The 71766-nt window shown below is 43.6% G+C and overlaps 2 long non-coding RNA genes and 4 other non-coding genes across 6 annotated transcripts; 3 read left to right on the top strand and 3 right to left on the bottom strand.

Moving 5' to 3' along the window:
• The first annotated feature begins 1338 nt into the window (after nucleotides 1-1338).
• TRNAC-GCA lies at nucleotides 1339-1410 on the top strand. Its single transcript has one exon. It is a non-coding gene; the product is annotated as a tRNA-Cys (tRNA).
• Nucleotides 1411-4071: 2661 nt separating this feature from the next.
• LOC117072847 lies at nucleotides 4072-23636 on the top strand. The gene is made up of 2 exons (XR_004432973.1): nucleotides 4072-5033; nucleotides 21803-23636. It is a non-coding gene; the product is annotated as an uncharacterized LOC117072847 (long non-coding RNA).
• TRNAC-GCA lies at nucleotides 16770-16841 on the bottom strand. Its single transcript has one exon. It is a non-coding gene; the product is annotated as a tRNA-Cys (tRNA).
• On the bottom strand, nucleotides 23100-23171 carry TRNAC-GCA. Its single transcript has one exon. It is a non-coding gene; the product is annotated as a tRNA-Cys (tRNA).
• A 29091-nt stretch (nucleotides 23637-52727) lies between the features above and the next one.
• LOC117072845 lies at nucleotides 52728-58184 on the top strand. The gene is made up of 2 exons (XR_004432971.1): nucleotides 52728-53867; nucleotides 55953-58184. It is a non-coding gene; the product is annotated as an uncharacterized LOC117072845 (long non-coding RNA).
• A 549-nt stretch (nucleotides 58185-58733) lies between these two features.
• TRNAC-GCA lies at nucleotides 58734-58805 on the bottom strand. The gene has a single exon. It is a non-coding gene; the product is annotated as a tRNA-Cys (tRNA).
• Between the last annotated feature and the right edge of the window lie 12961 nt (nucleotides 58806-71766).

The following is a 71766-nucleotide window of genomic DNA, read 5'->3' on the forward strand; positions in this document are numbered from 1 at the left end:
TGGACTGGGTCCCCTCTGCTAAGGTGTCTCCCTTTTAAAGGCAAGGACTAATAAGTGAGGAGAGGGACGAAGAGAAGACAGTTGAAAAAATGTAGGACAAGGCCCAAAGTAACCCCACTGTGCAGAGGGTGAAAGTGAAGTGGAGAGAGTATGGGAAGTAGGTTAGAGAAGATAAAACTGAAGTAGGAGAGAAGGAGAGAGGAAGCTTCCAGCTGTAAACAGCAATTCTCCAAATTGTTGCCCCACACAGAGACTGAGGAGGAGGCTGCAGGATTCTAGGCAGGAAAGATTTCTAGAACTCCTCTGATAGGTCCATGGGGAAGGACAGGGTAAGTTCAAAGCCAGATAGAGGTCTGTCTGGATGAAGTCAGTTGCCAGTGGTTCACTGAAAATGATGAGAAATTACAGTGTATATTAGATCCTTGGGCCTGGGAACATAGGTGAAACAGTGTCAGTCAGGAAGGTCTAAACAGATAAGAGGGCACATTTTGGGGGCAGAGCATCTGGCTGCATGTCAAGTAGTCCCTGGTTCAAGACGGTGACACTTGTTGCCCCTTCCTTTCACTGTGCCCACATGTTTTCAATCACTCCGTCCCGTGTCATGTACCAGTGACCCCAGATTTCTCAGATTCTCCACTTCAGCACTTTTCCATGGATTGGATCCTGTCTTCTGGTTACTAACTTTTATCTGACACATCGTGGGATTCAGCGAATGGAGGATAAGAGGAAAGAAGAGGAAAGGAAAAGGCAGTTCAACTCCTACCTCAGAGTGTTGAGTGCAAAGAGGCCCTTTATCATGAACGTGGATTCTAGTCATGACTTGGTCATTAATCAGGTGTGTTTTGTTTGGGCATGATTTTAAATACTGTCATTTTTCTAGATCTGTACCATGTAGGGGAGCACATTAAACCAGTAGCTCCAAACCATGAGTCAGAATGCTGCAGGGAGTTGGTTAGAAGCACACATTGTCCCTAGGTCCTTTCCCAGAGAGTCTGGCTTAGGAGTCCTCAAGTGAAGCTCAAGAACGTTGGCTTTTACCCAGCTCTGCCCAGCCCAGCCTCACCTTTAAAGGGTCTGTTGAGCAACCAGTTCTTTGAGTCCTGCCCTTCTCGGCAAGTTTGAAGGATGTCCTGGCTGCAAAACCTCAGTGATTTTAATGTCCCTGCCTTCAGTCAGACACTGGAGGAGGAAGGAAGCTGGTTGTTAAGTAGAGCTGGCAAGCAGGTGTGGAGTAGGAAGGGGGTGTATCGTGACAAAGGAAGTACACATCTCATGATGGTGGCAGTCAGGGTGTGGCCATACAGGTTTATAGTTCTTACTGGAGACAGGCAATTAACTGGGGGTATAGCTCAGGGGTAGAGCATTTGACTGCAGATCAAGAGGTCCCTGGTTCAAATCCAGGTGCCCCCTCCCTACTTTCTTATGGGGTGATCAGACCCAGCACCAGGTCGTGGGGTCGGCAAAGTCCGGCAGAGTCAAAGGAATGAGAAAAAGACAGTTGGAGAGAGAAAGTGGGACTCTGGGGGCCATCGCTAGTGTGGAGGCTGGGAAAGCCCAGAACTCTGGGAGCCCATGCTATTTATTGGTGCTCAAACAAACAGGTGGTGAGGATGTGGGGGTGGAAAGGAAACAGTGTATCAAGTGAAGAGAAACAGGATAATGGAGTGCTAGAAGCAAGGAGCCAGCAAGTCTAGCCAGACATGCAAGCCCTGCCTCAGCTTCTCTCCTAACACTCGGCTTTTCTCCCAATATCTTTTCACTTGCTGATCACAATAGGATGTTCTACTCTTAGCTTTTCTTCAGCACATGGATTCATTCTGCAAAGGAGGAGAGATAGGAAGCAGGTCAGGTCTTCACTAGAAAGCCTCCCCTGACCCTAGAAGCTCTAGAGAAACCCAATTTCTTGAAGGCTAAATCAGTGCCAGGTCTGGCGAGAACTCTTTTTTTTTTTGCACATCCCAAGCCTCTTCATTTGGGGAATTCACAATTGTGTAAGTCTTGGTGGAAGACAGGATCCTGTCTCTGGTTAAGGAAAAAACAAGGTCAGATAATGTCCTCTCCCTGACTGTTGGTTTTGTAAATGAGGGTTCCTCAGAGAAAACAGAACCAATAGGGGCTGTGTGTGTGTGTGTGTGTGTGTGTGTGTCAGAGATTTTAAGGAATTGGATCATGCCATTGTGGGGGCTGGCAAGTGTCGTGTCTCCAGGGCATGGCAGCAATCTGGAGAAACAGGGAAGAGTTGAGGTTGCAGCTCCAGCCTGAAGACAGCGTGGAGGCAAAATTCCTTCCTAAGGGGACAGCAGACCTTTCCTCATAAGGTTTTCATCTGATCGGATGAGGCCCACCCACATTTTGGAGGGTAATCTGCTTTACTCGAAGTCTGTAGATCGAATGTTAATCACATCTAAAGCATACTTCCACAGCAGCATCCAGATTGCTATGGACAAACATCTGGCCACCACGGCCTAGCCAAGTTGACACATTCAAGGAAAAAAAAAATGTTTTTTTGAGACAGGCAGGGTCTCCCTCTGTCACCCAAGCTAGAGTGCAGTGATCTCCACTCACTGCAGTCTCCATCTCCTGGGTTCACAGCCTCCCAAGTAGTTGGGGCCACACGTGTGCACTACCACGCCCAGCTAATTTTTGTGTTTTTTGTAGAGATGGAGTTTCACCATGTTGTCCAGGCTGGTCTCAGACTTCTGAGCTCAAGTGATCCACATGCCTGAGCCTACCAAACTGCTGGAATTACAGGCATGAGCCACTGTTCCCTGCTGACACATAAACCTAACCAGCACACTTGGGAATGGCTTCAGTTTGGCCAACTATATTCCCCTAAACAAGACTATGAATGTTGAATAAATCCTACATAGAGGCAGGGTGAATTTGGAATTCATTGTGGAGATGGCAGAGCTCTGGCAATGGCAGTAGGGCCAGAGGCTGCAGCCAGTGTCTGTTGTGGTGGCAGTGACGGCTTCCAGGCCAGGGTGGGCTGAGGTCCTGCCTGGTTTGTTTCTGTTTGTTTGTTTTGAGACAGAGTCTCTGTCTCTTGCCCAGGATGCAGTACAGTGGCACGACCTTGGCTCACTGCAACCTCCGCTTCTGGGGTTCAAGTGATGCTTGTGTCTCAGCCTCCCAAGTAGTTGGGACTACAGACACCCACCACCACACCCAGCTAAGTTTTGTATTTTTAGTAGAGACGGGGTTATGCCATCTTGGCCAGGCTGCTCTCAAACACCTGACCTCGTGATCCACCCTCATCAGCCCCTCAAAGTACTGGGATTACAGGCGTGAGCCACTGTGCCCAGCCGGTCCTGCGTGTTTGATAAGCCTGGCTCTGCAGGCTTCTCTGAGGTACATGAGCTTCTTGCCATCCTGTGAGCGATTGCCCCCTGTGTCTACAGTAACCTTAGATGACGTCTTTAATTAAAGTACCCTTACCGGTACTAGGGATGTGTAACAAGTGATTACAGAAACGTGAAGGGAATGTGGATTGGGAATCTGGCACCATTAAACTTGAAGGTAATGACAATCTAAGTAGTTTGGGGGGATAGAAATCCAGAAGCTCACGTCAGACTGTAGAAAAGTTGAGTAACTTTTGCCTGCAGTTCCATCAGGACCCATTTGTAGTTCCCAGATTATAAATGGCCTCTGTGCAGGATGGCTGGTCCTACCAGTTTAAAGAAAGCAAATAGCTCACGTGTTACCCTATATGATCTGTCCTACGTGGGTGAAACTCAGGTCTTAGGCCGGGCACGGTGGCTCAAGCCTATAATCCCAGCACTTTGGGAGGCCGAGACGGGCAAATCACGAGGTCAGGAGATCGAGACCATCCTGGCTAACACGGTGAAACCCCGTCTCTACTAAAAAATACAAAAAACTAGCCGGGTGAGGTGGTGGGCGCCTATAGTCCCAGCTACTCGGGAGGCTGAGGCAGGAGAATGGCGTAAACCCGGGAGGCGGAGCTTGCAGTGAGCTGAGATCCGGCCACTGCACTCCAGCCTGGGCGACAGAGCGAGACTCCGTCTCAAAAAAAAAAAAAAAAAAAAAAAGAAACTCAGGTCTTTTCTGACTGTATAACAAAACTCTCTGATCTCCTGCCACCAAATAACTGAACTAGCTGAAAATGAGAGCCAGGGCTGATCCCCGTGGCTTGCCAAACTTTGATGTCCATGGAATCTGCAGCTTCCCCCAGTCTCCCAGCTGAACATAGGTCAGCGATTAAGAGGGTGGAACTTCAGGAATTCTAAGATGGATTTATGGGAGCATTTGGAAAACTTGATTTATCCCAAATCACCAACTCTACCTAATCTCCAAGCCTGCCCCTTCTTCCTGCCTGAAAGCCGACCAGCCCAGACGGAAGGATTTTCACTGCAAGAGATTGGTTTCCCCACTGCCCATTGTCCCTTGACCTACAGTGAGAGTAAGGTCTTAGTTGAGCCTGGGCACCAGTTGCTGGGAGGTGAAGACTCGGATACCAAAATCATTTCCAACTGGTTAATGTATGTCAGCAAAACTTCAAGACCGTGGGTGGATACAGATTACTGGAGTATTTCATAAAGTAGAAAGACTAATTTTAAATGAGTCTGAATTTTTTATTAAGCATATACCCAATTAAAATTCTATTTAAGATACCATAGCTGGAGCAGATGGGATAAAACTGTTTGCTCCGTGGGTGGACCTAAGCCTGGATTCACAGGAAGCCAATTCTAAATGCATTTGAGATACTAGGGATTTCTTGCTATAATGCAGGAAGAATCCATAGGCTTCAGGTGGTAGGTAAGTTAGAGGGGATTTATCACATACAACTTACCCTGGCTTAGAAAATACGTAGATGTGTGGAGCTTCTACATTCGTAAAAAGAATTCTGGTAGCTGTTCTCTGTGGACAGAGATGCTGGTGGGAGGGATGATAGCGGAAAGGGAGCCCCTGATTTCAGTGGGGCTAGGAGGATCCTGGGGTGTCAGAGTCCAAGCAGTGTGATACTTTAGCCCGAAGTGAAGTTTGGGTGTTATTCTCTGGTCTGTGCCATACAGGTCTTGGCTGTGACTCATCAGTGGTGAGGATTTTAGGCCTGAGAATGGGGAGCCCATCGTGGTCCCCTGGACGTGTAGATAGATCTGAGCTACCACCATAGCCGGCACAATGGAGGTTCCTTACCTCTGACCCATTCCCCAGGTCTGAATCTGCTCAAAGAACCTGCCTCCCTTGATGGGGAAGCCAAGCTTGAGAAAAGGACTCTGCCAAAATACCCAGTCATGGACAGTGAATCCTTCCGCCCGATTTCCCATATTAGGCCTTTCAGTCATTTGCCTGGAAACTACATGGGGAAGTGGGAAATATCCACCTAATTTTGGATTATTGGTGGCTCTGCTGCATCTGTGAAGCTTCTGGAGATCCAGTAATTTGGGTAACATCAGAACATCCCAGAAAAGACCACATCCTGCATCTTGCTTTATTTAGCTACCACCATCAGAGGTGGCTCGAGAGACCACAGTTACTACCTGTGGTGTGCTGCTCCCATGCAAAAGACTACAGACTGCAAGGTTTTCATCACATAATAATGAGATGAGCCTTAGAGGACAGACCAAAAGTTTCCAAACAGTTTACCCTTTACCTATTCTTATTTTTATTTACTGATTTTGGAATCTGACTCCAGCTTCCTTTCCCTTGCTGGAGCCCATGATCTGTATGTGTCTGCATGGAGGAGAGAGAAGAGGCTGATGGGATCAGGTCAGTCCTCTGGGAAGTCCCAGCTGACTTCCTCCATCATCTCGCTCCCTGCCCGTAGTCTCACAGAGCCTCCCAGAATCCTGCTTTTCCTCAATCCATGGTCTGGGTAGGCCAGGGTGTGAGTCTGCAGCAGCCCCAGATGGGAAATCCCGAACCTGAGGACACAGAGCTAAAGTCCAGGGTGCGGCACTCTAAGCTCAAAAATCTAAGCCCATTAGATTTCTCATGCCCATTGAAGGCGGGCATGAGACTGTGGCTGGTTCATGTACTCCCGTGCCACAGTGGAAGCTGGGTTCTGTGGAGAATACAGCAGGACTTAGGGACATGGCCAGCTTTCTCTTGGGGATCACATGGATGTGCCTGGGGAGATTCTGGAGAACTCTGCAAAAGTGCTGGAGTGGTACCCAGAGGGCTGGAGGAGGCAGGGGTCTGTGCCTTACAAACTGTAAAGTCTGTAAAATCATTTGAGGACTGTTGAGTCTGCACTTCAGAGATGCTATGGGTCAGGGATTAGATAGGCTGTGTCATTTTTCCCCCAAGTGGGTGGATTGGGTGGGGCTTATGACCCAGGATCAACTTTGGTGATTAAAAGCAAAACAGGGTAGGGGGCACCTGGATTTGAACCAGGAACCTCTTGATCTGTAGTCAGATGCTCTGCCCCGGAACCATACCTCCAGTCACAGGAGGGTAGTGTAATTAACACCATTTTCATGTGTTGACACACCAAGAGCAAGGCCAAGCTCTGCCAGTTTGGATGTCCAGGCCAGTTCTGTTTCTTTGAACTCCGGCGCCCTCCTGTCACTAATACTTGTTTCTCCATCATCACTTCTGTGTGCACCTGGCTGAGGACACCCTGGTGTCCTCATTGACCTTTATAAATGGAGAGACCCTTCAAGTCATCCAGAGAATTCTCTTAGTAGCAATTGTTGAGCATCATGTGAGGTGTGCTAGGCTGGGGACAGAACTGTAACTAGGTGACACCACCTTTCCCTGCCCTGAAAGGAGACCCAGTGGTTGTGTCTGGAGACTTGTATTTGACATAGAATACTGTTCGTGTTAATTTGTTAAGTGAAAAGCAAATTAAAAAAAAAGAAAAAAAAGATACTCAAACAATAAGTCTTTTAAAAATGTGGCACATATCCACCATGGAATACTATGCAGCCATAATAAAGAATGATATCATGTCCTTTGGAGCAACATGGATGGAGCTGCAGGGCATTATCCTTTGCAAACTAACACAAGAACAGAAAACCAAATACTGCATGTTCTCACAAGTGGAAGCTAAATGATGAGAACACATGGACACAGAAGGGGACACTACACACTTGCACTTACTTGAGGGTGAAAGGAGAAAAGATCAGAAAAAATACATATGCATAGTACATGGCTGACGAAATCATCTGTACATCAAACCTCCGTGACATGAGTTTACCTATGCGACAAACCTTCACATGTACCCCTGAACCTAAAATAAAGTTAGGAAAAAAAAAATGTCTACAGTGTACCATTTGTAGGAATTTATCCTTCAAAAATATTCCTATAATTGCATGAAGACACATATATGTGGAGATTCGTGGACAGCGGTTTTTAAATTCCTCACAGCAAACACTGGAGACCATCTAAATATCCATTGGCAGGGAACTGGATAAAACCAGGCTTTGTCTTCTGCCCTGGAGGGGATGAGGAGAAGGTGGAGATGCAGAGAAGCAGAGGATGCTGAGGGGACTCTATACCTTGGTCTTCTGAGTCAGGTAGAAAACAAGTCATCCAAAGAGAATCGAGGAGGTAAGGTGGGAATCATTACTTGGGAAGAAGGGCAAAGTGTGAACCAGGCATGGTGGGAAATGGAGAAGAGGTGAATTAGAAAGGAATGGAATCATTACTCATTAGGAGAGAGGCACTGGTTGAGGTCAGACTGGCATAGATTTGCAGTGGGACCATTTGTCTGGCTGTACAATTTACTCCAGCAAAGACTGGCTCCCCCAGAGCAAAGATGGGAAAGGCCAATGGCGAGTGTGTCCGCGGAAGCAGAAGGGCTCATGAGGGAGGTAGACAGACCACAGGCCAAGCCCTCAGAGGAGCCGGAATCATGACTGAGAGGCCAAACATGGGGTTCATAATAGGCAGGCAGATAGCTGAACCCCAAGGTGTCTCTGGGGTCATGGGAACAGAGAGAGGTAGACAAGATTAAGGTCAAAATGAGGATAATGAACCATTTTCTGTAACAGTAAGGACAAGTAAACATCAGAAGAGGTGTCATTGAAGGAGTTTTCTGATTCTAAGATCCCGAAAGAGAATAAGTGATGATCAAGTTTGGCTATGAATGCTGAACAACCAAAATAACAAAGGATTAAAGCAAAATGGAAAGAAGCAACCAAACCAGAAGCTTAAAAGCTACCACGTAAAAGTCCACAGCTAGGTGGTCCGGGCATGACTTTTCATAGGGTCAAGAATCCGAGTTCTCCTTTCTGACTGACTGTCTGGCTTGGCTTTCATCCCAGCATGCCATCAGCCATATTAGCATCTCATCGACCTCCCAGGCAGCAGGAGATGGAAAAGACAAGTCTTTGCTGTAGGGACACCCATCACTTTCACCTGCATCTCATTGACCAGCCTTATGCCTGTGGCCTTACAGCTCCAAGAGGGTCTGGGAAATGCAGATTTCCTTCTGGGAAGCCATGTGCCCAGCTGATAACCAAGAAGCAGAGTAGAAGATACTACTGGAAAATGCTGAATCTATGCCTCACCACACCCGTTGAGAGCAGCAGTGAGTGGAGTTTGTGTACGTTCGTAGAGGCAGTAGGATGGAAATCTCGGGAGGCCTTAGCATTGGAAGCACATTGCCATAGTGTTTGACATTCCTGAGGACAGAAGGAGAGGCAGGTGAGGAAAATAAGATTATTAGCCTGGTTCTAAAAAGATCTCGTTTGTGGAGTCCCGTATATCAGAGAAGACATGAATGGTGAGAGGAGAGAGTGGTGGAAGGAGATAGCTTTGAGAGAGGAGAAGCAGGGAGAGATGGTGGAGGAGCTGGGGTTTGGGGGGCAATGTGGAGAATGAGACTGAGAAGGTGACCCCACCCTGTCCATTCCAGAGGTTGAAGGGGAGGGATGGCTTCAGGGGAAAGCTGGCCTTCAGGTGTACAAGGATGGATAAAAAGGCAGACTTGCAGAGAAAGGCTAAGGAGGAAGGAGACTGTTTACAGAGTAACTGGAGGGCTGGCGGGCTTGGGTGGAGGGGCTGAAACAGTAGTGGGGATACAGGAAGGAGACTATCCCGAGAGACCATTTACACTAACAGAAGGCATTGGACGGCAGGGACGCGAAAGGGGCAAGTACCCAAGTTCTAGGCCAAAGCTCTAAGTGTTTGTAAAACTGGAACAGCAAAAGCTGCTTCTTAAAATCCTTAAGATTTTGTGGGTATCTAGTGGGCATATATATTTACGGGGTGTATGAACTGTTGTGAAACAGACATGCAATGTGAAATAAGCTCACCATGGGGAATGGGGTATCCATCCCCTCTAGCATTTATCCTCTGAGTTACCAATGCCACTTTTTAGGGGGGCGGAAAAAAGTACTAAATAAAAAGTTCACATATCTTGTTAACAAAAGGAATCTACTTTAATGAATAGGAAATTATGAAGCGCATCATTGAAAATAAAAGAAGCTCTGTTTTTCAGGCCACTACATCTTACATTAATAAGGAGAGTCACAGGATACAGAATATTTTCAACTCAGGGGAGTACAGCAAAGCACCATTTGCTAAATGATCAAATTAGAGCCTCAAGTGACACTACACTTGGCCAGGCTCTCTCTTCAGTGCCTGCTTCTCTGTTGTGTTTTCCAGCCATTCAGTGTAAAGATAGTAAGACTTTCTTGCTTTCAGATAGTTTTATTACAGGAACATTTTTTTAATCTATCTAAAATATAAACTACTGTTGTGTACAGAAATCTGAAGAATTATTAAATGTATTTTAGGTACTTTTTGAAAAGGTTCATAAAACATGATTAGTATAAGGAATACTAAAAATCATGAATTGGTGCTTCTGAATTCTATGCTGTATAGCTGAACCTGCATGAATGTTGAGATTTGTGTCAAAAAAGCTGTTTGTTGTCTAAAGCATAGGATGCCATGACATCCTCTAGTTTTTGAGATGGTTGATATAATTCAGTGATCCCTTCTGCAGAAGTTTGCTTTTAAAGCTTAACTATGACAAAAATTGCCTCTGATAGTTGGAACATCTGAACACAATATAGCACTTTCCTTATACTTCAACATGTTGACATTTAATCCTCTGCAAACCGTCTTGGCCTTCTAAGGGTTTACTCATTGAGTGACAGATCTTGGTGGTTTGTTTTGTAAATAGAAGACCAATACCACCCCATCCCAGGCAGAATGACTGGATCCAGAAGGGGTAAAATTAAGACAACTAGGAAATGCTGAAAGAGCCTTTGTTCCTGAGAGATGCTGTTCTGGTCCAGTTTTAAGTGCTGTCCACATAAGTGTGACATGAAAATCAATCTTGGGTCCCCCAAATCACCCAGCTAAAGGGAAAAGTCCAGCTGGGAACTGCTTAGGGTCAACCTGCCTCCCATTTTACTCAAAGTCACCCCTCTGCTTATGAGATAAATCTGTATCAGATTGCCTGTTTTAGAGAGGCTCATCAGAAATGCAAAAGAATGCAACCGTTTGTCTCTTCTCTACCTATGACCTGGGAGCCCCCTCCCAGCTTCCAGTTGTCCCACCTGCGCCTGGCATTGTCCCACCTTTCCGTACAGAACGAGTGTACATCTTACACATATTGATTGATAGCTCATGTGTCCCTAAAATGTATAAAACCAAGCTGTGCCCCAACCACCTTGGGCACAGGTTGTCAGGACTCGCCTGAGGCGGTGTCACAGACGTGCACCCGCAGCCTTGGAAAAATTAACTGATTAACTAATCCTAATTAACTGAGACCCTTCTCTAGATATTTGGGGTTCACCTAAGGATGAATAAGAAGAGGCAGAGTGGGAACAATGCAGTCTTGGGCTAAGGAGACTTCTTGGAAGCTCTGCTAAAGTGGGGTCTTGCCCTTCGCTACAGTCTAGAGCCCCCTGAGAAGCTTTCACCATGTCTGGGCCCCACTCTAGATGTTCTGATTTAATTGGTCTGGGGTGGGGCACGGGAAATGGCACTTTTACGGACTCTTCAAGTGATTCTAGTTTATACCTGGGGTAAGAACCACCACATTCTAGCCTCACCATTTGCTGGTTTCAGGAAAAAAAGAAAGAAAGAAAGAAAGAAAGAAATGTTTATTCTAGTGTCTAATAAGGAAGAAGTTAAAATGTGGGCACCTATGTAAAAATGTCAAAATTAAAAATGCGGAGGGGGTGTCTGGAATCGAACTGACGGCCTCTTGGTCTGCAGTCCAATGCTCTAACCCTGAGCTACACCCCCTCCTGCTGTTGTGGGGGTCAGTTAATGTCTTTGACTTGTGCAGTCACACCCAGATGACCAGTTACCTATGCGTTGCTACTTCATAATGGAAGCTCCTAGGAGCTGTCAGGCCTACCTCAGTGAAAGCTCATTGACCTTGTGCATAACAAGAGGCAGTTCCCCCTCCTCAAATACCCCCGTGCCTGTGTCTTCCCTGCCTTGGGTCCTTGGTTGCGGGCAGTACCCTGGAAAAGCACTGCCAGTGGCTGCTAGAATGCCCTTGAGAGTCAACCTCCATTACCTCTTATGGTGGGCACGTACAAGAGAAACTCTGTGTGACAGAGGTGTCTGTTCTAACACACTTAGTGACAGAGTTGGGCCTGGCTCTCCTGGTCCAGTGTTCCAACACAACTACAATCTAGGACAGAAGGTGATTCTTCCAACTTTCACTTCTTCAATTAATTTAATGGCGAATGATAGAGAAGGAGCGACTCCAAGAAATAGTGAGAAGTCGGTAGCAGAGTAGATTTCAGAATCCCCAAAAGCGTTAAGAGGGCCAACATTAACACAGTTTCAAGGACTAAAATATGTTGCTAGAGAACAACCCCACTTGACTCATTTTTGTCTTTAAGTGACAGGGTATTTTCCTGTCGTCCAGGCTGGAGTGCGGTGAAGCAATTATAGCTCACTTCAGCCTCCCAAGTAGGTGGGACCACAGGTGTGTACCATCATACCCCGCTAATATTTTTTATTTTTTTGTGGAGGTGAAGTCTCACTCTTTTGCCCAGGCTGGTCTTAAACTCCTGGCCTCAAGCGATCCTCCTGCCTTGGCCTCTCAAAGTGCTGGGATGAGAGACATGAGCCAGTGTGTCCAGCCTCCCACGTGACCTTTCTGATGGCAGGCAGAGCCCTGTCCCTTCTAGAAGGAACACTTGGAGTAATACTTGGGTTAGCTCCTTTTCACCTCCTCAGCTGTGCTAAGGCCCTGCTAAGGCTCTTGTCACAGGAGCTGGTAAACTGTCTCTTCAAACTGCCTTTCTTTCCTACTGGAATTTTCTCCTTTACCCACAGGCCTTTGCCTTGTAGTCCTGGGCACCTTCTCAGAAGGCAGCCAGCAGCCAGCCACTCCTCTCCGCTCCTGGCCCAACAACCTCAGGAAACACTGACTTCCGCAGTGATTTCTATGATAATGTTAAAATCCTCTGGCTTTCCCTTTTCTGCAGTAGGGTGGACTGCCAAGGAAGATGAGGAGGATTGATGAGCCTGCAAGAGCACAGCATTCCCCACTGGCAGGGCCTGGGCAGCAGCCTGGTGGGCGAATCACCTGAGGTTGGGAGTTTGAGACCAGCCTGACCAACATGGAGAAACCCCATCTCTACTAAAAATGCAAAATTAGCCGGGCGTGGTGACTCTTGCCTGTGATCCCAGCTACTCGGGAGGCTGAGGCAGGAGAATTGCTTGAACCTGCGAGGCGGATGTTGCGGTGAGCCAAGATCATGCCATTGCACTCCAGCCTGGGCAACAAGAACAAAGTCCAGAAAGTCGCAGGAGACCCTGGATATCGCTGGATGCTGGAGGCCCAGATGTCAGTAGTACAATGATGAATGGGCATTTCCAGGAGGAAGTCTTATGCCCCACCCGTGATGAGGAATCAGGAAGGAGACAGCCTTGCACAAAGGCAGATACAAGAAGGGCTAAGCAATGGCCGGGCGCGGTGGTTCACACCTGTAATCCCAGCACTTTGGGTGGCTGAGGTGGGCGGATCACCAGGTCAGGAGTTGGAGACCAGCCTGGCCAATGTGGTGAAGCCCCATCTCTACTAAAAATACAAAAATTCGCTGGGCGTGGTGGCGGGCACCTGTAATCTCAGCTACTCAGGAGGCTGAGGCAGGAGAATCTCTTGAAACGGGAAGGCGGAGGTTGCAGTGAGTTCAGATCGCACTGCTGCACTCCAGCCTGGGCGACAGATAAATTCTGTCTCAAAAAAAAAAAAGTGTATATTTCATGGATTGTTGTGTAGATTGAATGAGCTAAGCTGGGTAAAGCACATAAAACAGTACTGGCACGTAGTAAATTCTGTATACCGTTTTGCTGAACAGATAAAAAGCTCAGAGGGAAATCAGGTAACATTCATGAGAGCCAATAAACAAGAGAATAAAAACCCACATGGCAGGAGAAGGTATCTATTGCACATAACTGATGAAGGGTTTATTCCCAAAATACATAAAGCATTGCACAAGACAGTTAAAAAATAGATAAGTTATCTTAATGAAGATAAAAAAGGAAGAAGAGACTTGAGCAGTCACTTCACAGAAGAGGACATCCAAGTGACCAATAAGCCTATGAAAAGATGCTCAAACCTCATGAGTCTAGAAAGGTGCAAATTAGGCTGGGCGTGGTGGCTCACGCCTGTAATCCCAGCACTTTGGAAGGCCGAGGAGGCTGGATCACCTGAGGTCGGGAGTTCAAGACCAGCCTGACCAACATGGAGAAACCCTCTCTACTAAAAATACAAAATTAGCTAGGCTTGGTGGCACATGCCTGTAATCCCAGCCACTCAGGAGGCTGAGGTAGGAGCATTGTTTGAACCCAAGAAGCGGAGGTTGTGGTGAGCCGAGATTGCGCCACTGCACTCCAGCCTGGGCAACAAGAGCAAAACTCCATCTCAAAACAAAAAGGAAAGAAAGGTGCGAGTTAAACCACAGTGAACTATCGCTGGAATTGGTGCTAGGATGGTTTAAATGAAAGAGACTGATGTTACTCAGTGATGATATGTGGAGCCATAGTAACTCTCATCCCCTGCTAGTGGTGATAGTGTCATTTGCTCTATCCACTTTAGAAAACCGTCTGACCTTATTGGCTAAAGCCAAAAATAGAAACACCCACTTCCTCGACAATTGTATTCCTAGATACAGAGATTAAAGAGTGTCTATGTACGTGCAAGATTCTTGTTCATAGCAACATTCCTTTCAATCTTCTATATCTTGATTTAGGAGGTGGGTACATTTGTGTGTATGTGTACAGATTAATTGAGCTGTACGTTAAAGATTTCTGTACCTTATGTAAGTTATATTTCAGGTTAAAGTAAATAAAAAGGAAGATGTTGATACTTTTTTTCATTTCTGGAGTGTCTTAGTTGATTCATTTAAAAAACATATTTGGTGATTTTTTTAGAGTCTTTTGCTCCTCAATTCAGTTTCCATTTCCCTTTTATTTAAGAACATTTTTGTCTTTCAGTTTTCAATTCAAAGCTTTCATCACCCCACCATTTAATAATATTTCTTTTTATATGTTAGGTAGGCAGCTAGTAGCATATTAAGGAGGTAGAATATTTGTCCTCGCTTGCCAAGAATTTTTTTAAAATCATGAAGGTATGTTGGATTTGATTGGATGTTTTTCTTCATCTACTTGAATGACGTGATTTTTCTCCTTTAATCTGTTGTCTTAGTTTAGATTTCTTAGAAAGAGACTCTGAAACTAAAATGTAAGAACAAGTAGTTAATTTGGAAGATAAGTTCAGGAAACACCAGTGGGGAGTGGGAAGTCAGACAGAGAAAGCAAAGAAACCAGTAAAAGGTGGTGTCAATCTAAATAACAGGCAGAGAGAAGCTCTCTGAAAAGCAATGTAACTTATTTAGGGAATGAGCATTGGCAATGGGAATACAGATGTCATAGTAAACTATGTTTGAGGAAGTTGTAGTAAGAGAAAGGTTTTTTTTGTTTGTTTGTTGTTTTTGCGTCGGGGACGGAGTTTTGCTCTCGTTGTCCTGGCTGGAGTGCAATGGCGAGATCTTGGCTTACTGCAACCTCCGCCTCCTGGGTTCAAGCGATTCTCCTGCCTCAAGAAGCAAGGTAAAAGACACTGGTGGAAAACGCTGACTCTGCCTCACCACACTCCTTGAGAGCCACAGTGAGTGGAGTTTGTGAACATTTGTAGAGGCAGCAGGATGGAAATCTCGGGAGGCCTTAGCATTGGAAGCACATTGCCATGGTGTCTGACATTCCTGAGGACAGAAGGAGAGGGAGGTGAGGAAAATAGGATTATTAGCCTGGTTCTGAAAGTGTCCACTGTTTGTGGAGTCCCGTATATCAGAGAAGACATGAATGGTGAGAGGAGAGAGTGGTGAAAGGAGATGGCTTTGAGAGAGCAGAAGAATGGAGGGATGGTGGAGGAGGAGTTGGGGTTTGGAGGCAATGTGGAGAATGAGGCTGAGAAGGTGACCCCATCCTCTGTGTGGCCCATGCCAATCTAAGATGTATGTGGATAAAGTTAGCTACCAAAATTGAACATAAAGAAAAGAATGGAGAACCTGGATCTGAATCAGGGACCCCTTGCTCTACAGTCAAAAGCCGTAGCCCTGAGCTATGCCCCCATGGCACACTGAGGTTAACTAGTTAATATATTTATCAGTATGGGAGCACTCAGCTTTGTGAAATTAAATGATGGCTTCCCTCCAGGACTGACTTTCTGGAAGCTGCCAGATCTGATTCACAGCTGGACACCTTCCCTCAGCTCTGCCGCTCACCAGGCCTGTCCCTGGGTGGAGCCATGAACAGGAGAAAAGGATGGAAGCTGCCTGCAGAACCCCCAGTCATTTCCCATTGTTTTTTGGGGTTAACCCAAGAGCTGGCGACTGGTCTCCAAAACACTCCACAGACTCTGACCCAAGCTCCCAGCCTAGCTCCCTTTTTCCGGCAGTGAAGACAGAGTGGACAAATATAACTGATGATAAACTGCCTAGCATGATATTAGCACATAGTAGTGCATAGTAAGCGTTCAAAAAGTAACACCAGTTCCTGTCCTTGTCTTTTGGCAAACCCCCAAACCAGTATCTGTTATGTCTCCTAAATGACCTCCTTAGACAAAGGACTTGACCTGGTTCTTCATTGCAGCACACAGGACTCCCTGTGGCCCACAGAACAAAGTTGGAATTCCAAATCATCTCATACGAACAGACTCTTGAGTCTAATCCCCTACCTCCAAGCCTTGGGCCACAGTCACAGAGTGGGCTGAAATTCAACTGCAGCCGCAGAGCTACAGGAGTTGGGTCTGCAGGGGCAGCACTGCAGAACCTCTATCTCCCTTGTTAGAGTCGCTGAGCCAGGCTTTTGGCCTACAAGGTTGAAGCAAGGGTGTGAGTGAGCTCTGGCGTGGGAGAAACCAATTCTCCAGGGGAAAATATCTGCCCTATATGGGAACGCTGCGTGCTGTGATGTGTCTCCCCAGGTCTGGCCACCACTCCAGTGCACAAACTGTTGCTGTGGGAAGGAGCCAGGAGGGTGATAACTTGGGATACCATTCCCTGTCTGTTTCTGGGAAACCTGCTGTAGTACTACTCTCTGGTCTGCCCTGGAAAAACCCAGAGGCATTCTGCATGACAGCTGGAGAAATTACATGTATAGGGGGAGCAGGGAGCTGGATACCAAGAATATGAGGGGTACCCATGGAACTGGTGCTGGAAGAGATGAGAAGTTATCCAGCTAGGTGCAGCTGGGTAGGCCTGATCTATAGCTTCCCGTTCCAGGGAAAATCATAGGTGGAATGGATGAAAAGAAACTGGAATATGACCAACAGCTTCTGTGAAGAACATAACAGCTTGTATGAATAGAAAAAGTGCAGTAGGGGGCACCCAGATTTGAACTGGGGACCTCTTGATCTGCAGTCAAATGCTCTACCCCTGAGCTATACCCCCTACTTGTCATGAGTGTTTAATAAGCACCTTTCATGTTGGTAATCACACCCAGCAGTCCTACAGCACATTGAAAGTTCCTGCTTGCTTTTAGAGAGTAAGACCAGCAACAGATTTTACCACAAACTCACCCTAGAAAACTCCATCCCCGATTCCCAAACCCTAGCCCCTGCTCACATACCTGCACATCTCCCCGCTTTCCCTCAGTCTGTGGTGACGGGAGCAGCTGGGAGGAGTGTTCCCGTTTACTGCTGGAACAGCCTTTAGGTCTGCATGTCTGATTTCTTCTTGTTTACAAAATAGCTGTTTGGAGACGCAAATTGAGACACATGCAATACTGACACATAAAGATATCTCTTAGTCTGGGATCATTGCATTAAATCCAGTTCATGAAACAGCTGGGGAAGTTCCCTGGCCCTGACATGGATTGGAGAGTAGTCCTGGGAAGCATCATGGAGACAGCATAGCATGAGGACCACACAGCTCCTCCAGGTTTTGGCCAGAAAACTCCTCTGCTAGTGTGGAAAGCTCTACCCTGAACCTCCATTCCCGGTGCATGACTGTTTTTAATGTTACATATATTTTTATAACTTATGGGAAGTTTTGACTGGTTGGAGCCCACCACAGTGCCACAAAGCCTCCGCAGCCAGACTGCCTTTCTAGATTCCTCCTCTGGGCAGTGTATCTCTGTAAGAAAGGCAGTAGCCTCATTCAGGGCCTTGTAGGTAAAACTCCCATCTCCCTTGGACAGAGTACCTGGGGAAAGGGGTGGCTGTGGGTACAGCTTCAGCAGACTTAAACTTTTTTGCCTGCCGGCTCTGAAGAGAGCAGTGGATCTCCCAGCACAGTGCTCGAGCTCTGCTAAGGGACAGACTGCCTCCTCAAGTGGGTCCCTGACCCCCGTGCCTCCTGATGGGGAGACACCTCATACAGGAGAGCTCCGGCTGGCATCTGGCATGTGCTCCTCTGGGATGAAGATTCCAGAGGAAGGAGCAGTTAGCAGTCTTTGCTGTTCTGCAGCCTCTGCTGGTGATATCCAGGAAAACAGCGTCTGGAGTGGACCACCAGCAAACTCTTAGCAGACCTGCTGAAGAGGGGCCTGTTAGAAGGAAAACTAACAAACAGAAAGCAATACCATCAACATAAACAAAAAGGACGACCACGCAAAAACCCCATCCGAAGGTCACCAACATCAAAGACCAAAGGCATTTCTCTATTGCTCTGTCTTTCCTTTCCTTCACTGTCTCCCTCCTTCCCTTCTTCCTTCTCTTCTCCTTTTTTTTTCTTCTTTTGAGACAAGGTGTTGCTCTGTCATGCAGGCTGAAGTGCAGTGGCATGATCATAGCTCACTACAGTCTCAAGCCATCCCACCTTAGCCTGCTCTCTAGCTGGGACTCCAGGTACATACCATCACACCTAGGCTCATGACATTTCACAGGACATATGCGCAGAAAATGGTGGCATTAGCATGATTTGAGGGTGAGGTTTTTGGGCCTCTGATGTCAAAAGGCCACCTCAGGCACTTGCACAGACCCAGCTGAAGAGTCAGTTGTCTCAACCAGTTTTAGCTGGACAGGAGCTGGCCCAAGTGCCTGAAAAACAACTGAAGTGACCATCACCATGTGACCTATGAACATTATCTATACAGCCTCCTGTGAAAGTTAAGTTTCTGCATTCAGCATTGAGGCTTTCGGGTACAGTGGCCTTCAGCTTCATGGAAAAAGGAAAATAATAACAAGAAGCAAGCAACAAAAAGCAAGCAGGGCAGGTGGGTCTGATCAAATCAATCCCCCCGTTTCAAAGCAGGCAGGAAACAACCTGCCTTGGGGGTTCGGGGGTTACAAGGCACAAGTGAACCACTTGGAAGTGGCCCTGGAGCTTCCCTTATTTTTGCATCTGTGACCTTCACCATGAGACTTTGCAGATCTTCCCACTAGAGGCGGAACCTGCTTCCCTGCTCTTGAGTTAGGGCTGACTTGCTTTGATGAATGAGACGTTAGCACATGTGATGCAAACAGAGGCTTGAAAGCTGCTTGCATAGTTGGGCCTCCCCCTTTGCATTTCTGCTGTCACAAGAAGAATGTCCCCTTGCTAGCTGCTACTCCTCCAGCTGGGATTGTAGAAGGAACACACATGGGCAGACTTGAGCCCAGCTCAGACAGAAACCAAGCACAGATGGAGCCACAGCTTGAAGCAGACACCAGGTCAAGCCCAGCCTACATCAGCTGATTGGCATCCATGCTACTGACCTATGAGCACGAGAGTACATGCTTATGGTTTCATACGGCCGAATTCTGGGATGATTTGTTGTGACACATTGTTATGGAAATACCTGACTAATACAGCCTTGATTCTTACCCCTGCCTCTCCCCCAACCCCCATCCCCTATGCCCATCAGGTACTGAGTGAGGGAATGGGAGGAGACAGTTGAAGGAGTTCAGGTTGTGGCTTCAGGGTAGAAAAGTACCATTAGACCAGTGAAGGGTCTCTGGGAAATGGAGAGGTGAACTCATGACCAGAAGAGCAGTCTCTAGTCAGTTGTGGTAGAGTTGCCAATTTCCATAAGCTGGCTGGGAATGAATACAATTTACAGTGCACCATAGCATCCTTGGGTGTGGCGACACAGGTGACATATGTAAGGAGGAGTATCTACCAAGCAGGGGAGTTTAGTTCAGGGGTAGAGCATTTGACTGCATATCATAGAGGTCCCTGGTTCAAATCCAGGTGCCCTCTCCCTGTTTTCTTTTCAGTCACTGAACATGATAGGATGTTCTATTCCTAGCCTTTCTTCAACACATGGATTCATTCTGAAAAGCAGGAGAGAGAGGGGGCAGGTCAGGTCTTCACTAGAAAGCCTCCCCTGACACCGGAAGCTCTAGGGAAACCCAATTTCTTGATGGCTAAGTCATTGTCCACAGGTCTGAGGAGAACTCTTTTTTTCTTACACATCTCAACCCTCTTCATTTGAGGAATTCACAATTGTGTAAGTCTTGGTGGAAGACAGGATTCTGTCTCTGGTTAAGGGAAGTACGAGGTCAAATATGTCCTCTCCCTGAATGTTGGTGTGTGAATCAGGGTTCCTCAGAGAAAACAGAACCAATAGGGGCTTGTGTGTGTGTGTGCACATAGATTTTAAGAAACTGGATCATGCCATTGTGGGGGCTGGCAAGTGTCATGTCTTCAGGGCATGGCAGCAATCTGGAGAAACAGGGAAGAGTTGAGGTTGCAGCTCCAGCCTGAAGACAGCATGGAGACAAAATTCCTTTCTTGGGGGACAGCAGACCTTTCCTCATTAGGTTTTCATCTGATTGGATGAGGCTCACCCACATTTTGGAGGGTAATCTGCTTTACTCAAAGTCTGTAGATTGAATGTTAATCATATCTAAAAAATACTTTTACAGCAACATCCAGATTGGTATGGACAAATATCAGGCCACCATGGCCTAGCCAAGTTGACACATTTAAAGAAGAAAATTTGTTGAGGCAGACAGAGCCTCCCTCTACCACCCAAGCTGGAGTGCAATGGCACTATCTCCACTCACCACAGCCTTCGTCTACTGGGCTCAAGAGATCCTCCCACCACAACCTCCGGAGTAGCTGGGACAGGTGTGCACCACCACGCCCAGCTAATTTTTGTATTTTTTGTAGAGATGGGATTTCTGCCATGTTGCCCAGGCTGGTCTCAAACTTCTGGGCTTCAGCGATCTGCATGCCTCAGCCTACCAAACTGCTGGAATTACAGGCATGAGCCACTGTGCCCTGCTGACACATAAAATTAACCAGCACAATTGGGAATGGCTTCAGTTTGGCCAATTATATTTCCCTAAACAAGACCATGAATGTAGATTAAATCCTACATAGAGGCAGGGTGAATTTGGAATTCATTCTGGAGATGGCAGAGCTCTGGTAATGGCAGTGGGGCCAGAGGCTGCAGCCAGTGTCTGTTGTGGTAGCAGTGGCGGCTCCCTAGCCAGGGTGGGCTGAGGTCCTGCCTATTTGATGAGCCTGGCTCTGCAGGCTTCTCTGAAGTGCATGAACTCCTCGTCATCCTGTCAGCAATTGCCCTCTGTGTCTCCACTCACCTTATATGACATCTTCTTTAGAAATCATAGTGCCCTTGCTGGTACCAGGGATGTATAATAAATGATTACAGAAACATGAAGGGAATGTGGATTGGGAATCTGGCCTCATTAAACTTGAAGGTAATGAAAATCTATGCAGTTTGAGGGAATAGAAATCCAGAAGCCCATATCAGTCTGTAGAAAAGTTGAGTAAGTTTTGCCTGCAGTCCCATCAGGACCAATTTGTAGTTCCCAGATTATAAGTGACCTCTGGGCAGGATGACTGGTCCTACCAGTTTAAACAAAGCAAATAGCTCATGTGTCACCCTGTATGATCCATTCCACGTGGACTGAAGCTCCGCCTCCCAGGTTCCCACCATTCTTCTGCCTCAGCCTCCTGAGTAGCTGGGACTACATGCACCCGCCACCACGCTCAGCTAATTTTTTGTATTTTTAGTAGAGACGGAGTTTCACCACATTAGCTGGGATAGTCTCGATCTTCTGACCTCGTGATCTGCCCGCCTCGGCCTCCCAAAGTGCTGGGATTACAGGCGTGCGCCACTGCGCCCGGCCACAGGAGGCCAATTGTAAATGCATTTGAGATACTAGGAATTTCTTGCTATAATGTAGAAAGAATCCATAGGCTTCAGGGGGTAGGTAAGCTGGAGTGGATTTATCATACATGACTTGCCCTGGCTTGAAAAATACATAGGTGTGTGGAGCATCTACATTCGTAAAAAGAATTATGGTAGCTGTTGTCTGTAGACAGAAATGCTGGTGGGAGGGATGATAGCGGAAGGGGAGCCCCTGATTTCAGTGGGGCTAGGAGGATCCTGGGGTATCAGAGGCCAAGCACTGTGATACTTTACCGCAAAATGTTATTCCATGGTCTGTGCCACACAGGTCTTGGCTGTGACTCATCAGTGGTGAGGATTTTAGGCCTGAGAATGGGGAGCCATCGTGGTCCCCTGGATGTGTAGGTCTGAGCTACCACCATAACTGGCACAATGGAGGTTCCTGGCCTCTGACCCATTCCCCCAGTCTGAATCTGCTCAAAGAACCTGCCTCCCCTGATGACAAGAAAGCCAAGCTTGAGAAAAGAACTCTACCACAATACCCAGTCATGGACTGTGAATCTTCCTGCCAGATTTCCCCTAATAGGCCCTTCAGCCATTTGCCTGGAAACTGCATTAAGGAGTGGGAAATATCCACATAATTTTGGGACTATTGGTGGCTCTGCTGCATCTGTGAAGCTCCTGGAGGTTTGGTATTTTTGGGAACATTTAGAATATTCCAGAAAGGACCACATCCTGCATCTTGCTTTGTTCAGCTACCACCACCATCACAGGGGGCTTGAGAGACCACAGTTACTACCCATGGTGTGCTCCTCTCACCCAAAAGACTACAAACTGCAAGGTTTTCATCACATAATAATGAGATGAGCCTTAGAGGACAGACCAAAAGTTTCCAATCAGGGTACCATTTACCTATTCTTATTTTTATTTACTGATTTTGGAATCTGACTCCAGCCTACTTTTCCTTGCTGGAGCCCATGATCTGTATCTGTCTGCATGGAGGAGAGAGAAGAGGCTGATGGGATCAGGTCAGTCCTCTGGGAAGTCCCAGCTGACTTCCTCCATCATCTCGCTCCCTGCCCGTAGTCTCACAGAGCCTCCCAGAATCCTGCTCTCCCCCAGTCCTTGGTCTGGGTAGGCCAGGGTGTGAGTCTGCAGCAGCCCCAGATGGGAAATCCAGAACCTGAGGGCACAGAGCCAAAGTTCAGGGTGCAGCACTCTAAGCTCAAAAATCTAAGCTCATTAGATTTCTCATGCCCATTGGAGGTAGGCATGAGACTGTGGCTGGTTCAGGTATTCCTGTGCCACAGTGGAAGCTGGGTGCTGTGGAGAATACAGCAGGACTTAGAGACATGGCCCAGCCCTCTCTTGCGGATCACATAGATGTGCCTGGGGAGATTCTGGAGAACTCTGCAAAAGTGCTGGAGTGGTACCCAGCGGGCTGCAGGAGACAGGTGTGCCCTACAAACTTTAAAGCCCATAAAATCACCTGAGGGTTATTGAGTCTGCACTTCAGAGATGCTGTGGGTCAGAGATTAGATAGGCTGTGTCATTTTTTGCCCAGGGTGGGTTGGGAGGAGCTTATGACCTAGGACCCACTTTGGTGATTAAAAGTAGACCGGTGTAGGGGGCACCTGGATTTGAACCAGGGACCTCTTGATCTGCAGTCAAATGCTCTACCACTGAGCTATACCCCCTGGCCATAGGCAGATAGTGTAATTAACACCCTTTTGATAGTGTAATTAACACCCTTTTGATGTGTCAGCACAGTAAGAGCAAGACCCAGCACTGCTGGATTGGATGTTTAAGCGGTTCTGTTTCTCTGAATTCTGGGCTCACTCCTGTCACTGATACTTCTTTCTCCATCACTTCTGTGTGTACCTGGCTAAGAACACCCTGGTGGCCTTGTTGACCTTTGTAAATGGAGAGACGCTTCAAGTCATCCAGATAATTCTCTTAGACAGTAACAATTGTTGAGCATCATGTGAGGTGTGCTAGGCTGGGGACAGAACTGTAACTAGGTGACACCACCCTCCCTGGCACTGAAAGGAGACCAGAGTCTGTGTCTGGAGACTTGTGTTTGACATAGACTACTGTTCATGATAATTTGTCAAGTAAAAAGGAAATTGCTTTTGTAAAAAAAAAAATAAAAAAAAAAAAAATAATACTTAGTTTTTAAAAAATGTGGCACATATTCATGGAATACTATGTAGCCATAAAAAAGAATGAGATCATTTCCTTTGGAGCAACATGGATGGACCTGCAGGGAGTTAGCCTTAGCAACTAACACAAGAACAGAAAATCAAATAATGCATGTTCTCACAAGTGGGAAATAAATGATGACAACACACGGACGCAGAGGGGAACACCACACACTGGCACCTACTTGAGGGTGGATGGTGGAAGGAGAGAAGATTGGAAAATAATACATATGCATAATACGTGGCTAATGAAATAATCTGTACATCAAACCTCCGTGACATGAGTTTACCTATGCGACAAACCTTCACATGTACCCTGAACCTAAAAAAAAAAAAGAAAGAAAGAAAAGATGATTCTCTACAGAGTATCACTTGCAGGAATTTATCCTTCGAAAATATTCCTATAATTGCATATTATAGGAATAGATACTTCAGACACATGTATATGGAGATTCACGATAGTGGTTTTTTAATTCCTCACAGCAAACACTGGAGACCATCTAAATATCCATTGGCAGGGAATTGGTTAAAACCAGGCTTTGTCTCCTACCCTGGAGGGGATGAGGAGAAGGTGAAGATGCACAGAAGCAGAGGATGCTGAGGGGACTCTATACCTCGGTCTTCTCAGGTAGAAAACAGGACATCCAAAGAGAATCAAGGAGGTAGGCTGGGAATCATTACTTGGGAAGAAGGGCAAAGTGTGAACCAGGCATGGTGGGAAATGGAGAAGAGGTGAATTAGAAAGGAGTAGAATTATTGCTCATTAGCAGAGAGGCACAGTAAGGAGAAAAGGTAAACATCAGAAGAGGTGTCATTAAAGGACTTTTCTGATTCTAAGATCTTGAAAGAGAATAGTTTGAGTGATCACATTTGGCTATGAATACTGAATGATTAAAGTAAAACCAGAAGCATCAAACAAACCAGAAGCTTCCTTATCTGCCACTTAAAAGTCCACAGCTAGGTGGTCCAGGCATGGCTTTCCATAGGGTCAAGAACCCGAGTTTTTTCTAGCTGTCTGGCTGGCTTGGCTTTCATCCCAGCATGCCGTCACTCACATCAGCATCTCATTGACCTCCCAGGCACTAGGAAGATGGAAAAGACAAGTCTTTCACTTTCACCTGCATCTCATCAACCAGCCTTGTGCCTGTGGCCTCACAGCTCCAAGAGGGTCTGGGAAATGCAGTTTTCCTTCCAGGAAGCTGTGTGCTCAGCTGATAAATAAGAAGCAGGGTAGAAGACACTGGCGGAAAATGTTGAATCTCTGTCTCACCACACACCTTGAGAGCTGCAGTGAGTAGAGTTTGTGAACATTTGTAGAGCCATGAAGAAGGAAGTCTCTTAGCATTGGGAGGCCTTAGCATTGGAAGCACATTGTCATGGTGTTTGACATTCCTGAGGACAAAAGGAGAGGGTGGAGAGGAAAATAGGGTTGTTAGTCTGGTTCTAAAAATGTCCAGTGTTTCTGTGTAAAATATCAGAGAAGACATGAATGGTGAGAGAGTGGTGGAAGGAGATGGCTTTGAGAGAGGAGAAGCATGGAGGGATGGCAGAGGAGCTGGGGCTTAGAGACAGCATGGAGAATGAAGCTGAGAAGGTGACCCCACCATCTGTTCTGGAAGTTGAAGGGCAGAGATGGCTTTAGGGGAGAGCTGACCTTCGAGTGTACAAGGATGGATAAAAAGGCAGACTTGCAGGGAAAGCTTAAGGTGGAAGAAGACTGTTTATAGAGTAGCTGGAGAGCTGGTGGGCTTGGGTGGAGGAGCTGAAACAGTAATGGGGATACAGGAAGGAGGCTGCCCCAAGACACCATTTCTACTAACAGAAGGCACTGGAGGGTAGGGACAGGAAAGGGGCAAGTACCCAAGTTCTAGGCCAACGTGCTAAGTGTGAAACTGGAACAGCAAAAGGTACTTCTTAAAAATTTAAGTGTTTATAGATACATAGTCGGTATATATATTGATGGGGTACATGAGCTATTGGGAAACAGGCATGCAATGTGAAATAAGCTCACCGTGGGGAATGGGGTGTCCATCCCCTCTAGCATTTATCCTTTGAGTTACCAATGCCACTTTTTGGAGGGAAAAAAATACTAAATAAAAAGTTCACATCTCTTGTTAAAAGGAATCCGCTTTAATGAATAGGAAATTATGAAACACGTCACTGAAAATAAAAGAAGTTCTGTTTTTCAGGCCACTACGTCTTATACTAATAAGGAAAGTCACAGGATACAGAATATTTTCGACTCAGGGGAGTAGAGCAAAGCACCGTTTGCTAAATGATCACATTAGCGCCTCAAGTGACACTACACTTGACCAGGCTCTGTCTTCAATGCCTGCCTCTCTGATGTGTTTTCCTGCCATTCCATGTAAAGATAGTAAGACTTTCCTGCTTTCAAGTAGTTTTATTATAAGAACTTGTTTTTAGCCTATCTAAAGTATAAACTTACATTGTTTACATAAATCTGAAGAATTATTAAATGTATTTTAGGTAGTTTTTAAAAAGGTTCATAAAACATGATTAGTATAAGGGATACTAAAAATCATGAATTGTGCTTCTGAATTCTATGCTGTATAGCTGAACCTCCATGAATTTTAAGATTTGTATAAAAAAGAAAAAAGCTGTTTGTTCTCTAAAGCATAGAACGCCATGACATCCTCTAGTTTTTGAGATGGTTGATATAATTCAGTGATCCCTTCTGCAGAAGTTTGCTTTTAAAGCTTATAACTATGACGTAAAATTGCCTTTGATAATTGGAACATCTGAACACAACGTAGAACTTTACTTATACTTTAACATGTTGACATTTCATCTTCTGCAAACTCTTTTGGCCTTATAAGGTCTTACTCATTGAGCTGTAGATACTGGTGGTTTGTCTTGGAAATAGAAGACCAATACCACCCCATCCCAGAGAGAGTGTCTAGATCAAGAAGAGGAAAAATTAAGACAACTAGGAAATGTTGAAACAGCATTTGTTCCTGGAAGATGCTGTTCTGGTCCAGTTTTAAGTGCTGTCCACATAAGTGTTAAAGGAAAATCAATCTTGGGGGTCCCAAATCACTCAGCCAAAGGGAAAAGTCCAGCTGGGAACTGTTTAGGGCAAACCTGCCTCCTATTTTACTCAAAGTCACCCCTCTGCTTATGAGATAAATCTGTATCAGATTGCCTCTTTTAGAGAGGCTCATCAGAAATGCAAAAGAATGCAACCGTTTGTCTCTTCTCTACCTATGACCTGGGAGCCCCCTCCCAGCTTCCAGTTGTCCCACCTGCGCCTGGCATTGTCCCACCTTTCCGAACGAACGAGTGTACATCTTACACATATTGATTGATAGCTCATGTGTCCCTAAAATGTATAAAACCAAGCTGTGCCCCTACCATCTTTGGAACAGGTTGTCAGGACCCCCTGAGGCAGTGTCACAGACAGGCATCTGCAGCCTTGGCAAAATACACTTTCCTAATTAACTGAGACCTTTCTCTAAATATTTGGGGTTCACCTAAGGATGAATAAGAAGAGGCAGAGTGGGAAGAAGGAGACTTGGGCTAAGGAGGCTTCTTGGAAGCTCTGCTAAAGTGGGGTCTTGCCCTTAACTACAGTCTAGAGCCTCCTGGGGAGCTTTCACCATGCCTGGGCCCCACCCTAGATGTTCTGATTTAATTGATCTGTGGTGGGGCCTGGGAAATCACACTTTTATGGACTCTTCAACTGATTCTAATTTATATCTGGGGTTAAGAACCACCACTTTCTATCCTCAGCATTTGCTGATTTCAGAAAAAAATGAAACCTTTACCCTAGTGTCTAAGAAGTTAAAACATAGGGTAGGCACCCATTTAAAATGTTGTTATAAAGTAAAATGTTTATTTAGAAATAGAATGTTTGTTTTTTGGTACTGCAAGGAAAAATTTGCATTCAGACAAAAAGTATTCTCAGTAAGGCAATTTACTTTCTGTAGAAAGGATCCTCTTTGCAGATGGAATAATGGCCAGAGCACACTTGAACAATGGAGGGAAGCAATTTTTATCTTTTACGTAGCTTGTCTTTGCTACTGTTTTTTGTCTCTATTGGCTGGAGCTAGACTTTATAATTTAAGCTGAACTTGATTGGCTTACGATTTAAAACTTTTTTAAATAGGTAAAAGTAATGGAGAAGAAAGGAAAAGAGGAAGTGGCTTATGAAATATTAGAAAAGTAACAACATTCTTAAATAAGGAAGGGGCATAGGCTGCAAGCTGGAACATGTTTGTAAGCATGTTTAGCACAAATATCTTGGTTAAAGTACAAGAACATAGAATGTACTTATTCTTTTTTATCTAACCGCTACATAGGATTAGGCTTAATAAAGAGTTATTAGCACAAAGCAAGGAGGCTTGAAGGAAGTTAGTTTTTAAAAGAAACTATTATTTTTAACACTTAGGATTTATTCTTTAATAAGGAGGGAAACTTTGAAGAGGAAACTTTTTACTTTCTACGGTTCGCTCCTCTTGATTTTATAGTTTTTTTTCTCTTTAAACTTTCTTAACATGTCTTGGCTTAGCTGTTTTGCTTGAGTTTTTAAAAGAAAAAGTTTTTTTGGTTGATGAAATGCCAGGGTAAAAGCATAGTTAATTGAACTAGCACAAGTACTGCTCTAATTATTTGGCGGGGTGTCTAGTAAAGGTGTTCTACAATACTGCTATACATCTGCCTCGGGATGAATAAGGGCATACTGATGAGTCAGCTCTTGGAAGTGCTTGACCTCACTGCATCCTGTTTAGTCTCTAAGGAACGCCAAATTATTCTCTTGTTGTTGGAGACACGAGGTAAAATTGGTCTTCGAAGATGGAGACTGGATGGCCCTTGGCGGCTGACCCACAGGGTACTGCACCTCAGAAAATAGCAGAGAGAGAGTTTGGCACAGTTCACTATCCCAAGCTGTAGGATTTTGAAAAGGAGCCACCATGTAGTCCATGTCTTGTTGTAGAGGACCATCTGAGTGGAAAGGAGACAACCTGGGCCTTTGGCCTACCGTGCACACAAGCATGACAATTGCTTTTATTAAGAGTGCAGATGGGCCGGGCGCGGTGGCTCAAGCCTGTAATCCCAGCACTTTGGAGGCCGAGACGGGCGGATCACGAGGTCAGGAGATCGAGACCATCCTGGCTAACACGGTGAAACCCCGTCTCTACTAAAAAATACAAAAAAATTAGCCGGGCGAGGTGGCGGGCGCTGTAGTCCCAGCTGCTCGGGAGGCTGAGACAGGAGAATGGCGTAAAACCCGGGAGGCGAGCTTGCAGTGAGCTGAGATCTGGCCACAGCACTCCAGCCTGGGCGGCAGAGCGAGACTCCGTCTCAAAAAAAAAAAAAAAAAAAAAAAAAGAGTGCAGATGGAATAGTTATTTTAGCTAGCATTTATATCTTGATACCTGTTTTAATTGCTGTGGTTTGATTTAGATTTTCTTTTACTATAGAGACTTTGGTTTTGTCACTGTGTTTGGGAGGAGTGATGATGGAGAAGTTGAACTAGCAATAAAGTGCATTTCAAAATTTTCTCTAGGATTTTTTTTTTTTGAAATGTTGGCTCTTATACTACAAATCCTTACAGGAACTCATTATGTCTTCCCAATCCGAGGAAGTCCAAGAGGGACGAAGATATTTTTTTGAAGTAGTAAGCTGTCTTTGGTTATGTAAATCTCTGTAAGGTATAACTAAACCGGCATCAAAAGTAGTAACTTGAGGTGAGTTAGATCTGGTTACATTAATAACAAGATGGGGAGTAAAGGGAAGAAAAGAAAAAGAAAAGATAGATTGAGTTTTTCTTAGCTTTAATTTGATAGGGCTTGACCTTGAAACAATGGCTCATGATTCCGACGGTGATGATGCTTTCTTGACTTGGGTGTGTTGTGTCCGTCTTTTTTCTGCTGTGCAAATGGCAGTCTCAGTGGTTAGCACCATGAGGTAGGGTCCTCCCCAGGCTGGCTTGAGTTTTTTTGTTTTTATTTTTTCTTTTTATGTTTTGATGATGACATGGTCTCCAGGCTGGTGCAGGTTTACCAGAAATTTTAGGGGTAGTACTTGTGTTAAAAGACTTTTAGTTCTGAGGGAAGGGAAACGCAGAAGATAAACTAAGTATATAATTTCTGGACAACTGATTTTTTTTTTTTTTAAATGTGAGGACATTAGCAGTGGAATATAAGTAAGGCAATTTATAGGCGTCTTTGATTTTATCGTCTCTAGTGCCTTTTTGCTGAGAAATTTTCTTTTCTTATTTTTACTTATGTTGTCTCTGAGAGACTCTCTGGGGCTCCTTATTTTGTCAGAACTCTGCGTATCTTGGGGCCCAAGACCCCACGGTGACACCCCTTGCTCCATCCCTGCTCAGCGTTGCCTAGGGGGTGCAACAGCCCTGCCCCCTCTTAAGGTCTCGACCTCCCTGTGGCCTTCACTGCTCCTGTGCGTTGCAGCTTTGGGTATGAGGGGCTTTGTGACTCACTCAGCCGCCTTCAGACTTTGCTCCTGCCAGAGTCCTCACTGTCTGGCCCCTGGCCTTGGGCGGGGCTGCACTGTCTAACCGCCACTTGGCCCCCTCCCCTGTACAGGAAGTGTCTGTTCAAGGTTAGGTCCCCTCATCAGCTTGTGCTGCAGCCTCTGTAGGAGCCGCTGGAGGTGGAAACTTGTTATTAACTTTGTGCTGGAGGGCTCTTAATGGATTTTGTGATGTAGATGGAGCAAGATTTCCCTTATAAGGGGTTTGGATAATATTTCTCTTTGGTTTAGTAATATTTATTTTCTTTTTGAATTTTCATTAGCACCTTTTTTTAACCTTTTAATGTAGGTAAAAATCCATATTTTTATGCCTCTTTATAATTCTTTTAGTAAAAGTATGTTTTACTTTCCTTACATACTTTGCACATCAACTGTTTCTTTAATAGTTTTACATTTAGGATGCCTAATTTTAAACTATACAATATTTCTTGCATAAATTCCCTATTATAACATTTTTTACGACTTTCATAGACCATCTTTGACATGCCTCAACTTTCTGACTTCTTTTTACACTATTTCTTTCCCCAGCCACACCTTCTGTGTCTTTCTCTAATCTCCTCTCTTTCAGCCTCTCTATCACTTATTCTCTCCCTCTGTCTCTCTCTTTCTCATTTGCTCTCTCTCTTTCTCTGTCATCCCATTTCCTTTTTCTTTTCTACTTAGTCTTTTGGGCTGGGTGGGATTTGCATGGCTGCAGTCTGGGCCTGGGCCGCCGCTGGCCCAGAGGCTCAGCAGATGCTTGGCATAAATTGCACAAGTCATGAACGCTGGGCTAGAGGGTGCCATCGTATTTTCTCCTTACCTTCACATCCACAGCCCTTACATACTTACTGTGACCTTCTCCTTTAAAGTACTGACTTTGCTTTCTTTCTCTTTGCATTTCTGAGTTCCCTGTCTTTCTTCTTTCATCTCTTCTAGAAGACTTTAAAATTTTGCCAAAAGATTTTTGCTTTCTGTCTCTGCCTTTCGCTTTCTCTCTCTGCTGGTCTTTTCATGCCTCTGCCAGCCACCCACGCTGCTGTTCTCCCCTCTCCTTCCCCTTCCCCTATGGAGTGGCCAGCGGGAGTGGAGCTTAGCCTCTTTCTTCCCCTGAGAAGATGGGAAAGGGAAGTTCTGAGTATGTTTTCCTACTACCAGAGGTTTGTGTGAGGTTCAATCTCCCCCTGATGGAGATTTTTCACCTCTTTTTAACCTCCAAGACACCCCGACTAAGGAATACTTCACTCACATCCTGCGGCTTTTCTTTCCTGAGTCCTGACTAAGGAATGCTTTATTGCCCGTATGGTTTCTCTTTCCATGGTATATCTTAACCAGGGAATGCTTCACTGCCCTGCGGCTTTTCTTTCCTTGGTCTTGACCACCAATGAAATACTTTACCAACTCTTCTGGTGTTTCCTTCCTTGGCTCATGCATGAGGTTACCTGGTCCACGTGATATGTGAAGATCTTTTACTCTACGTCGCCGGCTGGTTTATTTCTGCCTTGCTGAGAGTCTAGGTTTATTCGTTGCACCAGGTATGACTTGATTCCTTACCCCTGAGGCCCCTGCAATGAGGCAGCGGGGCATGTCTTCATGAGAGAGGAAGAGAATGTGTACCTGTACAGGCCACCATTTTGTTATAAGTAAAATGTTTATTTAGAAATAAAATGTTTGTTTTTTGGTACTGCAAGGAAAAATTTGCATTTAGACAAAAAGTTTTCTCAGCAAAGCAATTTTACTTTCTGTAGAAAGGGTGCTCTTTGCAGATGGAATAATAGTCAGAGTACACTTGAACAATGGAGGGAAACAATTTTTATCTTTTATGTAGCTTGTCTTTACTACTGTGTTTTGTCTCTATTGGCTGGAGCTAGACTTTATAATTTAAACTAAACTTGATTGGCTAACAATTTAAAACCTTTTTAAATAGGTAAAAGTAATGGAGAAGAAAGGAAAAGAGGAAGTTGCTTATGAAAAGACTTAGAAAAGTAATAATATTCTTTAATGAGGAAGGGACATAGGATGTAAGCTAGAACATGCTTGTAAGCATGTTTAGCACAAATATCTTGGTTAAAGTACAAAACAGAATATACTTATTCTTTTATGTGTAACAGCTACATAAGATAAGGCTTAATAAAGAGTTATCGGCACAAAGCAAAGAGGCTTGAAAGAAGTTAGTTTTTAAAAGAAACTATTACTTGTAACACTTATGATTTATTATTTAATAAAAAGAGAAACTTTGAAAACAAAACTTTTTACTTTCTACAAATGTCAAAATAGAAAATGCGGAGGGGGTGTCTGGAATTGAACCGGGGGCCTCTTGGTCTGCAGTCCAGTGCTCCACCCCTGAGCTATACCCCCTCCTGCTGTTATGAGGGTCAATTAATGGCTTTGACTTGTGCAGTCACACCCAGATGACCTATGTGTTGCCACTTCACAATGGAAGCTCCTAGGAGCTGCCAGGCCTACCTCAGTGAAAACTCATTGACCTTGTGCGTAACAAGAGGCAGTGCCCCCTTCTAAAATACTCTGGATCTTGTGTCTTCCCTGCCTTGAGTCCTTGGTTGCGGGCAGCAACCTGGAAAAGCACTGCCAGTGGCTGCTAGAATGGCCTTCAGAGTCAACCTCCAGTACCTGTTATGGTGGGCATGTACAAGAGAAACTGTGTGAGATGTCTGTCCTACCATACTTAATAACAGAGCTGGGCCTGGCTCTCCTAGCCCAGTATTCCATTCAGGGCAGATTCAACACAACTGCAGTCTAGGACAAAAGATGATTCTTCCAACTTTTACTTCTTCAGTTAATACAGATGCAGAATGATAGAGAAGGAGCAACTCTAAGAAATAGTGAGAAGTAGGAAGCTGAGTAGATTTCAGAATCCCCAAAAGCATTAATAGGGCCAATGTTACCATAGTTTCATGACCAAAAAATGTTGCTAGAGAACAACCCCACTTGGTCTCATTTTTTTTTTCTTTTATTTTTTAATTATGCTTTAAGTTCTAGGGTACATGTGCATAACATTCAAGTTTCTTACATATGTATACTTGTGTCATGTTGGTGTGCTGCATCCATCAACTCGTCAGCACCCATCAATTCGTCATTTATATCAGGTATAACTCCCAATGCAATCCCTCCCCCCTCCCCCCTCCCCATGATAGGCCCCGATGTGTGATGTTCCCCTTCCCGAGTCCAAGTGATCTCATTGTTCAGTTCCCACCTATGAGTGAGAACATGCGGTGTTTGGTTTTCTGTTCTTGAGATAGTTTGCTGAGAATGATGGTTTCCAGCTGCATCCATGTCCCTACAAAGGACGCAAACTCATCCTTTTTTATGGCTGCATAATATTCCATGGTGTATATGTGCCACATTTTCTTAATCCAGTCTGTCACAGATGGACATTTGGGTTGATTCCAAGTCTTTGCTATTGTGAATAGTGCCACAATAAACATACGTGTGCATGTGTCTTTATAGCAGCATGATTTATAATCCTTTGGGTATATACCCAGTAGTGGGATGGCTGGGTCATATGGTACATCTAGTTCTAGATCCTTGAGGAATTGCCATACTGTTTTCCATAATGGTTGAACTAGTTTACAGTCCCACCAACAGTGTAAAAGTGTTCCTATTTCTCCACATCCTCTCCAGCACCTGTTGTTCCTGACTTTTAATGATTGCCATTCTAAGTGGTGTGAGATGGTATCTCATTGTGGTTTTGATTTGCATTTCTCTGATGGCGAGTGATGATGAGCATTTTTCATGTGTCTGTTGGCTGTATGAATGTCTTCTTTTGAGAAATGTCTGTTCATATCCTTTGCCCACTTTTTGATGGGGGTGTTTGTTTTTTTTCTTGTAAATTGTTTGAGTTCTTTGTAGGTTCTGGATATTAGCCTTTGTCAGATGAGTAGATTGCAAACATTTTCTCCCATTCTGTGGTTGCCTGTTCACTCTGATGGTAGTTTCTTTTGCTGTGCAGAAGCTCTTTAGTTTATTAGGTCCCATTTGTCAATTTTGGCTTTTGCTGCCATTGCTTTTGGTGTTTTAGACATGAAGTCCTTGCCCATGCCTATGTCCTGAATGGTACTACCTAGGTTTTCTTCTAGGGTTTTTATGGTTATTAGGTCTAACATTTAAGTCTCTAATCCATCTTGAATTAATTTTCGTATAAGTAGTAAGGAAAGGATCCAGTTTCAGCTTTCTACTTATTGCTAGCCAATTTTCCCAGCACCATTTATTAAAAGGGAATCCTTTCCCCATTTCTTGTTTCTCTCAGGTTTGTCAAAGATCAGATGGCTGTAGATATGTGGTATTATTTCTGAGGACTCTGTTCTGTTCCATTGGTCTGTATCTCTGTTTTGGTACCAGTACCATGCTGTTTTGGTTACTGTAGCCTTGTAGTATAGTTTGAAGTCAGGTAGCATGATGCCTCCAGCTTTGTTCTTTTGACTTAGGATTGTCTTGGCAATGCGGGCTCTTTTTTGGTTCCATATGAACTTTAAAGCAGTTTTTTCCAATTCTGTGAAGAAACTCATTGGGAGCTGGATGGGGATGGCATTGAATCTATAAATAACCTTGGGCAGTATGGCCATTTTCACGATGTTGATTCTTCCTATCCATGAGCATGGTATGTTCTTCCATTTCTTTGTGTCCTCTTTGATTTCACTGAGCAGTGGTTTGTTGTTCTCCTTGAAGAGGTCCTTTACATACCTTGTAAGTTGGATTCCTAGGTATTTTATTCTCTTTGAAGCAATTGTGAATGGAAGTTCATTCATGATTTGGCTCTCTGTTTGTCTGTTACTGGTGTATAAGAATGCTTGTGATTTTTGCATTAATTTTGTATCCTGAGTCTTTGCTGAAGTTGCTTATCAGCTTAAGGAGATTTTGGGCTGAGACAATGGGTTTTTCTAAAGATACAATCATGTCATCTGCAAACAGGGAAAATTTGACTTCTTCTTTTCCTAACTGGATACCCTTGATTTCTTCTCTTGCCTGATTGCCCTAGCCAGAACTTGCAACACTATGTTGAATAGGAGTGGTGAGAGAGGGCATCCCTGTCTTGTGCCAGTTTTCAAAGGGAATTTTCCAGTTTTTGCCCATTCAGTATGATATTGCTGTGGGTTTGTCATAAATAGCTTATATTTTGAGGTACGTTCCATCAATACCGAATTTATTGAGCGTTTTTAGCATGAAGGGGTGTTGAATTTTGTCAAAAGCCTTTTCTGCATCTATTGAGATAATCATGTGGTTCTTGTCTTTGGTTCTGTTTATATGCTGGATTACGTTTATTGATTTGCAAATGTTGAACCAGCCTTGCATCCCAGGGATGAAGCCACTTGATCATGGTGGATAAGCTTTTTGATGTGCTGCTGAATCCGGTTTGCCAGTATTTTATTGAGGATTTTTGCATCAATGTTCATCAGGGATATTGGTCTAAAATTCTCTTTTTTTGTTGTGTCTCTGCCAGGCTTTGGTATCAGGATGATGTTGGCCTCATAAAATGAGTTAGGGAGGATTCCCTCTTTTCTATTGATTGGAATAGTTTCAGAAGGAATGGTACCAGCTCCTCCTTGTACCTCTGGTAGAATTCAGCTGTGAATCCATCTGGTCCTGGATTTTTTTTGGTTGGTAGGCTATTAATTATTGCCTCAATTTCAGAGCCTGCTATTGGTCTATTCAGGGATTCAACTTCTTCCTGGTTTAGTCTTGGAAGAGTGTAAGTGTCCGGGAAATTATCCATTTCTTCTAGATTTTCTAGTTTATTTGCGTAGAAGTGTTTATAGTATTCTCTGATGGTAGTTTGTATTTTTGTGGGGTCAGTGGTGATATCCCCTTTATCATTTTTTTGTTGCATCTATTTGATTCTTCTCTCTTTTCTTCTTTATTAGTCTTGCTAGCAGTCTGTCAATTTTGTTGACTTTTTCAAAACACCAACTCCTGGATTCATTGATGTTTTGGAGGTTTTTTTGTGTGTCTATCTCCTTCAGTTCTTCTCTGATCTTAGTTATTTCTTGCCTTCGGCTAGCTTTTGAATGTGTTTGCTCTTGCTTCTCCAGTTCTTTTAATTGTGATGTTAGAGTGTCAATTTTAGATCTTTCCAGCTTTCTCTTGTGGGCATTTAGTACTATAAATTTCCCTCTACACACTGCTTTAAATGTGTCCCAGAGATTCTGGTATGTTGTATCTTTGTTCTCATTGGTTTCAAAGAACATCTTTATTTCTACCTTCATTTCGTTATGTACCCAGTAGTCATTCAGGAGCAGGTTGGTCAGTTTCCATGTAGTTGAGCGGTTTTGATTGAGTTTCTTAGTCGTGAGTTCTAGTTTGATTGCACTGTGGTCTGAGAGACAGTTTGTTATAATTTCTGTTCTTTTACATTTGCTAAGGAGTGCTTTACTTCCAATTATGTGGTCAATTTCGGAATAAGTGCGGTGTTGTGCTGAGAAGAATGTATATTCTGTTGATTTGGGGTGGAGAGTTCTAGATGTCTATTAGGTCCGCTTGGTGCAGAGATGAGTTCAATTCCTGGATATCCTTGTTAACTTTCTGTCTCGTTGATCTGTCTAATGTTGACAGTGGAGTGTTGAAGTCTCCCATTATTATTGTATGGGAGTCTCTCTTTGTAAGTCTCTAAGGACTTGCTTTATGAATGTGGGTGCTCGTGTATTGGGTGCATATATTTAGGATAGTTAGCTCTTCTGTTGAATGATCCCTTTACCATTATGTAATGGCCTTCTTTGTCTCTTTTGATCTTTGATGGTTTAAAGTCTGTTTTATCAGAGACTAGGATTGCAAACCCTGCTTTTTTTTGTTCTCCATTTGCTTGGTAGATCTTCCTCCATCCCTTTATTTTGAGCCTATGTATGTCTCTGCATGTGAGATGGGTCTCCTGAATACAGCAGACTGATGGGTCTTGACTCTTTATCCAGTTTGCCAGTCTGTGTCTTTTAATTGGAGCATTTAGTCCATTGACATTTAAGGTTAATATTGTTATGTGTGAACTTGATCCTGTCATTATGATATTAACTGGTTATTTGCTCGTTAGTTGATGCAGTTCTTCCTAGCCTCGATGGTCTTTAAATTTTGGCATGTTTTTGCAATGGCTGGTACTGGTTGTTCCTTTCCATGTTTAGGGCTTCCTTCAGGGTCTCTTGTAAGGCAGGCCTGGTGGTGACAAAATCTCTAAGCATTTGCTTATCTGTAAAGGATTTTATTTCTCCTTCACTTATGAAACTTAGTTTGGCTGGATATGAAATTCTGGGTTTAAAATTCTTTTCTTTAAGAATGTTGAATAGTGACCCCCACTCTCTTCTAGCTTGTAGAGTTTCTGCCGAGAGGTCTGCTGTTAGTCTGATGGGCTTCCCTTTGTGGGTAACCTGACCTTTCTCTCTGGCTGCCCTTAATATTTTTTCCTTCATTTCATCTTTGGTGAATTTGGCAATTATGTCTTGGAGTTGCTCTTCTCGAGGAGTATCTTTGTGGTGTTCTATGTATTTCTGAATTTGAATGTTGGCCTGCCCTACTAGGTTGGGGAAGTTCTTCTGGATGATATCCTGAGAGTGTCTTCCAACTTGGTTCCATTTTCCCCCTCACTTTCAGGCACCCCAATCAGATGTAGATTTGGTCTTTTTACATAATCCCATACTTCTTGCAGGCTTTGTTCATTTCTTTTTCTTCTTTTTTTTCTTTTGGTTTCTCTTCTCGCTTCATTTCATTCATTTGATCCTCAATCGCTGATACTCTTCTTCCTTGATCGAGTCGGTTACTGAAGCTTGTGGATTTGTCACGTATTTCTCGTGTCATGGTTTTCATCTCTGTCATTTCGTTTATGACCTTCTCTGCATTAATTATTCTAGCTATCAATTCTTCCACTCTTTTTTCAAGATTTTTAGTTTCTTTGCACTGGGTATGTAATTCCTCCTTTAGCTCTGAGATGTTTGATGGACTGAAGCCTTCTTCTCTCATATCGTCAAAGTCATTCTCTGACCAGCTTTGATCCGTTGCTGGCGATGAGCTGCGCTCCTTTGCAGGGGGAGATGCGCTCTTATTTTTTGAATTTCCAGCTTTTCTGCCCTGCTTCTTCCCCATCTTTGTGGTTTTATCTGCCTCTGGTCTTTGATGATGGTGACGTACTGATGGGGTTTTGGTATAGGTTCTTCCTGTTTGATAGTTTTCCTTCTAATAGTCAGGACCCTCAGCTGTAGGTCTGTTGGAGATTGCTTGAGGTCCACTCCAGACCCTGTTTGCCTGGGTATCAGCAGCAGAGGTTGCAGAAGATAGAATATTGCTGAACAGCGAGTGTACCTGTCTGATTCTTACTTTGGAAGCTTCCTCTCAGGGGTGTACCCCACCGGTGAGGTGTGGGGTGTCAGACTGCCCCTAGTGGGGGATGTCTCCCAGTTAGGCTACTCAGGGTCAGGGACCCACCTGAGCAGGCAGTCTGTCCCTTCTCAGATCTCAACCTCCATGTTGGGAGATCCACTGCTCTCTTCAAAGCTGTCAGACAGAGTCATTTGCGTCTGCACAGGGTTTCGCTGCTTTTTTTTGTTGTTGTTGTTTAGCTGTGCCCTGTCCCCAGAGGTGGATTCTACAGAGACAGGCAGGTTCCTTGAGCTGCTGTGAGCTCCACCCAGTTCGAGCTTCCCAGCGCTTTGTTTACCTACTTAAGCCTCAGCAATGGTGCGCGCCCCCCCAGCCTCGCTGCTGCCTTGCGGTTAGATCGCAGACTGCTGTGCTAGCAATGAGGGAGGCTCCGTGGCCGTGGGACCCTCCCAGCCAGGTGTGGGTATAATCTCCCGGTGTGCCCGTTGGCTTAAAGTGCAGTATTGGGGTGGGAGTTACCCGATTTTCCAGGTGTTGTGTGTCTCAGTTCCCCTGGCTAGGAAAAGGGATTCCCTTCCCCCTTGCGCTTCCCAGGTGAGGCGATGCCTCGCCCTGCTTCAGCTCTCGCTGGTCGGGCTGCAGCAGCTGACCAGCAACGATTGTCCGGCACTCCCTAGTGAGATGACCCCAGCACCTCAGTTGAAAATGCAGAAATCACCGATCTTCTGTGTCGCTCGCGCTGAGAGTTGGAGACTGGAGCTGTTCCTATTCGGCCATCTTGCTCCGCTCATTTTTTTTTTCTTAAGTGACAGGGTATTTTTCTGTCATCCAGGCTGCAGTGCAGTGAAACAATCATAGCTTACTGCAGCCTCTAACTCCTAGGCTGAAGCAATCCTCCCACCTCAACCTCCTAAGTGCTGGGACCCCAGGTAGATGCCACCATACCCAGCTAATATTTTTTATTTTTTTGTAGAGACGAAGTCTCACTATGTTGCCCAGGCTAGTCTGAAACTCCTGGCCTCAAGTGACCCTTTTTCCCTGGCCTCCCAAAGTGCTGGGGTGACAGACATGAGCCACTGCTTCCAGCCTCCTGTGAGACCTTTTCTGATGACAGAACCCCATCCCACCTCGAAAGAACACTTGGAGTAACACTTGGGTTAGCACCTTTTCATCTCCTCAGCCGTGCCAAGGCCCCACTTCTCTTGTCACAGGAGCTGGTAAACTCTCTTCTGCAAACTGCCTTTCCCTGCTACTAGAATTTTCTCCTTTACTCACAGGCCTTTGCCTTGTAGTCCTGGCAACCTTCTCAGAAGGCAGTCAACAGCCAGCCACTCCTCTCTACTGCAGGCCCAAGAGCCTCGGGAAACACTGACTTCCGCTGCCATTTCTATGATAATGTTAAAATCCTCTTGCTTTTCCTTTTTGGCAGTAGGGTGGACTGCGAGGGAAGATGCAAAGGAATGATGAGACTGTGGGAGCACGGAATGCTCTGCTGGCAGGGCTGGGCAGCAACCTGAGTCCAAGAGGGCTGGGACGGGTCTGGATTCTGGAGGCCAGGTGTCAGTAGTACAGTGATGAACAGGCATTTCTAGGAAGAAGTGTTAGGCCCCACACATAGTGAGGAATCAGGAAAGAAACTGCCTTGCGCAGAGACAGGATACAAGAAGGGCTGAGCTCTTTCGGAAGGAGTGAAGAGAATACAGGAAGAAAGAAAACCAGTCCCGCGAATCCCTAGCCGCGGGCTGAGTGGCTGGGGTTTAATGGGCCCTGAATTCACAGCCTTTATTGGGTCTGAAAAACTACAGGCAACTTATTTCAAGTTGGAGTTGGATGTGTAGTGCTTTAGGCTCCTGGCCAAATGAAAATCCTCCCCAGACTGCATCAGGAACTATACTTCAAAGAATGCCCATTGATAGAGTTTGGACAAGCACAATAAGCCTGGGAGAAACAGTGCGGCGTGGATACCAATAGGTGTGGATTCTGAAGCCAGACAGCCTGGCTTCAAGGCCCACCCCACTAGAAGACCTTGGGCAGATTACTGCCCTTCCCTTTCTTCAACCCTGCTATCTGTGAAATGGGGGTAATAAGAGTGTCTACATGATGGAATGTTGTGTAGATAGAATGTGTTAATCTACGGAAAGCACTGAAAACAGGACTGGCATGTAGTAACTTCTGTATACTGTTTACTGAACAGTTAAAAAGTTTGCAGGGAAATCAGCTGACATTCATGAGAGCCGATAAACACAAGTAAGGGAATAAAAACCCATACGGCAGGAGAAGGTATCTATTGCACATAACTGATGAAGGGTTTATACCCAAAATATATAAAGAATTGCACAAGACAATTTAAAAATACACAACTCAGTAGAAAAATGACGAAGAGATTTGAGCAGTTACATCATACAATTGGGCATCCAAGCAGCCAATAAGCTTATTAAAAGATGCTCAAACCTCGTGAGTCTAGAAAGGTGCGAGTTAAATCACAGTGAACTATCGCTAGAATTGTTGCTAGGATGGTTAAAATGAAAGAGACTGGTGTTACTCAGTGATGGTATGTGGAGCCATAGTAACTCTCATCCCCTGCTAGTGGTGGTGTCATTTGCTGTATCCAGTTTAGAAAACCATCTGGCATTATTGGCTAAAAGTAAAAGTAGAAACACCCTCTTCCTCAACAGTTATATTCCTTGATACAGACATCAGAGAGTGTATATGTACATGCAAGAATGTTGATGGCAGCATTTCTTTGAATAGTCCCAAACTGGAAATAAATGTACATGAACAGTAGGATAGGTGAATAAGTCATGGTCTAGTCATACAATGGAATCCTAAACAGAGTTTTAAAAAGGACAGGGTACCACCACCGTGGAAAAACACAGATAAATCCTATAGACATAAGACTGAGTGAAAGAAGGCAGTTTCAAAGGAATAACTATGTACAATTCCAGTGTATAAAATCAAGAACAGGCAAGACTAGTCCATGGTGATAGGATAGTGTTACCTTTTCGGAAGAGAGGGTAATTGGGAAGGGGAACCAGGGGACCCTCTGAGCTGCTAGAAATTTTCTATATCTTGATTTGGGAGGTGGGTACATAGGTATGCATGTGTGCAAATTAATTGAGCTGTATGTTGAAGATTTGTGTACCTTACTGTGAGTTGTATTTCAATTAAAAGTAAATAAAAAGGAAAACATTGATACTTTTCATTTCTGGAATGTCTTAGTTGATTTATTTTAAATATATATTTGGTGATTTTTGATAAGTCTTTTGCTCCTCAATTCAGTTTCCATTTCTCCTTTGTTTAAGAACACTTTTGTCTTGCTTTCAGTTTTCAGTTGAAAGCTTTCACCATCCCACCATTAAGTAAGATTTCTTTTTACGTTTTAGGTAGACACATCATGAAGACATGTTGAATTTGATTGGATGCTTTTCTTCATCTATTTTAATGAAGTGATTTTTTTCCTTTAATCTGTTGTCTTAGCTTGGCTTTCTTTAGAAGTAGACCCTGAAACTAGAATTTAAGAGCAAGTAGTTTATTTGGGAGATAAGTTCAGGAAACACTAGTCAGGAATGGTAAGTCAGACAGGAAAGAAGCCAGTAAAAGGTGGTGTCAGCCTACATAACAGACAGAGAGAAGCTCTCTGAAAGGAAATTATATTTAGGGAACGAGCATTGGCAATGGGAATACAGGTGTCATAGTAAACTGTGTGTTTTTGAGGAGATCGTGGTAAGGTAAAGGCAAAATGAGAAGGATTATATAAATTGTTTTGGAGAAATAATTCCTGGCTACAGCAATCAGTAACAAAGGTGGCAACAGTCCAAGGCTGGTTAGGCTTTTGCTGGGCAAATGTCCTTGCAGAAGTATTTTTTGTGAGTGTGTAAGGTTACAGTGGCCTTTGTGCAAGGTTGTGGTTTTTACAGAGTCTTTTGTGATAGTTCTTGTTATCAGGAATTCATATATAAAAACTCTACCTTTGTGGCCTTCCCTGGCTCCATTTGTCGGATTTTAACACAAGTGACTCCATTTTCATTCTGACAGCTTTCCCAGTGGGATATTAGACAAGTTACCATTATAGGCACCATTATAGGCAACTGGAGCTTAATACTGTTAGGGACTTTGTAAGAATGTATAACATGCTTTAGGGTTGTCCTCTCCAAAAGAACAAGGCAACTTGTGTATTTCTCCATCTGCTTCCATCAGTCATGGGTAGAGGGTTGCTTTCGAAGGTTGGTTGCTAATTATTTGGTACTTTTAGCCTGTTATATGTTTGGGCAGCCTGATAATGCCCTCAGACATAGTTACAGGTGCTGACAGTTGAAATTGGGGCCTCCATGCACAGAACTGATAAGTTCTGAAAGAATATCAGTGGGACACCAACAGCATTTACTATGTCCTATAGTGTGGTGAATTACAGTAATAGATTTTTCTAATATTAAGTCAACCTTACATTCTGAAATGATCTTAATTTGGTTATTATGTGTTATTCTTTCTTATGTAATGCTGACCTTGATGTATTAATAGTTTTGCTTATGGTTTTTAAAGTCTATTCTATGTTAATATGTGAGATTGGCCTGTTTTCTTACATTGTCTTTGTTATTTTTTATAGTAAGTTTAACTAGCCTCATAAAATGAGTTGGGAAAGGTACGCTGTTTTTAATTTTCTATTCTCCGGAAGTGTCTGTGTAACACTTACATCATTTCTTTCTGAAGTGTTTGGTATAACAAGTGTTTAAACTATCTGTGCCTGGAAGTTTTTTGTTACTTTTTTAATGGCAAAATGTTTCATTATGAACTCAAGTTCCTTAATCATTCTATGATTAGTCGTGATTTTTAGTTCTTCTTGTGTCAATTTTGATAAAATTAAGCCAGATATTGAGGACAAATACCACTAGTATAAGCATAAAGTAAGATTTATTTGGGAAAAGATACAAACAATGCATCGGAATGTCTGCAACTTCCCCAACTCTCTTTATTTCAAGGAAACACGTTGTTGGGCTGGACAAGTTAGACACATGGTAGCAAGTACTCCAGAAGAGACGTTCTTTCTCTGTGCCACATCAGATATTTGGACGAAATACTTAACAGTAAAAGCTTCTTGGCAAAAGAATCAGCCTTGCTGGTGAGAGCATTGTTGGTGAGAGAATGTGGAGCATTGCCACCAAGTGTTTATGAGGTTGGCATAATGATACCTGTATCAGCTAAAAAATTGTACTTTTTTCCTTCAAACCAGCTTAGTACTGCTAAACTAAAGTGGATTAATGAGTAGGGAGAGAGAACCGAGACCATCAAGCAGATAAAGAATTTCTCTCTTCATGTAAGTTTTATTTTTCTAGAAACTTTTCCATGCCATGTAAATATTATATTTCATTGGCATAAAATTGATCATAATATCATCTTAAAATCTTTTTAATTTGGGGGGGACTATAATAATGCATTCTTTTCTCTCCTGATATTGGTTATTAGTGTTACTTTGTCAATCTTGTCTGGGTTATTACTTTTATTGTTTGTTTCCAAGAACAACTTTAGCTTCATCGACCCTCTCGCTTGTGTGTTTTCTACTTAATTAATTTGTGCTTTCATTAATTAATGTATTACTTTCTCCCTTATTTTTTCCTTGGATTCATTTTACTATTACTTTCATGCCTTTTGGGAGACATGCTTAGTTTGTTCATTTTAACCTTTTCTTTCTATAATACTAGAGATGCATTAAGGCTGTAAATTGCCATCTAAGTACTGTAGAGCTGCAACTGATAAATTTCAATATCTAGTATTTTCATCATTTAGTTCAAAATATTTTCTAATTCCTATTACGATTTATTATTTGACCCATGGGTTATTTAGAAGTAGAATTTTTAGTTTCTAAACGTGAAGATTTTCTAATATTTGTTGGATTTGTTAGTTATTTGATGTTATTAATTTCTAGCTTAATTTTATTTTGGTCAGAAAACATGCTCTTTATGATTTCAATACTTTGGAATTTGTTAAGACTGGCTTAGTGGTTCAGTATACAATTCATGTTTGTCAGTGTTCCACGTGCGCTTGGAAAAAATCCATATTCTGCATATAAGTGCAAGATTCTTTACATGTTAAACAGGTCAGTTTTGTTAGTCATGTTGTCCAAATCGTCTGTGTCCTTTTGATACTATGTGGGCTTGTTTACACATTCACAAGGGTTTTTAAGATCTCTCACATGAAAGATCCAGCAGAGGTTTGTCCATTTCTCTTTTTCAGTTTCGTTTATTTTCACTTATGTTTTGAGGCTGTGTTATTAGGTATACCAAATTTAGAATTGCTGTTTCTGGTGAATTGAACTTTCTGTCAATACAAAATTACTCTCTTTATCACTGGTTATGCTTTGGGCCTCAAAAACTATTTTCTCTGGTATTACTTACTATAGCTACATCATATGTAGTTGCTTTAGATACAGATATCTTTTTCTGTTCTTTTATTTTTAACATTTCTGTATCCTCTCTTGTGAACAAGATACAATTTTTTTAATCCAGTTAATTTTTTTGTGTTTTAAGTGGAGAATTTAATGGATTATATTCCATATTCATACTGGTAACAATGGATTCTATGCCATGTTCATACTGCTAACACTTTTGATTAAATTTCCTATCTTTGTCCGGCAAGTTCTAGTTTCTTTTTATCTCCTTTATGGTCTTATTTTGGACACTATAGAAAGAGATCCTCACAGTTTAGAGGTGAGATTCCCACCACAGCCAAGCCTGGAGTGAACTGGTAAAAATCTGCAAGAGTCCCCTGAGCGAGTGGATTCCTCCGCTGAGGGGATCACCCAAAAGATGGTTAATGTGTGACTGACAGAAGGTAGAAGTGGGCTGTACACAAGGAAACCAGTAACCTGCTCTACTCCTGAGAATGACCTAGACACCTTGAGCCAGGATCTGCATAGAATTAAAACATAAAGAGCTGGAGAGTAAAATCATTGGCACTCTCCTTGTGCTAACCTAGGCAGGGACAAGTGTATCTGGGAACATTGGTGTTCTCAGTGCCCATTGAAAGGTGGACTCCAGAGAGGAGCAGCACACAATCCCAGCTCCAACAAAATGACACCGCTCCTCTTTGTACTGTCCAAGTCCCTCTGCTCAGACTGCAGGCTCATCAGCAACCTGCTGTCTCCCCACGCTCTGTCCTTGCGATGCGTTCCCTCTGCTTTACAGAGGGAGTCAAAGCCACCAGACCTCAGCTCCTCGGCTTCCCACCCCACCACAGAGACATCTCTCTTCATCTGTTCTCAGTCCTTTCCCTTCTGTCTCAGAGAAAACATTCTCCTGTCTCCTTCTAAAGCAAATTACCCCAACCCCATCTGTACTCTTGTCTCTATAACTGCATTGAGTTCTTTCTCAATCTCGTTCCTTCCCCCACCCAAAGCGTGCTCAGTCTCTATCCTAAGTTAGGTTAGATTGCCCGCTTTCCCTGTACCTACTGCTATATTTCTCTCTGGAAAAAAAAGAAATTTTTATTTCTCGACTCTTCTTTCTCATGTTTTCCTCAGCCTTTACGTCTGATCAATCACCAAGTCCTATAATATTTTATCTTGAAAGTTTCTCTGGAATCCCTTTTTCTCCTCTACGTTCCTTTCCTTACTCTGTGTCAGTGGGCAGGGTATTTAATTCTATAAGCTTCAGTTTCTTCTTCTTAAACACAGATAAGTTTCTTATGACAAATATAACTTATGATAAACTGCCTAGTGTGATATTAGCACATAATAGGGGTTCAGAAAATAACACCAGTTCCTGTCCTTGTCTTTTGGCAAACTCCAAATCATTCTCTGTAATGTCTCCGAAATGACCTCCTGAAACAAGTGACCTGACCTGGTTGCTTCATTTTAGGGCACAGGACTCCTGTAGCCCCCAAAACAAACTCAGAATTCAGCCAGTCACGATGGTTCACGCCTGTAATCCCAGCACTGTGGAGGCCAAGGCGGGTAGATCACCTGACGTCAGGAGTTCGAGACCAACCTGGCCAACACGGTGAAACCCCATCTCTACTAAAAATACAAAAATTTGCCGGGTGTGGTGGCGCATGCCTGTGATCCCAGCTACTCAGGAGGCTGAGGCAGGAGAATCCCATGAACCCGGGAGGCGGAGGTTGCAGTGAGTTGAGAACGCACCAGTGAACTGCAGCCTGGGTGACAGAGTGAGACTCCATCTCAAAAAACGAACAGTTGGAATTCCAAAACATCTCATAGGTGCAGAGTCTTGAGTCTAGTCACCCACTTCCAAGCCTTAGGCTGCAGTCACAGTCCTCCCACCCCCTGCTTTGCACACTCATCACAAAAACACTTCCGATCTACTCCGTATGAAAGCAGGCATACCTGCAGGCACGAACATACACAGGTGCACACACACCCAGGCACACACACCTGGGTCTTTCTTTTAGACCCAGAAAGCACTCCAACAACGTTGCATCTTTGTTCCTCTGCATTTTCTGTCTAGCATGCCCTTCCCACACACTCACCTTCAAGACCTCACTGATGCTCACTATCTCTGCAGAGCTGTCACTAAGTCCACATCCAGAGGTATCCTGGCTGTAGTCCACACTGCTTTCTATCGCAGCTAATGTCATTTTTTGTTGCACATCACTTTTCCTCACTAGATTGAGAGCTTCTAAGAGAGAACAGGGATGATTTGTGCTAGATTTCACTCATCTCTATCCTCCCACAAAGGCTGGCCTCTTGGTTACTAAATATTTGAGAAATTTAATTGAGGGGGTTGACTGCTGACTCTGTACAGGTCAATAGCTCTCTGGAGTTCTTACCCAGAGGGAGAAAGATGAGGGAGAGGAGGGTGCAGGGTTACTGGCTGAGGGTTCCGTGGCCTTGGTGGAAGGGGAGTAGGCAGCAGGAAGAGAGACACATTTTCAGTGGGGTGGGTCAACCCTGCTTATGTAAGATGACAATGTCATGGCTGTGGTTTCAACACTGAAGAAATACTAGTTATGGCTGGACATGGTTTCTCATGCCTGTAATCCCAGCTCTTGGGAGGCTGAGACATGGAGGATTGCTTGAGATTCCTAGGTCTAGATTAGCCTGGGAAACATAGCAGGACGCCACCTCTATGAATTAAAAAATTAAAAAATGAGCTGGACATGTGGCACTGGCTTGTAGTCCTACCTACTGGGGAGATTGAGGCAGGAGGATTGCTTGAGCCCAAAAGTTTGAGGGTACAGTAAGCCATGACCTATACCACTGCACTATAGTATAGGTGACAGAGTGAGACCTCTGTCTCTATAAAAAATTAAAAATTAAAAACAATTCGCTGGGCATGGTTGCTCATGCCTGTAGTCCTAGCTATTCAGGAGGCTGACGTGGGAGGATTGCTGGAGCCCAGGAGTTGGAGGCTGCAGTGAGCTATGATCATGGCGCTGTGCTCCAGTCTGAGCTGGACCTGAGCTGAGTGAGACAGCTTGAAAGAAGAAAAGGAGAGGTAAGGAAAAAGGAAAGGGAAGAAAATGGAGAGGAGGGGAAGGGAGGGAGGGGACTAGTCAGAAAAATACGGTCATTCACATGTTGGGTGATATGTCAAATAACGTCTTGGATCTAGTGCACTAGACTGCAGACTAAAGAATCTCTGTCTGTTTCAGATCTCCATGCTGACTCCTTACTGTTTTTTTGGTGGTGTTTTTTGTTTGTTTGTTTTGTTTTTGAGACAGAGTCTCCCTCTGTCACCCAGACTGGAGGTCTGTGGCACAGTCTTGGCTCACTGCAACCTCTACCTCCTGGGTTTGAGTGATTCTCGTGCCTCAGCCTCCTGAGTAGCTGTTATTACAGGCATCTGCCTCCATGCCTGGCTAATTTTTGTGTTTTTATTAGAGACGGGGTTTCACCATGTTGGCCAGGTTGGTCTCAAACTCCTGGCCTCAGGTGATCCATCTGCCTCAGCCTTTCAAAGTGCTGGGATTACAGGCAGGAGCCACCAGACACAGCCAGGCATTGTTCTATGTGCTTTAAACCCTCACCAAGGAAACCTATGAGTTGGTAGGATTATTATCTTCCATTTGACAGATGTAGAAACTGAGGCCCAGCAGAGGTTGAGTAACTTATGCGAGGTGTCACTCACCTCACACGCCCCAGCGGGTGTCCAGGAGGGCCTGCCTCTTGGAATAGAAATCAGACATCCCACAGGGACTTCTGAGGTTTTCCCACTGCTGCCAGATGTATGCAAGGAACATGTGATCTTCATAATTCCAGAGCAGGGCAAACTGCTTGGCGCCTCTTCAATAGGTGACATTCAGTGAGTAAATGACTGTGACTCAACTGTGACTCTCCTGACAGCCTCAGCCTCCTCAAGTATTCTCCTCCAAGTTGTACTTGTCCTTGTTAGCACAGCCTCATGAGACTGAAGTTCCTACCCCTCAAACCTTCTTAGCCTACCAATTCTAAGAATTCAGAAATGCAGCTCTGCATTCTGTGGCTGGCTCTGGACCAAAACAAGCACCATTTCTCCTTGACCAGGAGTATGGGATGGAAGATGGAGAGAGGAGCTGGAGGGGAGGAGCATGGAGGGAGTGGCTAGGGAGGTCGGAAGGGCTATCTACTGAGCAATTCCTGAGACCTGCTTTGAGTGCACTGTACTAATGAGGTGGGGGATTGCAAGACAAGGCAGCCTTCAGGGCATCTGAATGATTATAATGGATTAAGGAGGCAAACCCCATACAGATAGAAGGAACATCAGTGTGGCTCATGCCAATCTAAGATGTATGTGGATAAAGTTCTCTACCAAAATTAAACTTAACAGAAGTGAGAACCTGGATTTGAACCAGGGACCTCTTGCTCTACAGTCAAAAAGCTCTAGCCCTGAGCTATACCCCCATGGCACACTAAGGTTACCTAGTTCATACCTTTCATCAGTGTGGGAGCACTCAGCTTTGTAAAATTAAATGATGGCTTCCCTCCAGGACTGACTTTCTGGAAGCTGCCAGACCTGATTCACAGCTAGACACCTTCCCTCAGCTCTGCAGCTCACCAGGCCTGTCCCTGGGTGGAGCCATGAACAGGAGAAAAGGATGGAAGCTGCCTGCAGAACCCCCAGCCATTTCCCGTTGTTTTTTGGGGTTAACCCAAGAGCTGGCCACTGGTCTCCGAAACAGTCCACAGATTCTGATCTGACCTCCCAGCCTGAATTCCTTTTTCTTGCAGTGAAGACAGAGTGGACAAATATGATAACTGATGATAAACTGCCTAGCATGATATTAGCACATAGTAGGGCATAGTAGGTGTTCAAAAAATAACACGAGTTCCTGTCCTTGTCTTTTGGCAAACTCCAAACCAGTATCTATAATGTCTTCTAAATGACCTCCTTAGACAAAGGATCTGACCTGGTTCTTCATTGCAGCACACAGGACTCCCTGTGGCCCACAGAACAAAGTTGGAATTCCAAATCATCTCATACGAACAGACTCTTGAGTCTAATCCCCTACCTCCAAGCCTTGGGCCACAGTCACAGAGTGGGCTGAAATTCAACTGCAGCCGCAGAGCTACAGGAGTTGGGTCTGCAGGGGCAGCACTGCAGAACCTCTATCTCCCTTGTTAGAGTCGCTGAGCCAGGCTTTTGGCCTACAAGGTTGAAGCAAGGGTGTGAGTGAGCTCTGGCGTGGGAGAAACCAATTCTCCAGGGGAAAATATCTGCCCTATATGGGAACGCTGCGTGCTGTGATGTGTCTCCCCAGTCTGGCCACCACTCCAGTGCACAAACTGCTGCTGTGGGAAGGAGCCAGGAGGGTGATAACTTGGGATACCATTCCCTGTCTGTTTCTGGGAAACCTGCTGTAGTACTACTGTCTGGTCTGCCCTGGAAAAACCCAGATGCATTCTGCATGACAGCTGGAGAAATTACATGTATAGGGAGAGCAGGGAGCTGGATACCAAGAATATGAGGGATACCCATGGAACTGGTGCTGGAAGAGATGAGAAGTTATCCAGCCAGGGTGCAGCTGGGTAGGCCTGATCTGTAGCTTCCAGTTCCAGGGAAAATCATAGGTGGAATGGATGAAAAGAAACTGGAATATGACCAACAGCTTCTGTGAAGAACATAACAGCTTGTATGAATAGAAAAAGTGCAGTAGGGGGCACCCAGATTTGAACTGGGGACCTCTTGATCTGCAGTCAAATGCTCTACCCCTGAGCTATACCCCCTACTTGTCATGAGTGTTTAATAAGCACCTTTCATGTTGGTAATCACACCCCGCAGTCCTACAGCACATTGAAAGTTCCTGACGGGAGCAGCTGGGAGGAGTGTTCCCGTTTACTGCTGGAACAGCCTTTAGGTCTACATGTCTGATTTCTTCTTGTTTACACTACAAAATAGCAGTTTGGAGACACAAATTGAGACACATGCAATACTGACACATAAAGATATCTCTCTGTCTGGGATCTTTGCCTTAAATCCAGTTCATGAAACAGTTGGCGAAGTTGGGGAAGTTCCCCGGCCCTGACGTGGATCGGAGAGTAGTCCTGGGAAGCATCATGGAGACAGCATAGCATGAGGACCACACAGTTCCTCCAGGTTTTGGCCAGAAAACTCTGCTGCTAGTGTGGAAAGCTCTACACTGAACTACACCCCCATTCCCAGTGCAAGACTATTTTAAACCTTACATATTCTTTTGTTTTTAATCTAAGTATCTTGTGCAACTATTTTTGAAAGTCAAATATTGCTTTTAAAGCTTATAATAAAAGAAACCTCAGTCCTTTTTATTTTCCTCTTGCCACCCAGAGGCAGCCACTCTCCACCCTTTTGACTGTTTCTTTTAGTCTATTTGCCTCTCTAATTTTAAGTAATATAAGTATGTCATGATATGGTATGTCTAATCAAATTTAGACATCATTAGCTGACTTATTTTTGTAGGTGAGGATTATCATTCATGTGCCTTCTTTTCTGTTTACCAATATACCTACCATATATCAACTTCTTAGATAAAATGCTGTATATTTACTTTCTATTCAATTTTATCTTCCATGTTTTAATTATTATGATTAGTTAATCGTGTTTATGGCCAATGTACATAATCCTAAGCTGAACTAAGAGTTCTGATGGAACTTTTTTTTTTCCTCAAGTTACTGATAGTCTCTCACATTTTCAACCACTTGGTTTTCTTGGAATATCTACGATTTTCCACAGCCTTTCATTGCTCCATGAAATGCCTGTCAAATCAATTTACCACATTGTAAAAGCTGTTAGATAATTAACATTTTCACTTCTTGTTTTCCAGTAGCTCTCCGGCTTCCTGCTCTGTTTGTTCTGGTTGCCCTGGAAAGTCTGCTGCTCAGCCCATGCCCTGGGACTTCCTCCACCCTTACCAGGACATTCTTTCCTTCTCTGTCTTCTATGTGCAAGTCCCTTTTTCCTGGATTCCACGTCTTGAATGTTTCTTAATTTACTTCCTCATTTTGGCAGAGGATGTCCTCCAGTTGTTTTCTGGGAATGCTGAGTAGAGGTGAATTTTTTAAGACCTTGCGTGCCTCAAAATGTCCATAATTCCACCTATACACTTGATTAGCAGTCTGGACAGACATAGATTTCTAGTTTCAACTTATAATCCTGCATATTGTGAAGGATTGTTTCTGTTGTCTTCTAGTGTCTAGTATTGCTATAGAAAAGTCAAGTGCCATTGTGATCCTCTATCTTTTGTGTATCACCTGTTTCTTTTACTCTTTAAGTTTTGAAGATCTTCCCTTTTGTCCTGGTATTCTGTAATCACACTATGATATACTTGATGAAGATAATTTTTCATTCATTTTGTTGGGCATTTGGAGAATCTTTTCTAATGCAAGCCAAGTCCTTTTATTATGAGTAATGTTCTTGTATAATGTCCTTTCCATCATGTTCTCTTTCTGGGACTTTTATTAGTTTTTGTTTGTTTTGAGACAGTGTCTTGCTCACCATAACCTTAAACCCCTGACCTCAACTGATCCTCCCACCTTAGCCTCCTAAATGGCTAGGCTTACTGACACACCCCATGGTGACCAACTGATTTTTTTTTTTTTTTTTTTTTTTTTTTTGTAGAAATAGGGATCTCACCATGTTGTCCAGGCTGGTCTTCAACTCTTAGCCTCAAGTGATCCTCCTACCTGGGTTTCCCAAAGTGCTGGGATTATAGGTGTGAGCCACCGTGCCAAGCCTATTTAGTTGGTTTTTATACATCTTGGTTTTAACTTCTAACTTTCTTATTTTTATCTCTCTTACTATCTTTTCCTTTGTCTTTTTGTTTTATTTTACTTTCTGGGAAACTGCCTCAGCTTTATTTTTCAAATTTTCTATTTAATTTTTATATCTTCTATCCTTTTTTCTTAATTTCTAAGTTATCTGTTCTGTAATTGACCCTTTTATGTGCCTTGTTTAATAAATGAAATATTTTTTCATATTTCTCTCAGAATATTAATTACTTTCTTTGATGTTTTCCTCTCTTCCCAGCTAATATACAAGTGAACCAGTGACCTGTAGTTCTGCCCACACAGGGATAATGACCAATTAGATTCTCTCTTTTCAAGATGGTTAACTTAACAGATGCCAAGAAAGAGAAGAGGAGCTGATAGCAGAGGGGGAAGATGAAAAGACGCACAAAGAATGGCCATAAAAGATATGAGTATGTTGAATTGATTAGTGATCGGAAACTACGAGTAATATGGTACAGGTGTTTATAGAAGAACAGCCATTGATCAGGTCGGCTATCAATGAACTCTGGTAGAGAAGGGGTGACCTAGGCCTGAGTCCTAAAGCTTTGTTGGTGATGTCAAAAGTCACAGTCCTTTTGAGGCTTCAAAGGCCTCAGCTGTCTGATTATTTCTGGATCTCCATGAAAAGCCCATGACTCCCGTTTTATTCTCACTGCACACCCCTACCTGTGATGAGCCTGAGACACTCCATGCCTTGTAACCCAGTGGCAATATAATCAGGGTGGGGGCTGGCTGGCTGCTCAGGTGGGCCCCCCAAGCAGAGTCTCAGCATAAGCATCATGTTTAGGTCTCACCTTTCTGCAATGTTTGAATTTCACCCAAAGCCACAGTTTCAAAAAATGAACATTATTTCACAACTCTAGATATTCCCAATTAGAGGACTGTTCACACTCAGTAATCAGGACCCCTTCCCACATCAGAACAGGCAGGGGGCTCTGCAGCAAGGCTGATGTTAGGTTGGAGGGTTTGCTGCACTGGGCCAGAGCATCCTGGCCTCTGCCTGCCCAACAGCAGAGCCCCCTCTCCAGGGATTATTCAGGTCCTGCTGGGAGGAACAAACACCAAGTCACAGTACCTTTCCCTTTCATATATGTTTCTAGGCAACCCCAGCTTTCCATAACCATCAGCTTAGTAGGTCACTGTTCCCAGTGGTCATATCTGTTCTGGAAGATTCCCCATCATCTCGAATAAAGGTAAGCACTTCCTAAGTCCCCTTCAGCAACACATGCACAAACCGCCTCTTAGAGCACGCACCTTCTGCAGACAGACACGCCCAGAGGGTGAGCTGATTTTCAAATTACAGTAGCTCCCTAGGTACCAGAAGAGCCCAAGTAAGATCTGAGAAAGTGGTTCTAGCTTCTCTATCCACCTGCCCTCCAAGGAGCTGAAGACTTCAGGCTGAGGAGGGCTGGCTGAAATGGCCGGAAGAGGTGACTGAAAGGGAAGCAAGGTGTCCTCTTAGCAGGGGAGCAGGCCTGTTAGTAAACCAGAGCCAGTCTGGGTGTGAAGAAAGAGCTGCAGGCAACGAGAGCACGGGACTCAACTCCCAGAGTCAGAGATACTGCTCAGCCAGCCCAGGTGCCAGTGCCAGAGTGCAGTAGCTGAGTGCAGACCAAGAGGCCTCGCTTCCAGTCCAAGCGCCCCTCAGCTGGACTTGGGTTTAGTCAGCAAAGATGGTTCTGCACTTCTCATTACTTTGACCCAGGAAGCCTGGTCCTGAATCTGTAAAGTCTGTAAGTAAAACTACAGTTGACTTTGAACAACACAGGCTTGAACTGTGGGTCCACTTAACAGACAGATTGTCTTCTGTCTTTGCTGCCCCCCAGACAGCAAGTCCAACCCCTCCTCTTCCTCCTCCTCTTCAGCCTGCTCTGTGAAGATGACAGAGATTAGGACCTCTATGATGATCCACTTCACTTCCACTTATTCTATAGGAAATAAATTTTCCCTTCCTTATGATTTTCTTAATATTTTCTTTTCTCTAGCTTTATTGTAAGAATACAGTATATAACACACAGAACATACAAAATGTGTTCATTGACTGTTTATGTTATCAGAAAGGCTTCCAGTCAACAGTAGGCTATTAGTAGTTACATTTTGGGGGAGTCAAAAGTTATATCCGCATTTCTGACTGCAAGTTGGTGGGGCGCGGGGTGTGGTGTCAACACCCCTAACTCCCTCATTGCTCAAGGGTCACCTGTGTGCATTGTGGAACCTTAATGAAGCCTACTTCAGACTGGATGTGTGCTTCATCCCAAGCTCCCACTTCTTCCTCCTCCCCACTTGGGCCCTCGTCCCACACCATCGTTCAAATCTCATGTCTCACTGGAAAGTCCAGATGAATATAGCATCCCAGAGATTCATGGGTTACCCCAAAAAGAAGCTTTTATTCTTGGGCCCTCAAAAAATAGGAGTTAATTAAATTGCCCAGTGCTCCTCCAAAGGAGAAGGGCAGTCATCTTGGGGCTGTGCCCTGTTTTCCCGCCAGCCCAAATCAGAGATCCTGGCATAAAGCAGACAAGGCCTCTGCCTGGCCCGTGGTCTCTGGAGAGTCAGGTACACCCAGGGCTGTCCAGCCCCGCAGGCCCATCCCTCTCCTGAGCTGCTTATGGGGGCTGGAGGTATTAGTCTAATGGGGCTCCCCTTCCTGGAGGGGACCTAGGGGGTAGGTGGCCTGGAGGTGAAGTGGGGAGGAGGGAAGGGTACACACAGCCAGAGTGCTGTTGTGGAGCCCGGTGAGAGACCTGGATGCAGAGGGCATAGGGGAAAAAGAAGTCTGGAGAGCTGAAAAAGGATGGAGGGTAGCTCTGAGCTGCATTGCATGGAACCAAATTCTGTGTGGCGACTATAAAGCCCTTCCATCTTTAGCATCCTGTTCCCCTGCTACTCTCTGCCCCACCTTTCCTGCTCCACTCCCCAGGCTCCCCGTCCCCAGGCACTCCAGGGCACGCACTTGATGCTGGCCTCTCCTGAGGCTCCTTCTGCCTGCACGGCCCCTGCCTGTAGCTCTGCAAGAGCAAGGTCAGGCTTCCTACCTGAGGTTCCAACTTCCGCACTCTTCAAAACTTGAAAAGAAATTGACTTGCACCTTAGAAAGTGGCAGTGTTTGTCTCTTAGGCTAATGTTTTATGGGAGTAAGCAGATTGCAGCTACAATTATTATGGACTATTATACTCTTGTTTAGGGAGAAAAAATCTGCTAGGGATTAAGCAGAATTGGGTTCAGATCTTTGCTTTTTTTTCTTTGTTTAAAAATCAGTTATTTTTTGTTTGTTTCAGATCTTCGCTTTTAGCTATTGTTGCTTTTAACTCTATGGAGAGACCGAATGGAGTCAGCCCAACAGGGCATGCTGGGCAAGAGAGGTCTCCCGAGTCCCAAATGAGAATTTCAAGTAATACAAAATGAGGCAGCGAACCCACAGGTGGAAGTCTGATACCGCTTGCAGAAACGAATTGAATAGATGTCTCCCTATTGGTAAGGATGTGGTTTTATTGACTTGAAATAAGAAAGCCCGCAAGCAACCACCAGTCATCCGCGGGATACTGCCACAAGGAATAATTGAGCGCTCAGACCCGGGAAACCACTGCTTCTTTCAGTCTTTCTCCCAGACTCCAACGGTCAGTGTTAAAGCAGTTCACCTTGTTCACCTCCCTGAGAAGACGTTGCGGCTCATTCACCCCTGTGGGCACTGGGAGCCTCTGCTCAGGTGGGAAACAGATGCCCCTACATGCACATCTGGTGTTTATGAAGCAGATACTGGGGCTTCAGAAACGCAAGGGGCAGGGAAGTAGCCCCAGGGCGTAATGTAGGGCCTCCTGACTGAAAGTAGCTTGCAGACCCCTGCCTGTAACAGCCACTTCCCTGGCAGTCATTTGCCACTTAGGAGCCCTCCTCACCACTCTTCCTTTAGTTCCTTCACTCTGGACAGACCCTACCAGAGCAGCTCAGGGTGGAGCAGCTGCAACCATGGGATCTGCTCCAGGCAAGGCCCTATGCTACGCAGTCCCTGGGGGTGAGGATTCCAGAGGAGTCAAATCACTACCTGCGCCTCCAGGGGATGGTCCTGTGTGGTGGAGATGAGCATTCCCACAGGGAAAGTGAAAGTTGCAAGGCTGTTACCGAAACACCAGGGGTTCCATCTAGGTCTTGCTGCTCATCTCACAGAAAGCCAGTCACTGAGATGAGTATTGCCAGGGAATAAGGCTTTATCCAGGTGCTACAGACAGGATGAACAGGAGATCAGTCTCAAATCCATTGTCATTGACTGACTAAAATTAGGGGTTTACATAGCAGGGAAGAAATGTAACTATATGTGGGAAAACGGATTAGGGAGGGGCAAGGAAGAGGAGTTGGCCAACAGGCAGTAGGTGGTCACCTAGGCAATCATGATGGGTGAGGGATCTGGCCTCTCACTTTCCAGATGTGGGGATCTGGTAAATTTCACTTTCTTGATACTCTCTGGGAGGATTGCTGGTTGGTTTCCTGAGAAAGGAATTCAGATAACACAAATGTAAATTTCTCCTTGGTTTTCAAGACCGAAAGGGTCAATTTCTAGGTTTATTTAAGAGAAACCATAAACATCAGTTCTGTGAGACAATTGGGCCCATTTCAAGGCTCTGAGGATAAGGGTTAATGAGGGGACAGAGTCACCTGGAGAAGTTCACTGGGACCTACAAGAAACTGGAGAGGCTTCCTGGCAAAGCTCTATGCTGTCTATTCTCTCTTCTCTCCTTGCAGGAAGATTCCAGTATAACAGACCCCAGAGGTGAAAAGGCTTTTGTTCAGTAAATAGAAAACTGAAGTGGGGTGGGAGGCACATGGATTTGAACCAGAGACCGCTTGGCCTGCAGGCAAAGGCACTACCTTCAGTTACACCCCTCACTTGTTATAGCTGTTTCTGATAAGCACCTGTGCGGCCCCATCAGCACCTCGATTTCTTCTTGGTCAGTCCATGGGAATAGCCCCACTGCAAACAACCCATTCCTGCTCTCCTCTTTCCTCTAAACCCCAAACTCCTCCCACCTGGCAGTCCACAGGCCTGCAGCTTCTTCTCTCAATGGGAAAGACATCAGCTTGGAAAACCACTTGGAAAGCCAACATTATCCTAGAAAAGCTTTTTAAATGACCCAGCAGGACAAGTACCCGGATGGCCTTGACCAACCCAGTGCTTCCCTCTTTTCTTGGTTGTAGTTCTCAGAATAACTAGAGAATGTGCTGGGAGTGTTGTCCTGAGATGAGGAGGAACTGTCCTAAACCTGGACTCTGTTCCCATCACACCTAGCACAGGATGTCCTGCTGTGCTTTAGCCCAATGATCCAAATTGCCCTTGGGGTATAAAACTGAGAGCAGAGGGTGTTCAGGGTCCCTCAGCTGCAGTGTGAAGTGGGACACACAGGTGAGACTCCGTCTGCCCTGGGCAGCTTCCTGAGCCTTGGGGAACCAGCTCACCCTAAATCCCAGGCTTCTGTTGTCCCTTGCCTGCCTGTAAGGAATAAAGTTGCTTTGCTTAACTTGCTATATGAGGGTTCTGTGTCACTGGACTCGAGCAAGTGGTACAAACTGCAGATTAATAACTGGTACGTGGCGAATCTGCTTCATAAGTGGTTGCTGAATTTTGCGGCCCAGGAGATCATCTGGTGTTTCTGTGATGTGGGAGGATGAAATGAAAGAAAAATGAAACTTCTCACACCTAACAAATCAGAATCTGTATACTTGACCACACTCCCAGGTCATTCTGGTGCTCAGACGTGTTTGGCAACTTTGATTTCAGTCTATACTTGCATGTTACATGCCTGAAAGAAAAAACAAAAACTAATTAAAGGCCTGCCTGAGTTCACACATCCCTTAATAACAAGATCATAGCTAGAACCACATTCCTGGTTTTGGGACTTTCCATTGCCCCAACCCAAAAGATGACTAGATTCCTTTCCATCTCTTTTCCCTCTACTTCCTTCCCAGGAACCTCCCCTCAACCTGCCATAGGACCTGGGGCAACCTGAAGGTACCAATTGGTATGTGGTACTGAAAAGAGATGCAGGTACTAAAAAGAGACTCTTCCCAGGGGGCACCTGGATTTGAACCAGGGACCTCTTGATCTGCAGTCAAATGCTCTACCCCTGAGCTATACCCCCTCAGCTTTTAGGGACCTTTACTAAATACCTTTTCACGTGTGTTGCAACACACATCTATGCACTGAAATTTACATGGACTCTTAGAAAGTTTTAGAGATTTGGACATTTTGCCTCACAGCAAATTAGACCTTTTGCCCTCTTCTTCCTCATTAATTCCTCCCTACTTGGGCCCCTAGAAGCCTCCTTGGCTCACTTCCATCTCGTCCTAGGACCACTTTGAAGACACCTGCTTGAAGAATCATTGCCAAGAGCAGGGCCACTCCTTTTTTCCTTCATCTCCTCCTTAAAGTCCACTAACATGAATGTGTCCCTACATCCTTTCTTTTCACCCTCACCCCTACCCCAGTGGATGGATTTGGGGGCTCTTCTGCCCATCTCCTCTCTTTTTATTCTCATCTCAGCTGTTCTTGGTTTTTTGCAGGGTCTTGACTGAACCCAGGAAAGCCCATACCAATAATTGGAATTATTTGAATCCCATGATAGAGCTCAGGAAGCTTCCCCAGCTGTCCCAAAGGGCCTCAGGCCAGAAGCACAACTGAAGCAGCAAGGACCAGAAATGTCTCCTCTGCTGGGCGAAACCCTGCCCGGAAGCACAGCAACACGAGTCCTGCCAAGTGAACCTGGCCCTTGGCCAACATCCTACATTAAGGCCACTTCTGACATTAAAAGGCCATACAGATCTCAAACATGTGGAGAAAGGACACCCACCCAAAGGGTCATATGAGATGGTGGCAGTGCCTGTGATAACTGTGTCACGGAGACCAAAGCTCACAATGCACAGAGGCTCACAAAGGAAAATTCAATCTCTTTGTGTCTTTCTACAGTGCCAGACACAACATTGAGCATAAAAGTTGGGATGCAATAAATATTTATTGGGGGGAAGTAAAGACAGCAAAACTGGCAAGGATAACTAAGAATAGAGTTAATATAAATTACTTAAGTAAAGACAGCAAAACTGGCAAGGATAACTAAGAATAGAGTTAATATAAATTACTTGAGGTAGCACCAGTCAAATGAACTGTGTTGCTATTTTGGTGTTCAGTTCTCCAAACCTGAGCATGCATATTCTTCTGAGCTCTGATTCCATCTTTCTTGCTGGAGGAGATGAGCCAATTCACAGCCACGTGGAGCTCTGTCACTGGCTACTCTCTCTTGTTGGTCTTCTGGCTCCCCCAGCAATGGTCCTCTCTTACTGAAAAGGGAAAAGGCAAGGAAGGAATTAAAGAAATCCTCATGTTAAAATTCTTCTTGTTAAACAATAAGACTCTTTAAAAAGTCCAAAAATCTGCAACCAGCAACCATCATACTTAATGGTGCAACGTTAGAAACATTCTCTTAAAAACTGGAAATGACAAAGATGCGTGGTAGCTTTGTTTCTATTTAAAACCACCAAGAGCTAGAGGTAGTGCATTTAAGACCAAAAAAGTAGGGTTTTTTCAGTGGAATAGAAGAAACAAAACATACATTATTTCAGTGACACTGTGATTATATAGAAAACACGAAGTAATCTACAGATTATCTGAATTACTAATTTTAATAAATTCAAATAAATTATACAATAAACTTATTTTAAATCAAATATATTTCTACACACCAGTAACGGTTAGAAATGAAATTTCTTGATAGAGTAACAAAAATACAGGATCCCGAGGAATAAATACAAGTTGTACAAGACCTCTGTGTAAACTGTTTTAAAGCTTCATTGAAAGATATTTAAAGGGCACTTAAATAAGTAGAGAAGTATGCTTTGGTTTTGGATAGGACAAAACAATTTTGTAAAGATACTGCTCTCCAAATTTACAGATTTAATGCAATTGCAATCAAAATCCTAATAGTGATTTTTATAGTAATTGGCACACTAATGTTAAAAATTATGTGGGAAGGCTGGGTGCGGTGGCTCACGCCTGTAATCGCAGCACTTTGGAAGACCGAGGTGGGTGGATCATGAGGTCAGGAGATCGAGACCATCCTGGCTAACACGGTGAAACCCCTTCTCTACTAAAAAATACAAAAAATTAGCCAGGCGTGGTGGTGGGCGCCTGTAGTCCCAGCTACTCGGGAGACTGAGGCAGGAGAACGGCGTTACCCCGGGAGGCAGAGCTTGCAGTGAGCCGAGATCATGCCACTGCACTCCAGCCTGGGTGACAGAGTGAGACTCCATCTCAAAAAATAAATAAATAAATAAGAAAAAAAAATTATGTGGGAAAAGAAAGAGTTGGGAATAGGTAGAGTTTATCTGAAAAAAAAAAAACTAGGCAAGGAAACTAGCTTTACCAGATATAAAGACTATTATAATGCTGTAAGACCGCGTAGTATTGGCACAAGGGTACACAAAGAAAACTAATGAAGAGAATGGGGATTCTAAAAATTGACCATCCATAGACAGAAACCTGATATATGAGAGAGGCAGCATTGTAGACCAGTGAAGAAAGGGTGAAATTTCTAATAAAAAGGCGCTAGGACAATTAGATATTCATTTGCAAAATAAATTCCAAGAGGATTCAAGACCTAAATATAAAAAAACTTTTAAAAATTTAGAAAATAGAGGAAATTCTTATGATATTGGAGTAGAAAAAGGATTTTAAAATTAAGACAATATAAAAAATGACATATTAATCCATGTATTAATCCATTCTGATTCATTGCAGTTAAGAAACGTCTGTGTTCTAAAAGTCCTCAGAGAGTGAAAAGGTGAGTCACACAACAGGAGGAGAGGTTTGTTAATCATTGTATTAGCCAAGGTAGAATAAGAAATCAGAAACTAGGCATTTCAACAGAAAGAATTTATTATAACGTATTGGTTAAATAGATACTCATGAAATGAAAAGGCAAAGAGAACCCCAAGGTGATGCAGAGATAATAACGCCTGGAAGCAACTGTCTCCTGCTAGTTTTGAGAGAAAAAGTGAAGAGGCTGCAGTTGTCAGAATAGAGAAGTGTGGAACAGGGGCCCTGAAGAGTTGGACCTCACACTTGTGAGGATGGGGTGCTGCCCAGCTGGTGCCAGTGACTCAGGAGCTCAGAGTGTGGATCTCCCAAGGTAGAGCACTGCCAATGAGGGTGGTTCCGGGAGTGCCATAAGAAAGCTGGCACTAGACCCACTGCTTCCAGCATTAAGGGTCATTGCTGGGGCTGCACTAATGGGAACAACAAATGGGACGAAAGCAAGTCCCATTCTTCTCTTTCTGCCTTCCCATCCTCATCTATTGCCTCCATTAGCAGAACCTGCAGGAAGCCAGCAGGTAGATGATAAATATAGTTTGCAGAGTGCCACAGCCTCAGTAAGCAGGGTCAAGAAGGGTGGGCTCAGAGCTAAGAGACAATATGGTTTAATTTCTGGCACAACCAGGTAATCAAAAAAGGATTTCTATCCAGAATACAGACTATATTGATAAGAAAATAGCCAAAAAGAGAGGAGAAAAATAAGCAAAGAACTTGACAAGCATTTCTTAGAAGTAACAGGAAAGACCACTAGACGTATATAAAATGCTCAACCTCAGTGGTAATCAGGTAAATGCAACTTAAAATGGAATACCATGTTACAGCCATCACCAAAGTAGGAAATTAAATTTCCTGGCACTCCATGGTGTCAGAGTACATTTTCTACTCCAATGATGTAAACCAATGAGAGCTTTTCCACACTGCTGGGAAGAGCATACAACTGTGTAACTTCTTTGAACAACAGTTTAGCATTATTTAGTAAAGCTAGTCATGCATATATCCCCATTTCTCTCTTGGGCATATGCTCTATAGAAACTCTTCTACATGTGCACCAGGAGACACGTTCATAGATGTTCATACTCTGTATGATTTAAAGCTTTTAAAATTGATTCAGACTTATTTTATGGCCCAACATATGGTCTATGTTGGTAAATATTTGATATGCATTTGAAAAAAAAGTGTATTGTATAGTTGGATGTTGTGTTACGTAAGTGCAGTTTAAATAAGTTGGTTAATAGTGTGGTTTAAATCTATATTCTTACTGACTTTTTTGCTTGTTTGTGTTACGCATTACTAAGGAAAGTACTAAAATCTCCAGTTATAATTGTGAATTTGTCAATTTTCTTTATGCTTCCCTTGGTTTTTGCTTTATGTATTTTGGAACTCTGTAATTAGGTATGTACACATTAAAGATTCTTACATCTTAATGAATTAACCCTTTTATCATTTTGAAATATCCATCTTTATTACTGGAAATACTTCTTATTATAAAGTCTACTTTAATAATACAGCCTCACTAGCTTTCTTATAATTGGTGTTTGCATAGTCTTTATTTTTGTATTTGTTTACTTTTAACTTATCTGTATTTTTATGTTTAAAATGCATCTTAGCCTGGACAACATAGTGAGACCCTGTCTCTTAAAAAAAATACAAAAATTAGGCTGGGCACGGTGGCTCACGCCTGTAATCCCACCACTTTGGGAGGCCGAGGCAGGCGGATCATGAGGTCAGAAGATTGTGACCATCCTGGCTAACACAGTGAAACCCTGTCTCTACTAAAAATACAAAAAAATTAGCCAGACGTGGTGGGCACCTGTAGTCCCAGCTACTCGGGAGGCTGAGGCAGGAGAATGGTGTGAACCTGGGAGGCAGAGCTTGCAGTGAGCTGAGATTGCGCCACTGCACTCCAGCCTGGGCGACAAAGCGAGACTCTGTCTCAAAAAAATAAAATAAAAATTAGCCAGGTGTGGTGGCATGCCCCTGTAGTCCCAGCTACTCAGGAGGCTGATGCAGGAGGATTGCTTGAGCCTGGGAGGTTGAGGCTGTGGTGAGCTGTGATCATGCCACTGCACTCCAGCTTGAGTGACAGAGTGAGACCTTGTCTCAAATAAATAAAATGCTTTTCTTGAAAGTAGCCTATTTAACAAAGAAATGGAATCAACACAGGTGCTCATCAATGGTGGATTGGGTGAAGGAAATGTGGTACATACACAACATGAAATACTACACAGCCATAAAAAGAATAAAATCTAGTCTTTTGCAGCAACGTGGATGCAGCTGGAGGCCATTATCCTAATCAAATTAATACAGAAACTTTTTAACTGAATGTATTTAGAATCTCTGTTAATAAGGGGCATCAACTTTTAGGATTGTTATGTTCTCTTGATCAATTGACCCCTTATCAATATGGAATTACTATCTTCATCTATGGTAATATTTGTTCATCTAAAAACCAATTTTTGTAATGCTATCGTAGATAATCCAGCTTTCTTTTGAGCACTGTTAACATGCTATATATTTTAGTTTATGTTTTTATATTAAAAGTGTATTTCTTTGGGGCAGCATGTAGATGTTTCATTTTTCAAAATCAAATCTGACAATCTCTGTCATTTATATGAGTGTTTAGACCATTTACATTTAATGAGATTTATGACATGGTTAAATTTAAATATATTATATTTGTACTTTCTGTGTGTTTCATGTGTTTTTAAATTCCCCTTTTCCTCATTTCTACCTTCTTTTATATTTATTATTTTTTAATGATTTTTTTTTTTTTTTTTTTTGAGACGGAGTCTCGCTCTACCGCCCAGGCTGGAGTGCAGTGGCCAGATCTCAGCTCACTGCAAGCTCCGCCTCCCAGGTTCACGCCATTCTCCTGCCTCATCCTCCCGAGTAGCTGGGACTACAGGCGCCCGCCACCACGCCCAGCTAGTTTTTTGTATTTTTTTAGTAGAGACGGGGTTTCACCGTATTAGCCAGGATGGTCTCGATCTCCTGACCTCGTGATCCGCCCGTCTCGGCCTCCCAAAGTGCTGGGATTACAGGCTTGAGCCACCGCGCCCAGCCTAAATGATTTTATGTTACCTCCTTTGTTATCTTATTAGCTACAACTTTTTGTTGTGTTATTTTAGTATTGTTTTATGTTCTATACTATATACCTTTAACTTATCTCAGACTATCTTCCAGTGATATGATACCATTGCATGTCTGGGAACTTCACAGTATTCTACTTCAATTTCTCCCCTCCCAAACTTTGTGCTATTGTTATTGTGTATTATACTTTGATATGTGCTACAAATATCACACTACATTGTTGTTATTTTTGCTTAAATAGTTGGTTATCTTTCAACAGATCTAAAGTTTAAGAAAAAGTATATAGATGTACCCACATAGTTACCATTTCTGATGCTCTTTATTTTTTGTTTTATAGATTCATATTTCCACCTGGTATCTTTTTTTTTTTTTTGAGATGGAGTCTTGCTCTGTCACCCAGGCTGGAGTGCAGTGGCACAATCTTGGCTCACTGCAACCTCCACCTCCTGGGTTCAAGAGATTCTCCTGGCTCAGCCTCCCAAGTAGCTGGGACTACAGGCACGCACCACCATGCCCAGCTAATTTTTGTATTTTTAGTAGAGACAGGGTTTCACCATGTTGGCAAGGATGGTCTTGATCTCCTGACCTCATGATCCACCCGCCTCGGCCTCCCAAAATGCTGATATTACAGGCGTGAGCCACCATGCCTGGCCTGGTATCATTTTTATTCTGCCTAAAGAACTTCTTTAATGTTTGCCTCACTGTGAGTCTCCTGGTGGTGAATTCTTTCAACTTTATTATGTCTAACATGCTTTTATTTCACATTTGTTTTGAAGAGGTGTTTCCACTCAGTATAGAATGAGGTTGAGAGTTCTTTTTCTTTCAGTATTTTGAAGATATTGCTCTACTGTTTTCTTGCTTGCATTGTTTCTAATAAAATATTTGTCATTATTTTTATTCTTCTGTACATAGCATTTTTCCCCGCTCTGGCTGCTTTTTTTTTTTTTTTTTTTTTTTTTGAGACAGAGTCTCGCTCTGTCACCCAGGCTGGAGTGCAGTGGCCAGATCTCAGCTCACTGCAAGCTCCGCCTCCCGGGTTCACGCCATTCTCCTGCCTCAGCCTCCCGAGTAGCTGGGACTACAGGCGCCGCCACCTCGCCCGGCTAGTTTTTTGTATTTTTAGTAGAGACGGGGTTTCACCGTGTTAGCCAGGGTGGTCTCGATCTCCTGACCTCGTGATCCGCCCGTCTCGGCCTCCCAAAGTGCTGGGATTACAGGCTTGAGCCACCGTGCCCGGCCTCTGGCTGCTTTTAAGATTTGCTTTATTACTGGTTTCAAGTAAATTTGACTATAATGTAATTTGGTGTTATTTTCTTCACGTCTCTTGTGCCCAGGTTTCATTAAGCTTCTCGAATATGTGGGTGTACAGTTGGTCTAAAATTTGGAATTTGGGGGGCATTTTTTCCGATATTTTTCTGCCCTACACTCCAACTTTCAGAAATTCTTTTCTGCTCACTTTGCTGTGTTCTTTTTTCTTTCTTTCTTTTAAAATTCTCTTTTCTCTAGGTATTTCACTTTGAATAGTTCTGTTGCTATGGTTTCAAGCTGATGCTTCTTCTACAATGTCTAATCTTTTGTTAATCAAGCAGTGTCTTTTTTACTCACCACTGTAGTTTTCATCTCTTTCATTCACTTTTAGTCTTTGTGACATAATAAGAAAATACATATTTGGTTTCTGCCTCCATTTCCTGGCACATAGCTCCTAAAATCCTCGGGATCTCTGAAGTGATGAGTGTCTGATGAATATGGTAGTAAGAAGACTGATGGCTGGAGGGTCCTGGATAGCCTCAGGATGGGGGATAGTTGCCAGGAGAATCAACTGTGATTAAAGCGTTGGAAATTTTAGCCCCATTCCCTCTACCTCCAGGGAGAGGAGAGCGACTGAAAGGTGAATAGCTTACTATTAATCAATGATTTCACAATGAAGCCTCTTTAAATATACCTGCATAAAACCCCAAAAGGATGGCCTTCAAAGAATTTTCAGATTGCTGAACATGTGAAGGTGCTGGAAAGGTGGCATGCCTGGAGAAGGCACAGAAACCTCATGCCAATTCCCATGTACCTTGCTCCATGTACCTCTTCACCTGGCTGTTTATCCACATCCTTTGTGATGTCCCTTAAAACAAAGTGGTAAATTTAAGTAAGTACTTCCCTAAGTTTTGTGAGCCATTCTAGCAAAAGACCAAATATGAGAAGGAGGTCATAGGAACTCCCAATTTATAGCCAGCCTATCAGAAGTACTGAAGTTTGCACTCAAAACTGGCAACTGAAGTGAGGTCAGACATATGTGACTAAGCCCTTAACCTGTGGCATCTCATTCTAACTCCATTTAGATAGAGTCAGAATTAGTTGAATTGTAGAACACCTAGCTGGTGTTTGTAGAAAACTGGAGAATTGCTTTATGGGAAAAACAGCCCCACATTTTTGTGAACAGAATTGTTTTATGTGGAGTGTTGAGAACATAGTGGAAGAAAATGGTTTGGTTTTCCCCCCTATTATATACTATTTTTTTAAAAGCTTCAATGAAACTGCTTGGTTTCTACAACAAACTACTAGAGACAGAGTAGTTTATAAAGAAATGTATTTCTCACAGTTCTGGAGTCTGGGAAGTTCAAGATCAAGTCACCAGCAGATTCCATGTCCGGTGAGGGCCCATTCCCTGGTTCGCAGACAGCCATTTCTTACTGTAACCTTACATCACAGAAGGCACGATGGTCCTCTCTCAGGCCTTTTCTATAAGGGTATAAATTCTGTTCAATCACCTCCCAAAATTCCCACCTCCTAATACCATCACCTTTGGGTTTAAAATTTCAATATATGAATTTGAGGGGGATACAAATATTCAGTCTACACCACTACTTAAGTTTTTGAACAGATAGAATGCACTTACAATGACTTTAAATGTTCTTCTCTCTAATTCTAACATCTGTGTTACTTCTGGGTCAGTTTCTATTGGTTGACTTTTCTCCTAATTATAGGTGGTGTTTTCCTGCTTCTTTCATACCTAGTAATTTTTGGCTGCAGACATTGTGAATTTTATCTTGTTGGCAGCTGGATATTTTAATACTTGCATAGATATTCTTGAGCTTTGTCCTGGAATTCAATCAAGCTGCTTGAAAACAGGGCAAGGCATTTCTGTATTCTCCACCCAGTGCCCCATGAATCATAAGGTTTTCCAGTCTGGCTGGTGAAAATAGGTACTATTTTCAGTGTGAACACCATGCATTGTTACCACTTATCCTTTCAGATGGTTCTTTCCTTGGCCCTGGAGAGTTTCCTCATGTGCATGTGCTGATCGGTGCCTAGCTGAGCATTTGAGCATGATCCTCTGCAGAGCTCCAGAGTTCTCTATCTCTGGACATCTCTCTCCTCTCCAGTATTCTCTTTAGCAAACTCTGACTGCCTTTATCTCTCAAGGCTCAGAGCTCCATCTATTTAATTCTTGGAGTCCATAGGGCTTGGCCTGGGTGTCTCTTCTCTGTGCCATATCCTAGACGCTTTCCCAAGGCAGTCAACTGCAGCATTCATAGGATTTATTTTCCATTGCTCAGGGATCACGGTCCCTTACTGCTTGATGTCCGATGTCTTGAAACTGTTGTTTCCTATATTTTTCAGTTTTTTGGCTATTTTAGATAGGAGGATAAATCCAATCACAATGAGGATAAATTGTCATAATAAGCAAAAGCCCATTTAAAAAATATAGTAATATATTTGGGTCCTACTGCATATCTTCACTTGGAAGCCCCACCACCTTCTCAGAATCAACATGGGCAAAACTAAATGCCCTATCTCCCTGCAGCCATCATCTCTGCCTTCTCCATCTGGAGTCTTTGCCTCAGTCAATGGCACCATCACCCACGTAGCTGTCTAAGTTAGAGCCTGAGAGTCATTTAGATTTTGCTTTCCCTCATTATTCACACCTAGTTTATTAACTAATCTGATCAATTCTAACTCATATACATCTCCCTAATCTTTCTCCTTTTCTCCATGTCAACAATCACTGCCCTAAGGCTGTTATCATCTCTCTGGTGGCAGTTTGTACCATGTACCAGTTGGTATAGCTAAAACTACTTTCCCAGAATTATTTCCTGGTCAAAATTCAGGTTAGAGTTGGACAAAAGAATTTGAGTGATAATTGGGAGGTAGAAGAGAAGCCACAGCCATTGCTCTCTGATGGCTCTTGTTGCTAGTTGTTGTGACATACAGATACCAGTGGATTCCGGCTCATCCTGCTCTCCCTTACTCTGTGTTCAGCTCTTCCCAATGGCCAGCCATGTCCATTAGCAGTAGCCCCAATGCCATCACCAGATACTTGGATACTTGTCAGAGGACCTACAGAAGTGGTAGCTAAATTTCTTTGGAGTTTTTCTCTAGACATTTTGTAGCTCCACTCCAGCAGCTGAATGTGCTTGGATTCTCAGGGCCCCCTGCAATCTCAACTTGTCCACCTTGCCATGCTTTAGGAAGGTTGGATAGTGACTGGTCTTTGATCCTCCATCTTCCCTAACTCATCCTATAATTGTGCATGGTCTTAGTCCTATAACAATTCCTCATTCAATAATACTTAAGTGATTCTGCTTCCCTAATTGAATACTGACGGACACATCTCATTGGTATTTTTAAACTTTTTCACTGTGAAACATACAAAAAAAGCACAAATAAGTGATCAGCTTTAAGAAGAAGAAGAAATAAATATACCTGTCTAATCTCACATCCAGATCAAGAAATAGAACATTACTCATGGGTAGATGCAAATGAACTGCAAGGAATGTAGTAGGGAATGACTCTTCTCTAAGTATACATTTTTGTATAGCCTCGACTGTTGAATCATTTTAATATTTTATATTTCCAAAAAATAAAACAAGTATGAGGAGATAAACCTAAAAATAAATATAAATAAAACCAATAAATTTAATGATATATTACATTATACCATGCCTATAAAGAAAAAAAAAAACTCTCAGTGGTGTATATTCTAAGGAAAAAAGTGAGATATTGAAAAAAATTAGATATTGAACTTTACTTAGTAAGTTGATTTGGTATAGCTTACAAAACCTGCATGTTGATATTTGGGGGTGCTAGTGTTCCATTTGTGGAAGATAGGAAATATAAACATGGGATGGAGGTGTTGCAGTCTTGTTGTCTGAGGTATTATTCGAGCTCTTGTCTAATGACCAAGAAAATTAAGGACCATGGACACCAAAGGTGAAGCTGGGGCAGAGGTTTAATAAGCAAAATAGGAAAGCTCTTCGCAGTAGAAGGGGGACCTGAAAGGGTTGCCTTTTCTTCAGTTGAATGCAGGGGCTTTCATTAAAAAAAACAAAAACAAAAACAAAAAAACTTCGCCTATCTGTGTAGCTGTCTGTGTAACTGCCTTCACCTGTGCAGCTGCAGGCATGTCTCAGGCAAGCCTCCTTCCCATGCAAGTTTCCATGGATCCCACTGTGTGCATGCTCATAGAAGAGGAGGAAACTTTTCTTTTACACAAAGAACAAAGGTGTTTCTATGTTGGGCCTTGCTCCCTTATCTGTGCAGCTGCAGCTTGATTTTTCAGGCTGTTTCTCTGAAAAACAGAATTATACTGAGGACTGGCCTTAACTGTCTGCTTACCTGGGTTTTTTTCCTTTTTCCATTCTCATTTCCCCACTCAGGACTGGAGACCCCAGCTGCTGTTAGGGAGGTTGGGTGATGATCTTTCAAGCTAATTCCGGCTAAATAGTGGCATCGTGTGGGGGACCATAACAGTCAAGGCTCCTCCTGAGGTTAATTTAAGGGTCCCCAGAAGAATGGTGTGGCTATGTGTGGTTCCATTTGCATTACCATTTGAAGTTCAATGGCCTCTAAGTGAGAAGAAACAGTTTGGGTTATTAGAGGACATGTATCAAAACAAAATAAGGTTGGGGTAAGGATAGCTCACAAATCCCAAGGCTGTCAACACTCCCCAATAACTGGCGGCTATAGTTATGCCTGTTAAGATTTGGGTGCATGGGACTTGACTTTGGTTAGGTTCCTTGGTCTTATTCTCCCAAACAAACAAACCTCTGAGTTATGGGCACCCTATCTATTCCCATCACCTGGCAGGATTTGCAGGATAATTGCTCAGAATTAAAATATCGATCCAGATTATTTATCTTACCTATCCCTTTTGTTTCTTCTGAGCTGCAGCCATGGATCACTGGTTGGTTTACAGGAATAAGCAAGGTGAATCTATAATGTAGACAAAAACTTAAAAACAACTGAGATTAGAATTAACTGACAAGTGTATATGTCTTGAAACATAATTTTCTCTGTTCAGTCCTCATTTTTTTTCTAAAACAAATCATGTTGAGACTTAGTTGTTTGCAAAATAAACTTGAGTTTTATACTTGGTCTGATTATTTGTGTAAAGTGCAGCAAGGATACCAATCCTTCACACATGCTTTTAAATTGGCCTTGATGGAACTCTGCTCCACAAAAATCTAAGACGAGGCCTTTTAAACCTGAGCCCACCCATGGGTTTGGACCCTTAAATATCTATGAGTTGGGTAAATTCCTCTCTTCTTGAGGTCCCAAGAATAGGGGGCTTCTCGGCCTGTTAGAAAGTGACATTTTTTACTCACCACAGGTTAGGAACCCTGTATGGGGTCTATGTAGACAAGGTATGAGGTTAGTTTTTCCAAGGGGCTTTTATTGACTCTGCAAGTGAAGTTTGATTCCTTAAAGGGAAGCACACCATTCTGGTCAAAGCCTTGGTAAAATGTCCAGTATCTCCAGCTGTGTCCTGTTGCAAAAGAAAATGGATTCTTATTGCACTGATGCAAATAAGTATATTGCCATAATTTAGGAATACTCACAAATAGTTTCCAAATTCTGGAGATGCCAGGCAGAGATAAACAAATATGCTTCAAATTTTGTTTATAGGAATATACCTTACTCAATCATTAAAGGATGTAAATAGTTCAAGGTAAGTTTTCTTGACTGAAAAACAAAACAAGGATCAGTAATGTTTTAAGCACAAAGGCTAAAAAGGTTACTTCAGTTTTCTGTTAGTTCAGTCCATTCTGTTAACTCTTGCTTTGCTTAATATTCATGACCATTTCAGCTCATCATGAGCCCTGCATATTTTTACTTTATTCCAATGTTAAAATCTCCACAGTTATCAGATACTT

The sequence above is a fragment of the Trachypithecus francoisi genome, unplaced genomic scaffold (assembly GCF_009764315.1).
Source record: "Trachypithecus francoisi isolate TF-2019V2 unplaced genomic scaffold, Tfra_2.0 Lachesis_group4, whole genome shotgun sequence".
NCBI classification, from domain to species: domain Eukaryota; kingdom Metazoa; phylum Chordata; class Mammalia; order Primates; family Cercopithecidae; genus Trachypithecus; species Trachypithecus francoisi.